This window comes from Lepeophtheirus salmonis, chromosome 7, assembly GCF_016086655.4.
Source record: "Lepeophtheirus salmonis chromosome 7, UVic_Lsal_1.4, whole genome shotgun sequence".
In the NCBI taxonomy this organism is placed as follows: domain Eukaryota; kingdom Metazoa; phylum Arthropoda; class Copepoda; order Siphonostomatoida; family Caligidae; genus Lepeophtheirus; species Lepeophtheirus salmonis.
In genome coordinates, this window is record NC_052137.2 from 29,042,925 (window position 1) to 29,115,013 (window position 72,089).

The 72,089-nt window shown below is 32.1% G+C and overlaps 3 protein-coding genes across 9 annotated transcripts; all 3 read right to left on the minus strand.

The window, feature by feature from the left end:
• Positions 1-23,962: 23,962 nt before the first annotated feature.
• Positions 23,963-28,645, minus strand: LOC121122182 (solute carrier family 35 member G1). The gene is made up of 5 exons (XM_040717188.2): positions 28,148-28,645; positions 27,618-28,088; positions 27,306-27,557; positions 25,661-25,935; positions 23,963-24,626 (listed from the first exon to the last, which is right to left on the minus strand). Exons 1-5 carry the CDS (start codon positions 28,460-28,462, stop codon positions 24,419-24,421), a joined length of 1,521 nt encoding a protein of 506 aa, XP_040573122.1. The 5' UTR covers positions 28,463-28,645; the 3' UTR covers positions 23,963-24,418.
• A 12,061-nt stretch (positions 28,646-40,706) lies between these two features.
• Positions 40,707-43,233, minus strand: LOC121121856 (uncharacterized). The gene is made up of 3 exons (XM_040716852.2): positions 42,688-43,233; positions 41,329-42,305; positions 40,707-41,269 (listed from the first exon to the last, which is right to left on the minus strand). Exons 1-2 carry the CDS (start codon positions 43,086-43,088, stop codon positions 41,372-41,374), a joined length of 1,335 nt encoding a protein of 444 aa, XP_040572786.1. The 5' UTR covers positions 43,089-43,233; the 3' UTR covers positions 40,707-41,269; positions 41,329-41,371.
• Positions 43,234-61,036: 17,803 nt separating this feature from the next.
• Positions 61,037-63,456, minus strand: LOC121121521 (beta-1,3-galactosyltransferase 5). Of its 7 annotated transcripts, XR_011781087.1 has the most exons (5): positions 63,322-63,429; positions 63,094-63,153; positions 62,382-62,846; positions 61,611-62,315; positions 61,037-61,301 (listed from the first exon to the last, which is right to left on the minus strand). XR_011781087.1 is itself a non-coding variant. In XM_071889941.1 (4 exons), exons 1-4 carry the CDS (start codon positions 63,345-63,347, stop codon positions 61,763-61,765), a joined length of 1,104 nt encoding a protein of 367 aa, XP_071746042.1. In that variant the 5' UTR covers positions 63,348-63,429; the 3' UTR covers positions 61,037-61,762. The 7 variants fall into 7 exon arrangements, 4 of the variants coding, with proteins under 4 accessions (XP_071746042.1, XP_071746043.1, XP_040572407.1 ...); XR_011781089.1 differs by lacking the exon at positions 63,094-63,153 and having other exon boundaries at positions 63,322-63,456; XR_011781088.1 differs by lacking the exon at positions 63,322-63,429 and having other exon boundaries at positions 63,094-63,300.
• Positions 63,457-72,089: the final 8,633 nt, after the last annotated feature.

Sequence of the window (72,089 nt, forward strand, 5' to 3'; positions counted from 1 at the left end):
ATAAATATTGTTTGCTTAGGTTCCCAAAATGGCTGACATCAACAATGCAGACGTCACATGAAAAAGCTCTATACAATGACAATGGATACAAAATATCAATAATGAGCAGCAGACAAATAACCTTAAATAAAGAAATAATAAGGTAATTGAGATCCTTAGAAAACAATATGAGCTCCATATTATGGGGATCATCACCATCTATTTGTCTGATTTGATTCAACCACTCATATTTTCTTTATTACTCTACAACAGTTGGGTTTGCTTAATTTCTTACCAGATTACATGAAATTTCTTTTATTTATTAATTGTCTTTAAAAACTAAGACTTTCTAATGCCATCCTTTATAATATATTATACAATATGTGGCGAAAGAGTAACTAACCCCCTATAGGGACTCACATGAAAAGACAAAAAAAATACACATCTTGAAGGATGTTGCTAGAATTTTTTTCTTTGTGGGTAGGTCAATTTTTTTCTTCTTTTAATTTTACAACCGACATTCCATTTTTTAACTCTAACTTTCTTTGTAATATTTATTATAGAAACAATACTAAAATCTACTTTTAAAATAAGGACCTTTTTAGAAATGACAAAACCTTTTTATGGGATTTACTAATGTTTTTTTGTGTCAATATTTCATATTAATACTTTTTATATAGATTTTTATAGTTAAAAACCATCCATCCATTATTTCAATACAAACATAAACTGTGTACAATTTTAGTTATCTTCATTAAATGACGTTTTTAAAAAGAATACTTTATTATCTTTAAAAAAATAAAGAACTTTTTAGAAAGTACCCGAAAAGAATTTGTAATTAATTTGTTTGTTTTAGTCACCATGAGTACGGTAAAAGCTACGGATCGATTTTGATCAAACTTCATACGAAGATCATTTATATATAAACCATTGTCAAGGCACTCCTTATGATTTTTTTTTTTTTTTTTTTTTTGGGGGAATGAATTTTTATTCAAATTATTTTCCCACTGACACAACATTTTTCAGGATCAATTTTCTTTGTAAAATTTTTAGCAATATTTATTGTGGAAATAGTACAAAAAATTATATGTTTTTAAATAATGACCTTCGTATGGCCTTTTTTAATGGATTTGTGTCCATTTTTCATATGATTAACTTTGTTTCAACTTTTATACTCAAAAACATTCATTTTTTTACATTTATATGAAATGAGGGAAAACAAAATTCGAGACGCCTTTCTTCATAAAATTTTTAATAGTATTTATTGAATGACTTTTTATATACATATATTGCCTAAAAAAAAGGATAATAATATCCTTTTTTTAAGAAAAAGCCAACCTTTTGTATAGCCTGTTTTAGTAAATTCGTATGAATATTTCATTCGGTGGTTTTGTATTAACTTTTATGCTTAAAAACATTTTTTCGATACCAATACAAAATGAGGGGGGGGGGGATCTAATTTAGAAGTAGCTTCTGTTGACAAAACTTCTAGTAATATTTATTGCTTATAGATATTTAAAAAGAACGCTTTATTATATTTTTAGAAAGACTCTTTTTTTAGAAAAAGCCCTAGGAAGAACTATTTAATCAATTAGTGTCCTTATGTCCTTCAAGGTCATTTTATGTATAAAAGTAAAAACCATCCTTTCTGTCTCCAAAAAAAAAATCCCCGTGCGACGGCCCTTACAATCATAAATAAATAAGACCACTTCTTTAATTTCCATTCTTGTAGATAAACGAAATCTTTGATAGCTATTTATAACTCTCATTTTGTCATGTATAGGATAATTTAAAAAAAAAAAAAGACAATGGGTGTGTGATAAGGATCAGACAAAGTGTTTAGCGGATCGGCTCAATTTATGAATCCCAGAGTAGGAGGATTTTAACAACCGCTATAAAGACTCACAGTTTTTAACCATATATACATATATATAGATGAATATAATATAAAAGGATAATCACTCTGAGAATATAACTCCAATCACCCATAAATCAATACATTGCTGTAAATCAGTTAAGTTAATAATAAAGACATAATTATTGTCAATGAAAAAATGGGGGGGAGGGGGATATACTCTATTTTATTTGTTCGTCAACAGACTGTAATGTGATATATGTACAAAAGATTCCCTATGAGGACTAAGTAAACAAAAAGTTCAACATATTCAACAAGTCGTTATTGTAACTTAAGCTTGATTGATGGTCAATTTGCTTTGACGCATATAGTAACCAAAGGAATATTCATAAGATATGCTAATCCCTCAGATCCTTACCTTTATTGGACTTTCCAACCTTTTCACATAAAATAAACAGAATTAATGGACCAAAATTAGTTTGTAGGAGTAGGCCAATAGGGTATGGACAAACTAAAAACAATATGAAAATGACAATCTGTTGTTTGGAGTATTACTTTTTAATTTATTTTCCTTGCGTCCCAAATACAATTTTGAATTTTCGAATCTTTTCCTCTACTAATAAAAGACTATTCTGTATTTATAATAAGAGTAACTCTTTATTCCTTCAATCTAAAAGGATGTCCTATTATGCAAATTAGGGAATTTCATTAAATGACTTAGAAATACAATTTGAGCATTCAGTGAGTTGATGCAATTTGATTGAATTAAGTGAAAAATCTGTTCTTTTGCATAAAAATTTTTTTGGTTGTTGTGAAAAAATATTTTATAAAGTAACATTGATTGAAGTGAAGAGCCACCTAGCGAGTAAAAAATAATTTATGAATGTATAAAATCTGTCACCGAGTGGACTGAATATAGTTATCCCTGATTCGTATACAAAAAAACAAAACACGGGTGTACTTTATACAGGGAGCATGGTATAAAATATTGCAGGCGTTTAGGTGAACTTATATTAAAAAAGAAAAAATAAAGGGGACAACTTTATACAATTCAAAAAAATGAATGTGACCATAGATGAAGTTTAGCAACAAGCTTATGAAAACATATATTTTTTTTATTTCTCAATCTGATAAAATTATTTTTTAATCATGAAAGGAGAATGTCTATGTATTTATTGAGTAGCTACGTGTGAATGTGTCCATGAAAAACGGAGTTTAACAATAAGGGTATGTACACAACTCCTAGTTCGTATCAAGCAAGGACATACGTAGGCAGAAATTTCTACAATGTCGATCTTCAATTATACTCCGAGTCCAAAAAGTAGCTTCACTTATAACTTAGTAAGAAATCCCCAGAGTTCATCTCCGTCATTCATGAGCAGATGCACACGACGTTACACTTTATACTTCGAAGTTCTCTCCTGAAGAAAGAAAAAATAATGTTAATTGCTTGGAAAATAACGATTTCCATTCGCACACTCCAAGCAGTTGAGCGTATCCAGGAGCAGCGTCTACGCCGCCAGCCAGTCCGAAACGTTGGAGAGGAAGAAGGGTTCTGTCAGAACCCAAAATGGACTCGTATGAGTTAAAGGGGTTGCCCAGGCCAAATCCCACCAAGTTTATGAGAGACCATGGAAGAGATCTTGGGATTTCACACCAGATTGTCCAGAGAGCTATCTAAAAAAGTAGGTGGAAAGACCACTTTTGACACCAGCAATGAAAAAAACTTATCCCCTCCTTTGCAAGACACATATGAAGGAGTTCTTTTGAGCTTTTTTAATGACACATTGTGCCCTCCTAGATCCATGATGCCAAGTCCCTCGACTAAACCTTTTGAGTGCATGTCGAGGAGAAAGCCTGGAGTGTCTGTCATACAAAGCCACTGTCACCGAGTACTGGGACACAATGATAGATGACTAAATCCACAGCTGGTACCAGGCCTTCCACCACCGCCTGGAAGGCATAACTGCCACTAAGGACGGCTACATTAATGATTAAGAGAGCTCAGACACACATCTATTTATGGTATAAATTTTGTTGAAGTTCTATTGTTAATTAATAGATCATAACATGTTGAAATTTAAAATTCAAAGTGTACAGTTTTTAATGGAATACACCAAAGTCAGGATTTACACCATTGGTGATTCTCAATTCTACTCTGAGTCCAACAGGAGCCTTACACTTGTACTTTACCAACAAATTCTAAGTGTTACACTCCGTCATTCATGAGGTACAAGCACTCGTGAATTTACTTTATACCGATATATATGCAGTGTTGTAAATAGTATGCATTTTTTAGTGTGCAGGCTTTGTTGCTGTTGTTGGTAAACTGAATATTTTCTAAAGTTGCTATCAATATTATTTCATTCTTCAATATATTTTATATAAGCGTCATTTCCTCGACTTAAACATAAGCTAGGAAGCTCAGATTTGTTTGGTTTTATAACTAATTCTTTATGCTTAAATATTTAGAAACATGAATTAATTTCAATCTCTCAACCTTCATTAATGTTTGAATTATTAAATATTTGGATTTCAATGGACCACTGGGTATGTCCTTTGTACGGAGTGGGACAAGTGTTTGTATCCTTCCTTCGTACAGCTAGTCATATAATATGACTAAAGGAAAGGGGTTAAAATCAATTATAATTTTAGCACAAAATTTTGAATGCAAGAGCATCTTCTAAAATAATTTTGAATTTGCTGCCAATCTATAAATTAATACTTACATGAAGGAACTTAATTTGATGACAATAAGTCTTAGAGATATCCTAAATATTTCTCAGGCATTGAGCCTTGCAATTAATTCTAAAAGAATTGTAAAAATAATTAATCTTCCCAATGTAACCGAAAGATTATATTGACAGAGGACATATATCTTTGAATGAATTGGGAGATTTTGATGTGATCAGAATATTTATTATAGATATAAGTAAAAAGAAGTTCAGAAATTTATAAACGCTTTCTTAGAGAAAATAATGGGAACATCATTAAATACACTTATAAAGGTTTTTGATGGTGATGCCTTACAAAGTTAAAACTATCTTGAAATGGCAACTTTTGTTTGATATCATATTTCTCCTAGACATTGAAAGTGCCCAAGTATTATATCACATGCAACTGTTCATATTGAGCATTTTATATCCAATTGATAAACGGGGTAGCAACCAATTTTAACTTTTTTTAATCTAATATAATATTAGCTTGAGTAATAGATATTTTGCGAGTGCCAGAATTTTTTCCCATAAACACTAAATGAAAAATTATGTCATTATCGTTTTTCTCACGCCCTGAATTGTAAGAAAGTATTGTTTGTTTCATTTGGATATTAAGTGTCAAGGTTCATGGGCGTCAAATGTCTAAGTTAAGTCATTTCACCGCTACACAATAGAAAATCTCTTTTTTGGCAGATATGTGAACCTTCAATTGAAAATCAGTTTGGAGATCTACACTGAACTCTCCAACATCTAGCCAGAATAATTAGACAGCAGACCTTGTTGCGTCTACATAAAAAAATAATAACGTTGATTGGATCTTAACAGACAATATAAGCTACAAATACCTCATAAGTATCTGGAAACCCTGATAAACCGTCGGAGAATAACAAAACAGAGTGTTAAAAAAATCGACCAACTGATCAAAACCTGAATGAACACTTCCTATTCAGGATGATCAAATATCTACTATTGAGAGGACAATTTTGACAGTGCTGAAGAGATATTGTCTTGAGTACAGCGGGCGATGAAGCAGGTGACAGTAGATGGGCTCTTGGAACAATTTAAAAAGTTACTACGATACCACTGGGCTCACCTAACACAAAACTGTAGATAAACATTTTTTAAAGTCTATGCTTAATCTTTATAAAAATGTATGCTTTTTTTGATACCATGTATTAATTGTGAGATATAGTTCACTAAAGACATCGTTCGAAAAACCCTCAGAACTTTAAAATTAACCTAATAATTGAATCTATTTAGGAAAGAAAGTCCCCTACCCAGGAATTAAATAATAATGACAACTGCCAAAGAAAAAAAAATCTCCAGATTACAAATTAATCTACAAAACAAACCAGCTAAAAAACACAAACAATTTACATTACTACCCTTATAACATCATGACAGGTCAGCTGCTCTTCTAGCAAATTTTCTTTAAATCGTCGAGATGACTACGTTCATTTTCGGATTTCCTTTTTTTTTGTTTACCTCTCCAAGTGCTGATGGATTTACAACTCAACCTATAATAAGAGATCCACTTGTGAACAAACTCTCAAGGCAAAATACTTGTGTTCCCTATCGAAAAATACTTAGATATGTACAATGTACATATATTTGTTTTATTCAACAAATGCACTTGACAGAAGGGTTTTGCCACCCAGAATGAATATATTGTACATGTATTTTAAGAAAAAAAAATATTTACTTAAAATCCCCCCATTATTCATAGTCATGAGTATGCGGTAGCAGCTTCCTTGGCTGTATTAATTTAGAATCCTCTATTATTATTATTTAATAAAAGAGTTTCCTGTCTTTTAAAAGTATGTATGTGATTTTTTTTTTTTTTTTTCAAATTGGTTTTGTTCTCCTTCTTTCCTCATGGAACATTTTCTTTTATTGTATTATTAGATAAGATTTTTTTTCCTTTTTAAAGAACCACCTGTGTATATATAACCGTACGCAGAGTGGAAATGATTCTTTGTCATGAGATCTGCTAGGGTGGGAAAAGGGAATTTAACCATCCAGGCCCAAAAACTAAAACACTATTCAAATCCTCTATTTTCGATATCCATTCAATTACGAGTCCATAGAAAGGTGTTGTGCCAAAAAAAGTGCAAAAGTTTTGATAGTGATGACAGTCAGCAGATATGCTGTCTATCAAATTTGCCAACATACATATACTTTTCTTCTTAATTTACAATCACCAGCATTTGTACAAATTTCACATCGTGTCTTAGTATCTTGGTTTAGCTGTGAACAGTTTCCAACAATGATAAAATAACAATTCCATATTTACGAAAAATTGCCTAAGTAACCACTGATTTTCCTTTCTGTTTTGACCTTTTTTTCTATTTCTTCTTGGATTAAAAGGTTGCGATATATAATAAAGGTACAGGCGTGTACTCAGACTGTTGACCAACTAAACTCTTATTAAAACTTGATCAGCTGTGAAGCTATTCCTACTATTAAATGAAGAATAGTCTAACAGTAAGGAACAATGACATTATTGACAAATTTTTGAATATAATACGGCGTTTTCTTGCACACAAAAGTATACTTTGTATTTTTATATGTATTTTTGTATCTGAACGTTGATTGGTTAAATTTACATCAGCCTTTTATAGCAATTAAAAATAATTATTAAATGATAGTTCCAAAATTAAAAGAAATTTTTTGGTTTTTTTTTAAATACCGGCGGAATATATTACTTGAATCTTTTACTATCGTATTTATACTCTAAAGAAAAATTAACAAAAAGATAAAACTATACTCTGCTTTAAAAATTAAAGCAAGCCCCTATCCCCATATTCTGCCCCTTAAACCCAAAAACTGTATCTCTCTTCCAAAACATTCATCAGATTGTCAGGATTACCATAATGATGTTCTGTCTCTTTTTTTAGCAGATCATATTATTGTCAACTATAGTCATTATAATAACATAAGGGATATAATTTGCCTTTTCTACCAAAAAAAAAAAAAAATCAATTTGAAAAAAGTTTTACAAATAAATAATTATGAATGTCATCCCAAGTTAATCAACCCACAAAGAAAAAATCCTAGTTTTGTGCTCTCTTTAGATATATTTTTTACAACCATACATATTGAACACCTCATAGGATCTTCTCTTCCTTTTTTAGACTCGTCACTACGAGTTTGAAAAAAGAAAATCTGTATTCCCCATCACTAAAGAAGGGATTTGTGTAAAGAAAAAACTAAGTAAAACGATAAGAAAAGGAAAAACGGTTGTTGCGTGTGCTCTTTCTTCTTTTTTTTTCATTATTTATTAGGTCGTGGGCGTGTTAACATCTCCCTCTAAAAGAAAAATTATTCCCTATCTTTGGTGTAAATTGATTTAAAAATGCATAATAGAATAAATATATATAAACTTAAACATAATTATAACATTCTTCCTCCACTAATGTTACTTTTAATGTTCAATATTATCTTCTGTATATGAGATAATTCATTTTCTCCTAACAAAAACATATAAAAAGCAGCTGATATTAACAAGGGTATTTATTCAGGAATGTCATATGTCCTACTCCCCCCTCTCCTCGTGTTCTTACACAAATCCCCTCTATACTCCTCACTAAAACTATATAGGAGATATTTGGAGCTTCGACGTAACTGGTAAGAGAATAGGGGTCATGTTCCTCTCAGATCTTATGTAAGCTGGACCTATACAATTGATGCTATTTCTGTCCAGTTCCTTTGGTCTGGTCTTAATTATGAAAACCAGTACATAAAAATAACTGTATTACAACTAATGTTTCTGAAACGTTAGTAATTTTAATACATAGCCACAATTTATCCAGGCTGTGAATAATGTTTTAAAAATTGGGTGGGGGCATTTAAGGCCGTACGAAAAATATTTATAGTTTTCTATGATACATTTTTATTTATGAAAACAGGTTGCAGTTTTTTTTTTTATTTTAAGCAATGATTTTTTTTCTTCATCCTTCAGCTCAATTATTTCCAACCGTCCCTCCGTAAATTTATCCGTCATTTTCTTGTTTTAAAGACACAATATTTAGGCAAAACTAGTTGCTAATTTTTTTTTTTTTTTTTGATATATCGGAGTTTTTATTCCTCCGTGAAAATACTGCATTTAATAATTTCTTAAAATAAGTATCATTTAATCATACTCAATCCACCAAGAATGAGCTTTTTCATCACTAATTAACAATTTATTTTTTTTTTTGGTGGAAAAAAGTCATTAAATAATGTTGTAAAAAATAATTTTTTATTCCCCCCCCCAAAAAAAAAAAAAAAAAAATATATATATACAGTTATGAAAAGGTTGAGAATAATATAGGTTTTTGAAAACTTTTGAGGGATGTTTACGCCCCTAACTGTTCCTATGGTACGTGTTTTGGGTGACTCTAGGGATAACATTTTCCAGGGATTTCTAAGGGTTTTTTTACACTAAAAAAATTCCACATTTAACTATTTTACAAAATAAGTTTAAGTAAATTATAATAAATCCACCAAAAAATTAGGTGGTTCATCAATTATTGTTTATAGATTTTATGTTGGGGATCTACAGTGATGCAAAGGTTAGGAATCCCTGCCTTGAACCTCTTGGGAGGATTAATTATGGTTTCAAAAAAACTTAATGGGATGTAATCACTACATACTGTGCCCATTCTAATAAATGACTGTTTTTCTTTCAGGATCCCGTTTTCCAGGCATCTCTCAGAGTTTGACGCATACAGAAAAATTCTGCATTTAATTACGTCATAATATATTTATTTATATATAATCAACTAAAAAATTAGCTTGTTGATCACTTCCTATTGATTTTTTTTTTTTTTTTTTTTTTTTTTGACGGGTCAGATTGGATTACAGAATTGAAATAACAGGATCTGCAGGCTTTAAAAAAACAAAAAATGTTATGAATATATGTTATCAAAAAATTACAGACTCAAATGCTTTGGAAATTTATTCTGCTGGTCATACAAAATACGCCTAGAGGTTCGTCACCAATGAGAAGGTTTATAATCACTTCCTCAAATGTTAAGCCCTTTGCATGAAAAAATGAGGTGGGAGTCCACGGTGCGCCTATGGTATTTATAAAGGAAATGGAATTTGCTATATCTTGATATATAGTTTTTTAACAGACAGAGTAATCAAAATTCCCTCCCATTTTGAAAAAAAAAAGTAGCGATAATTTCACTTATCTTTTTATGTATTTTTCACTTAAAATTTCTATTGTTTATTTAGCCATTAAAAGACATATAATAATAATAAATAGTTTGATATTTGTCCTACTGCAGAGTATGATAAAAGATAGTATCATTTATATATATATATATACATAAATAGGCAGACACCTATCTGACGTTAGGTACAAATACAAACGAAAAAAAATAAAACAACTATTTATTTTCCCACATAATTGGAAAATATAAAAATGAAAAGTTTCAACGATTTTATTTTAATATAAAATATAGGCTCATGATTAGCGTTTATCCTTTCCCGGGAAATTTTCTTTGTGTGTGGGTTTTTTTTTTAAATTTTAAAGATTAAATTTTGTTTACTCCGCCCAAGGATTTAAGTGTTTAACTTACTTGTGGCTTAAGATGCTTTTGTGGGTACCATTTCCTCCTTCATCAACTCTCTTATGGCCTTCTCTGGAACTTCCATCTCTTTTGAGACCATCCTGGTTGACTTTGAAGGTTTGATTCAATCAGAGCTAGTGACACCTAGATCTTATTGCTCTTGACCTACCTGATGTCTTTTTATCTCCAAAACTCGTGTTCCCCTTCCTCCATATGTCCTTTTAGCTTAGTACACTGTCTTATCGTTCACACTGAATCTCTCGGTAATGCCTTAGAGCTTATCAAATAACATTTTTTATTAGAAAATAAATCGTGTCAAAATAATTCATAATTACAATTTTGCTTCCAAATCAATAATTGGGGGGTGAGGGTACAGCCCTTCCATAACACGCTGCATTAGTAAATAATAAATACTTAGAAATATAAGTTGTTTTTTTTTTAGTTTGTTAAGAAATAATAAATTTTAAACTAGCTCTGCCCAAAGATATAAGCAAATGGTGATTTGAATATCACGTGATCAATATTTGTACAAAGTATTGATACATTTTTTACGCCTAGAAGCGTTGAATATTACTCCGTAACTAACTGCACAGCTTTCATGAATTCACCTTTCTTTACTGGATGTACAAGTCAAATTCTACAAGGGAAGAAATTCTTGCGTAAAGGAAAATGACAAATTATCTTCAGATGACGTCATCTGTACCTACCCATAATATAATATCAATTCTCATTTTCTTTATTTTTATCATTATCACTAATAGTTAATAGGTTTTTTTTTATTGGCCGTGAGTCCCCCTTTTTATAATTCCGTCTCCCGAACAGCAAAATAAAAATGATAGTAAGTATTTACATAAACAAGCTAATTTTTGGATAGTTCTAATAAGTATTGTTAAAATAATGAAATTAGATGGCTTTAGTAATGTGGATCTTGCGTTGTATAAGTGCAATCTGTTTACAATTTATAGTTTTGGAAAGATTATATTTCGTACTAAAATTTACTTATTCGACAGATTTGTGATTGTTGAACTCAGTATTATTTGAGCATGCGTCAAAGATAGACACAATCAAAGAGAAACTAAGCCATATTTTATAGTTTTTCTTCAATAGAGGTGAAAACACAAGCCAGGCAGCTGAAAATTTGTAGACTGTTTATGGTTCAGTTATTGTAAAAATTATTCACAAGCAATAATTGATTTCCTCCAATTATTTTTCAATAATTTTATTGTAAAGAATGCACCACACTCTGGAATTTCAATTGTTAAAAATGTGGATAGAATAATGGCTACTGTCTAGTCCGACAGCTCTGTAAGCACTTTTTTGATTGCGAGACAGATAATCATTTATTGAAATTTTCTGTTTACTTTTTCTCCTAAACTATAGCTGAGACGCAAGACTAAAGATAAATTGCAAACAGATAATATAAGAACATATACAAGAGGCAAATATGTTTTGCAGCATAATCTACAAGAGACCAGAAATGTGTGTACCAAAACCACTGTCGGCAGAATATCCTCACGGCGGAATTATCACTCACACGAAATTACAAAAGAAGAATAACTTTTTCCTTTGTTACAATATTTTAATCACAACAATTTGAAATATTAAATTCAACTTACGTGGATCGAATAGAATACATATAGAAATACCAGTATTCGAAACTAATTTATTTGTTTCACATCTCTACCCTGTGGCCAAGCTAAAGTAATCTGCGGAAAGACAACCACGAGATCAATTTTTGGGGTAAATTTGTGATATACAATAGTAGATACTATGATTTTAACCAATAGTATAAAAACATGAACAGGCGGTGAATGTATCATGTGGCAAAATCTTCAAGTGGGATGTATGCAGCAAGTTTACGAATATGCCAAAAATTGTTTGTGGTAAAATGACCGGTCACGGTAACTTATATAACAAAATAAGTAACTGCAGGATTCCTGGGAACTTCCCACAGATGTTAACCCAGAAAATTCCGGACAACCGGGATCCCGGGATACCGAAAGAGAATCTCTACAAATATTACTACTCTTAATTTTATTTATGTTTTAAAACATGAGTATGAGGTGAACTAATTCTGACAAGATTTTTTATTATTTTCAAAAGTATTATACATGCATCTATTTATTTAGTTGCAAGGGTTTCAAGGCCTCTATCACTTGGGTAAATCAAAGCAATGCCTTGATCGTGATAACAAGTTAAACAACTTATCAAAAGTCTTGAAGAGCCTTTTTGCAATAGATATAAAAATACATATATTTTATGTATACCCATAAGTAAGCGAGATCTCAAAACATAAAAAGTAATGCAGTTTGATATAATTAATATATATATATTGTAAAACAAGTTTTTGGCTTTATTTATTTTTTGATGAAGGAAGTTTTTGGTATTCGTTTTTTTTTAACGATAAAATACTTAGTTACATAAACAAAAAAAATCACATAAATAATTATAACTCATACTCAAAGTCATTTTATGATCATAAGTCGAAGGTGTGCGTCATACTTATATATATGTATATTGTATATATGACATGAGATTCGACCCCTGTTTCGCTGCCAAATTGGAAAATATTCAGTTTCGAATTCTTATAAGCAATACATGCTTTCTGAATCAAAAATTTTATGTAGAATTCAAATTTGAATTGAAAAATAAAAAATATACAATAGTTTTATATATATATATATACCCGTTTTCGTAAAGGTACGTCTGGTTCAAATGAAATAAAAATCTCATCAGTATTTCCCAGCTCTAAAAATGAATCAATTAGTCAAACATCTGTGATTTTGAGAACCTGTAGTTGTTTTGTGACAAATTGGACATTGATTTAGTCAATATCAAGTAGGTAGTGTCAATTTGAGTGGACAATATTACGAGTTCCGAAACACGGATATTTTGCTCAAAAATCGAGTTTTTGTTGCTTCGTAAAAGTAATCATCAAAAATATTAATTGGGTATCATTTTCATAAAGCAGTATATCCAGGGAATCATCAATTACATTTTTACGAATATTGCTCATTTTGTAATATTGTCGCGGCCTCTCGTACTGTCAAATTTTAAATGCATAATTTTTCTTTGTAGTTTGACAATGTTTGAGATGACATTTTTATTTTTCAAATGTAATTTGACTGTTTTTCAAAATATTATTGTTAAAATAACAATCCTCTTGAGGCACAGGTCTGGGAGGACATTTGAATATAAACTATTGTTAAGGACATGAATGTAATTATATACTTAAATATAAATATATTTAAGGAGCAGAGAAGGTCCCTTAGTATACCAAAGGCTCATGACCTCGGGGCATTGTATGAGTGGATTCTACAACTCCCTCCCCCCCCCCCTCCTCCCTTCTGACTATAATCTTGTCAAATTTTTCGAAAAGATAACGTTTTTTTGTCAAAAAATTAATGTTTGAAAATAACAATATTAATTGATCTCGAAGCTTCTTCGTTTTTTCTATATAAAAAAGATCATTTCAAAAATATCATGTATTTTTAAAAAAAAAAACCTTAAATTGACATAGTAACCCATAGTCAATTACAACAATGTTTGAGAAGAAAGTATCGTAGCTGTTAAATTAAATTAAATTAGCTATGAAATGAAGGAGATAAACACAAACCCCAAGGAATTACCCCGTTGTCGATCTTCCAATATACTCGTATTTCAACAGGGGCTTATAAATCCTCAGCAAACCCTCAGTGTTACTCTCTTTCTTTTATGAGCACGCAACCTCGCAGTTACACTTCATACTTGGATGTTCTCTTCTTATGACTAAAAGAATACTGATAGGAGCTTTACAACATAAAAATAAACATGCTTTAAGTTGCCAACAACATCAACACTTGCAAGCAAAAAAATGCTTAGGATTTTACAATTTTGTCTTGGATGGGTGCAAAAAAACCAAAAATACTGTAGTCCGGTCCTAATAAATTTGTCAGTCATGGGACCCGTCCTTATCAGTCTCTATGGTAACTACAACAGCCGAAATGACGTAGTTCAACATAAGCTTTTTCAAGAGAAAATATAGTTAAAGTTTAAGGTAGAAGCTGTTTGGCTAGAACTTATCATTATACCTTCTAGCTATCATTGATTATTTTCTTCGTTTTTCACCACGGCTTTACCTCGCTAACACAAATATATGAGAAGTAGCACTTAAAGATATAAATAGCAGTTGGTATGATTGACATTTTTGTCGAACTACCATTTGATTTTGAGTCTTTTTTCTGTTTCTCCTTGTAGGAGAGTTTATATGAGATACAATAAAGGTACCGCAGTGTTTTATTTTAATCAATCATAGCTATGATTTAATCTATGAATCATAGCTAGGACTGATAAATGGTAGAAAAGATCGTTCCAATAATGATCCAACACTTTTCGCTGGGCAGAAAGTTGTATCTGAATAGTCTTTTTTAACGGAATAATTCCAATATGAATAAGACATTATAATATAATTTTTTGACGAAACATGATTTGCTTTTGTGAAGGGGTTTTTCAACTTTTTTAGCCCCTGTTGACAGAATCTTGTTGTTTTTTCTTTGCAAAATTGTCCATCATCATATAGGTATCGTAGATTATAATTTATACAAATCTATGTATATCCCTACTCGGTGAACAATCATGAATGCCCCCATGCTAAAGAGCTACTACTCACGAGGAGCAGTCAGAGTATAACCAAAAATTAGCATTTAAATTACATTTTTATTATTGGTGCTCATACTCCCTTCTCTCTTGTAACAAACCCAAAAGGTCAAGTATTTTTGCTCTTTTAATTTATATTTAATTCTAATGTCTTTTACCCTCATCTTCATGAAGAAAATAAAGAAGAAAAAAGTATTTAAAATTCCTTTCAAAGAACTGGACTCGGCTGGATTGATTAGTCTTTTTTACTCCCTCTTTAAGGATTTTTTTCCAAACATTCTTGAGTCTTATCTAATGAAAAACAAAAGTGTATTTAGTTAGCAATAACATCTGCTACTATTAGAGGTCTAGGTGCCACGGCTGACGAGTGAGGACCACCACCCCTTGTCTTTTATGTCGTATCTATACATATGTATGAAGGAATTTAATCATTCAATAATGACATAAGGACTGTTTACACGTCGTTACCTCTATTGAATCACCCAACCTTTCCTCAGAAAAGAAACCGTCCTACCAACTGCCATTTATCTCATAAGTACTCCTAGACTATCACTGTCAAACTATGTCTCCATATACATATGGAGACATAATATTAAGTTAAGTAAAAAGTTCTGAGCGTTTTTTGTACAATGTATTTAGTGAGCTATATCACACGATTAATATATACATACACAAATTCCCTTCGTTAGCTAGACAATAAAAGACGTCAAATACGAAGGAGTTGGAATATAACTTTACTGTGTAGTTGACAGGTCCTGACCTCAGAGTTCACTAGACGAGGCTCTTGTTTCTCCCTCCCTCTCTATCTCATGAATGAAACAAGCATGGTCAAATAACAAAGCGTTGATCTGGGTCATTACAGGGATCATAAAGAAGGGTTTGAATTGGAGCCAAGAGGAATGTCTTTTTCTTATGGTCCTAAATTATGTGGATGAGTAGCAGTGTTTTAAAACAGATATTGAATGGATTTTTTTTTCTTTTTTTAAATAATAATAAAGAATAGGAAAGTGGGGTTCGTTAGGAAATGACTTTGATTTGAGTGAATGATATTGGAAAAATAGACGTCAAACCAATTTCATCCAATCCAATAGATAGATAATAATATAACACCGTAGGAAATCCATTTTATAAAAATAAAATTCAAGCATGATTTCCATGCATAAACCTTCTGTTGTTCTTTGAAAGTAGGAAAAGGAGAGAGTAGGGTGTCTAATGTGTAGTAAATAGGCTGGAATTTCGGTCTGAAGACTGGCTTGAGACCCTTAACATTTGTTAAGAAGTTTGGTTTCGACCAAAAACTATAAAAAAAAATGGGATAAACATATTTTGTAGAGCGTTTTCACGTGATGTCAGCATCATAGTTGATTTTGGTCATTTCGGAGCCTAAACAACCAAGTTTTAGAGCAATGAACAAAACCTTTTTTGTTAATATGTAGAAAAATACTATTGGATGTCAAAATGGGACTATCAAATAAAAAGACTTAAACCTTAACACTCTATCAAATATTTACCCTTATACATATTCCGTAGTTTTATTATACATAAATATCTAATCATTAAATGTGTTTAAAGTATGTTACTACACTGTTACAGAAGCTTATTTCCATATTGCATACAACAAATTAAGTATTACAATGGATTTTTTTTTCTAATTCTTCTACACACTTTTCTTATCCCTCATCGAGCAACAAATAACTAATTTTTTCAATCTAGCCATTGGTAAGGGATTTTTAGAACGTATTACTTTCCTTTAATTCCAGTGTTGATCATTAGCATCAAGTAATATTCAATGCAGGTGTAAAGCATTTTTTTATTCTTAAAGCTCTTCGATCAAGTTTCCTCAAGATTTATTGGAAGTTTCTCCACTTTATGTTCTAAAAATATCAAGTTTGAACCCTTAAGATGATGTATCCTTCTATCATCATGCAATTTATGACTTCAACCAAACTGTTCTTTTTATACATAGTTGATGACGTCAGTTGTGTTTCAAAATTGTGAACATGGGCAGAATAAGGGCATATAAAGTTAAAAAATCGATCTTGAAGGGAGTTCCAACACTGGTATCTACCTATGCTATATCGAAGACCTTGCACACGTCACATGTTCTAAACATAGGTATGGTTATTAGTGATATATCAAATATTGACATTGCATATAACTTCACTAAAAACTTGTGTCATATGTGCATCTTCTACAGGTATCTTTAGCATCGATGATCGAATGGGGATTAGAGTAAATACTATCATTATAATGGGCGTCGTTACCTCTGTTGTATCAGATAATATTTTCTCTGAAAAGGAGGGGAAAAAAGCTAAAATCAGTTAGTACTAAGCCAATTTTTGCAACTATGGAACTATTATCCAAATCCGACACAGAAGTCCAATAACTGTAGGGGATTGTTCATAATTTCACACAAGATTTCTACTTCAACTCATCAACCTTCAAAACACCGATTAGTAGAACCGAAGCAGACACATCGATGACAATTTTTGCGTTGAAGCAATTTAACACCTTGAATACTGATAAATAAATAAAAATTCTTGTAGAATATTCCTACATTTAGTAGTAATAATTATTCTTGATCATTGAAAAAGTTTTTTTGTTATTTTTATATTTTCTCAAGCTGTTAACCATTATTCTTCCATTCTGGGCAAGATTTGAATTGAAACGACGATTCTACCGGCTTATGAATGACAGTAAGTAACTCTGAGGAGTTATTAATGTAAGTCCTTGTTAGACTCGGAGTCTCATGGCACCTTGCATCTCATTTAATCAAAAGAGAGGACAGCTAACCTGATGCCCTCTCAAACATAAATCAAATTGTCATTTCTATTTATGACAATCCGGAAAATGCACAGATTGTGCACCCCTAAGGATAACAACTTTATAAAATAAAAACACTATTCAACTTATCAATAACAAATAAACTCGCACCCTAAAAAAATGCTTACGATTTACTACCCTATGTATAAATTATAAAAAAGATTTGCTCTATATTTGCATAAGTACTTTTATGGTCCTTCATGAATCCAATTGATTTTATTAGTTTTGAAATTTTACGACAATTATCTCTCTATTCAAATAGCCTCCACTCTGAATCTCATTATTATCCTTGTGGGTAGGAAAGAAGAATGGTCACAAAATGAGACATGAAAGAGGGAGCCGACAAGTGAGCAATTCATTCATCCCATTTGAATACTCTGTGCAAGGTATCTTCATTATTTTAATAAAAACAATAATAAAGATAGGATCCTTATCCATAAAAGGAAAATACTTTATTGGGAGGCAAGTACGAGTTAGCTTTTAAAATAGGTATGTATGCACGTTGGTCCTACATAATATTAATATATGCTTTTAAAAAGATGTAAAGGATTCATTTCGCCTACATGCCTAATAAAAATATAAAAACGTCGTAAAAAGAATTAGGTCATCCTCATCATCAGGTTTGATTGTATGCATAGCTATATTCTTCCAATGCAAAGACATCACCAAGCTTCCGTAAGTTCCAGTAGACTACCATGTATTGTAAGTTAGTGGATTACTTCCTAATGGGGCGTTGTTTACTTATTGGTATTAGTAGTTTTTTTATATATCTGAGAAGAGTGGCGCCACCTTGCGTTTATTATTGTTCATTAGTGGTTACAATACAGAGTGGGGAATTGAAATCCGGAAATTTTTAAGAATAGTGTATATTACAACATATTTCCTCCTTGGTGAAGTAAATTACTCAAAGCATCCACTCCCAGCTTCAATCTCCCTGAACCTGCACAGGTCTTGATGAGGATCTGCTTGTCTATGTTGGCCACTGCCTCAAGAATAGAAAGCTTACAAGGAGTCAACAGTGAAAGTACATGTTTATTGGACTTTCTCTCCAAGCCACTAAACAAATAGTTGTTCAATGGGCTCATGTCCGCGTAGCTATGAGGCCACATTTCCTTTGACCAATGTGTTTTTTTAGGAATATACCCGGTTTCAATTACCTGATTTGGACAAACAACACCAATATAAGATTATATAATAATACAATCTAATAAAAGTACCATCAGCCCAAATCTGTTAACATCAATCAAAGCTCTCAAGCATAATTATCCATGGAGTTACTTGATTCCTTGGGTGCGTAATATGTACGAAGCAACACAATAATGGTCAAACGGTGCCTGTATTTGGAGGATATCTCAAGGATTTTGTATTTTTTGTTATAGTGTTTAATGAGATTCCAGATTTAAAATCCCCACCCTGAACTTATTTGTGTATTACCACAGCTTGGTACATTAGTTCCATCTTAAGGATAGTGATATTTTTTTAATATATTTGTTTATGCTTAGTGTTAGATCGGTCCTAGGGCTGATTCCCTAATCAGTCTCCCCTTCCTCTTTTACCATTCAGCGGTTCTAAGAACCGAAGACTTGGTCCTTCTGTCATACTGTCATAGACATCTTCCTATTTTCTTCACAACTACCTAAGATGAATATATAAACCAAGATAATAATGAGTGATAGCTAGAACGTATAGTAATAGGCAGCCACACATCTCATACTTTGAACTTCAGGTATCTTGTCTCTAGAAAAAAGGTTATACTTAACAGCTGAAATGATATACAGGGAGCGGAGATCAAAGTGTCGCCTACTTTAAACCTTGATAACTTGAAGACGACATCATCAAATAAAAAACCGGTTACCAAATAGGAAAGCTATTCTCGTCAGCTGACAATACGTAGTTCAGTTAGCACCATGTCGTCATCATATGAGGAGATAAAGAACTATAAGTGGAACGAGGAGCTTTCGAGGTCCGCCGTAGTCATGGCATTGGCCAATAATGGAGGTGAAATCTCCAATTCAACGATTGCTTCAACCTTAGAAGTGAATTTACAGACTGTTCAGCGTATCTGTAAGAAGCTAGAGGACACCTGGGATGTTAATGTCACCATAAAGAGGGCGCCCAAGGAGGAGGGAGCCGACAGGAAGGTCAGGGACACCGACTTTGTCGACAAGGTGAAGAAGATGGTTGAGGATGACCCTACCAGGTCCATGATTCTGGTTCTGCCCTGGATCCAAGGGGTGGCCAGCAACAGGCCCTGGGTGTGGCAACAGGACTCAGCACCCTGCCATGTGTCCAAAATCTCCATGCAGTGGTTAACCGAGAACTCTCCCGACCTTAATCCTTTGGAGTCTATTTTGTCTGGGGCTATGTCGAGAGACATACCAACAGACATCCCCATAGCACCAAGGCCAGCCCGATGGACTCCATCAAGGAGCTATTCGGCCAATGAGATGGCCAGGAGAGCCTGCGGCCGGTTCAGAGGCCGTATTGATTCCGTTATTGATGCCAACAATAGTCCTTCTTTTCTTTCCTTTTTTAAACCGATTCAATACCACTCTACAACTATTGCTGCGAATTGAATAAAATATATTATTCTAATCTGAAAAAAATCAAGTACAGTGGGGGAATGACATGGAGCCACAGGGTTAATGGTCCTCCTGACAATTCTCATTATCTGATATAAACACTAATGAGTGAGTTTAGAACGATAATTATTTTCACCATATTCATCTCAGAAAAAAAAACAGACTCACACAACCATTTTGATCAAAAATGTCCTCAAACACGAAGCCCAATTATTTTAGAAGCTCAAATCTCGGGTGTATCTAAATGAGAATTTTTCAGTAGAAGATGATGCCTTCAATACGTTCTTCAATTCATCATTTGATTGGAGGTCAATCAACTCGATTTGCAGTCCGGCAACATTTGCACTTTTTACAAGTAGATCAGCCTGTCCATTCCATAGCTAATTGGGCAGGAATGAAAACGGCTACATTACCAAATAAAGCTCACCATCAGAATAATTATTGAGGTTTTGAAATCGTAGATAGGATTCTCTGATCCAGCATCTGATAAATTATTTTGTATTTTATTATTGTTTTTAAATCCTTTTTGTGGGCCAGACATGGTATGTTGAAAATCTGTTTTAACTCATTAAAACATGATTATTTTATGCATTTATAAAAAAGTAACATGGATGATCTGGTGAGGGTTTAAAAAAAAACAAAAACATTTCCAATCAAATAAGGACAATTGGTCACATCACAGCATTTTATTTAAAAAAAAAAATTACAATTAATATCGTCTCCACTGTTAAAAACAGTGCATTGAGCCAATGATGAGATATCTCCTTTGAAAAGAATTCCACTTCATTTAAGCAATTATATAGAACATAAAAAAATTCAATTTGATAAGTGATAAAACCTTGACTCGACAGAGTCATCCATCATATCATTTGACAACAAAATATGTACTTTATTCGTGGGCTACATGCATGGATAGAACCTGCCACTCAGTAACACATATTAAGTCTTAATGAACTTGAAATAAGAACTGATTTATTTATAAATATGTGGAGCACCATATATCATTTTCAAATGTACCATGTATCAGACCTCGTGTGGGTATTTTTGTTTCTCTTTCTCTCTCTTTGAGTGTCATTTGTGTACGTAATAATTAGTCTTGTTCCATCATATTTACACTCTATGTCGAATAAGTAGTCATAATTACAATAATCAGTTACTTGCGTGTGGCCAATCATCATCATCATGTGGAATAGGGGGCTTTTTTACCTCTTCTATTAACATCAGCTGAACAGATGTCATTCTTAAAAACAGAAAAAAAAATCCCCCCCCCTTACAAACCCAACTTACTCGTAGTATAAGCACTCAAAGTTTTAATACAGATGTTTTAAATCTGTTTCATATATATAATATGTCAGGGGGTCCGTAGGGGTGGGCTGGGGGCGGCTGTAGCCCCAAGGCCCCCAAATATATAAATTTCCAAAATATTTACTTCTCCAAAAAAAAGATAAAAAATCAAAGAATTTAATTTCCCAATTTTTGTATATAGCTACTATGTATTTTTGAATTTTTCTTCCAAAAAAATTATTATTTATAATTTAATTTTTCAATTATTTTCCAAAAAGTTTAATTTTTTTGAATAGTTGTAGATTTTGAATTTATTTTCCAAAAATTTTTATTTTTTGTGAATAGCAAAGGATTTTTGAAAAAAAAATTCCGAAAAAATAAGTTTTCAATTGTTTTTCCAAAAAATTAAAACCTCCGTCTCCCCCAACAACAAAAAAAAAAAAAAAAAGTATCCCTTTATGTGGACTATGAACACAAAAACAAGTTATAACGATTTTTTTCTCAAATTCAGTGTGGAATACATCATTATAGTAGATATTAGAACTAAAGCACTCTTATATGAAATAGGTGTCAAAAGTTGGATATTGTTTTGAAACCTCGCAAAAAAAATGTCTGTCCTAGGACCAGTCCTTATCAGTCCTTTATGCTACCTACGACAGCTGAAAAGTCGTAGGTATTAACTACATCATTGTAGTTGGGGAAATTTTATCACAACCTCTTTCCAAGAGACGAGATACCTGAAGTTTGAAGTAGAAGGTGTGGGGCTAGACTTATTATCATATGTTGTAGCTATCATTAATTATTTTCTTCTGCCCTAGCTAGGAGTGAAGAAAATAAAAAGTAAACTAGAACCTAGGTCTGAAAGACTCACTAATCGTTCCTTAGTTCCGTTGAAAGGTAAAAAGGATCGGACCGATAAAAAATAAGACTGATTAGTAAAATCAGTCCTAGGACTGATCCAACACTATTTCTACAAGATGAGTAAATTGCCAAAAGGGACATTTGTGTCGATTAGCCCCTCTCCTAGTTAAAACTATTAACAAAAATAGATGAACGAATTTTGATTTAAAAAATTAGATCTAAAGAAGATTTAAGATTTCTATATATTTTATACATATTTACTTACTACATAAATTCAATATATGCTGCTTTTAAGGGCTCAAATAGTATTATTTGTATAATAGCTGCCTCAAAAATGTCTATGAAATATTGGGCAGTATGTATAAAGGGGCTAACAGATCAATCCAAAGGTTTTTTTTTTCTTTTAAATTATCATTGAGGTTTTCATTTTACATTAGCAATAAATGAAGGAAGAAGGATCACGTAAAAAGATCACATAAATAAACATTTTAGCTTATAATTATCCTTCTAAATGAAAACAACCAAATCATTAGCAAAAATAACTAAATAAAATCTGTCAATATACAGAATTGAGAACAAAAACCAAAACTGGAGCAAATAAGAATAAAATATATGAACTAATCCACCATTAAAAGTACAAACAGTCTCCATAGTAAGACTATTTCTTTTTAAAAGACGTTGTAAGACCTTACAATCCACTTTAAAGAGCCTAAATATTTTGCAGAACATCGAGGGGTAATACCTAATAACATCAGCACCATATTATCATCCAGATCCAGAAGTGCCCGGAACCATCAAAGAGAAGGCTATAACAGCTCATATCTCTTCAGCAGCTAAGGGTTCATAATTTGTAATTTTGCTGGCAATAAGTACTTTGGAATTCAATCATTCCAACGCCTTTGTCTTTCCCGGGGATCCCTTTTGTGTTGAAACCCCAAACAAAACCAGTGCTTGTGTGAATTTTGATTTTTGGCCAACTAGTCCCATTAAAAGAATTCTGACTTTATCAGAATCAATAACGAGAGTAACATGGTGAAGGTCTACGCCCTTTATTTAACAATATAAGCATCATTCGATTCGGCAACAACGAGCTCGATTCTTTATCTAAAGCTGGCAATGACGTTTCGGACTTGAGCAAGATACAGTTTTGTTGTTTCAAACACAACTCTGACCTTCAATGTTTTCACAGTGTGATAGGACTTGCCACAGGTCTTGCTCTCTAACTCCTCTAGGTGTAGAAGTCTAAGGACTCCATGCCGGGGGAGATGAGGCCCTGGTTTCTACATACAAGTAAGCTAGGACATTGGATAATTTTAGTGCCGTGCATGCATAATGTAAAAAAAAAAAAAAAAAAGATTGTCTGTTTTTCTTAATTTATCTGCAACAACGTTTTTCCCTTCATTTGTTTGTTGGAAACCAGGATGATTAACGATCGATTTTAATCTAACTTGATAGGAAGATTGAATATGATCACAGTAATAGGTCATTCAATTTTGATAGGTGAAGGTCAATGTAGCAAAAAACGTATAAAATGAATATTGGAGCATACATTTAAAATAAATTGAGACACATAGCTCAATTTGATTTTAGGCGGAGGTTTTGCGCTCTACCGAGTGGCCATTCTAGTTCAATATTGTGTTTATGTTGATGCAGAACATATAATATATGTCTTTTGTTTTAAGATATATCTATATTTTTATTTGAAACGGTAGAGCTCAAAGAAACCCAAAGGCAAAATTAGTACATTTATAAATATTAAACATTCCAAGACGTCTTTTCTCTAAAAATAATTTATTGGAATTGATTTTTCTTCTTTTCCTACATATCTTTAAAAAAAAGAAAAGATTCAGATTTCCTCCCGTGTAAAACATGACGATTACAGGTGTCTTGGAATACACACACCTTACAAAAAATAATCAAGAAATATGTATGTACATAAATACATTTGTACACAGGTACAATAGCCTAATCCGTCATAAATTGCTTTTCAAGAAATGTAAAGTAATAATCCCTACTTCAAAAAAGAAAAGACATCATTTAACTTACTGATTATAATGGCTTGAGAGTCATTTTATATTATATATACATAAATAATAAATAGTTTTTTTTTTTTTTTTTCAATCACTAGCACCAGCCATAGGAACCAAATGTTGTTTCAAGAATATGTAGAAACGCAGTTTCCATGGCCATTGTAAAGACTGCTAAAATAACTACGAACGCACCCAGTATACTCGTCCAAAGTGGAATGTCTCCAAACCAAACTATTTGTATGACATATGCCACTGCTATATCCATACTCCGTGTAACGGATACAACTCCAGCCGTTTCATATCTTTAAAATATATAATATTACTTAGTATACATCAATAAATTTTGTTTTATATTGAGATGAATAAACGAAAATTGCCACAGCTATATATAAAAGAGTGTTCTGAAAACTTTCAAACATCAACATGTAGATGGCAGCACTCTGTAATAAAAGCTAGTTAGATATATCTAGCATCTGTTGCCAGTCACTTAGTAAATTTTCAGCCATTTGGAAGCCACAGTTGCTATATAAGTGTTGTTTGAGTGAGTTAATCTGAGTACTTTTGTGAAAATGAACATAATCGAGTATCGATCAGTTATTAGATATTTCTATTTGAAAGTGTAAGCTTTAAATAGAGTCAAACAATAGCAGATGTATAAAAACTTGTTTTTTTAATTTGACGTCTCCAACTCAATCCAACTCGGAGTAATTGAGCCACAAACAAAAAGTACTTCGTGAATAGTTATTTTGTATAGAAAAACGTCAAGTATCATTTGGACTGGTTACAGAGATGGGAGGATTGCTGGGAAACGTGCGTTGAGTCACAAGGAGACTATGTTGGAGAAAAAAAATCCTAAAATTTTTCACAAAAACACTCACATCAATTTACTCAAACGACTGTAACCTAACAACTGATCTTCCAAAATGGCTGAAACTTTGGGGAGTAACTGTCAATAGAAGCTAGATAAATGTAACTAGCTTTTATTTACGGGTGCTGCTATCTTCACGTTAAGGTCGGAAACTTTTCAAACCTCCTTCGTACGTATACAAACAATTGATTAATGAAAACTTTGCATATTTTAGTCTTCAAAACTCTCTATCAAAATCAAGAGGTTTTGTGATTAAAAATGTGTCGTATTTGTAGGAGTGAACATTTTGAAAGGACAAAAATTGCTAACATGGCATTTTTTAACCCCAAACAATAAACAATTTAAATCACAAAACCTCTTTATTCTCACCAAGGAGGGATTTGGAGGTTTGAAGATTTCTAATATGCAAAGTTCCTTGAAATGTGATGTACACGCATTATAAATGTGATAAACCGCCTTTAGGATTACTTAAGAGCTAAAGCAAGAAGTGATTGTCCAAGTAGGCCAAATACTCCTACAAGCACTGCATAAACCCATTCTTCAATCGTTTCTGGTAGAACAAAGGAACCAACCAAAGGGACGATGCAAGAGCTCATAACACAGGACATAACACTAAATGCAAATATCAAAACGGAGAAATGAACATCTCTCAGTTTTCTCATGCAAACAAAATTTGATGCCGTAAGGATAGTTCCTCCTAGAGCAGCTCCATATCCAACCATATCGTATTCATGCCCTTGATCCTGTACAAGAAAATATAAAGAATATTTCATTTTTGGGATGTGTTTCTTAGTGATCACTAGGGTTGTAAAAACCAAAGCTTTTTTAGCGGCCGAGTTTTTGTTGTTGGCTACATGATCAGTGTTTTTATTTTTATTTTCTAAAGCTATTATCATAATACTTTCATTCTTGAGGAAAGAACATCTAAGCATAAAGTGTAACCAAGAGTGAGTGTGCTCATGAATGAACCCTGAGGATTTGTTTGGGATAAGGTTAAGTCAGGGTTTGACTAACTACGTGGATCTTTTGGAAAGTCCGCGCAAAGTCCAAGAAATGGCTCTACTGGTGCCTTTCTAGGTTATCTTTAGTTAGTAGCATCTTTTGGAAGAACACACTGTAATTTACAGCCAGATCGGTATATTTCTTCCTCTTTGGCATTCGATAGAATTGAGGAAACAGCCGGAAAGATTATGGTAACTGTCTTTTGGATTCATAAAGAATAATCCACATTGAATATGTAGAAAAGGGTTAAATTATTACAGCTGCATATCATTCATTGTTATTGGACCGTTTGAAAACTGAGCTGCAAGATAAACGCTAACGATTGTCACACAAAAAATCATTTTCCATCAGTGCAATGCAGCAGCTCTCACCTCAGCAGTTGTGGTCACAAAATTAAGGGAAATAGAGTTCCAACTCGAGATACCCACAGCACAAGCAATCTCACGCACCTTCACTTTTCTGTCATGTATCCCCGTATCATTGATTTTATCAATGATTTCCGGAGTAAAAACCTATACCCGGCGTACATAACGTTCTGCGTCAATTGTGGCCATATGGCCAGAGGTGCATAGTCTCCATAATGTTTATCAAGCTTCTTTTTAGTCTCCTGAAGCTATTGCCTTTCAATAAATAATGTTTCATCAAGGCACGAAATACTTTTTCGTCCATTTTTGAAATCAATTCACGTACTCGATTCAAATGAATGCCAAACAGAATTAAGTTGACCAATGTGGCTAAAAGTTGGTGTATGGGCCTCCAAGAGATGTTAGTAGCTTAAAAAACCTCGATACGCACCAGTAGTGCCATCTCTCGGACTTTGCACGGACTTTTCAAACAACCCTCGTATGAGTAGAATTCAGGATCGATATAGAAGTAATTCCTGCCTATGTCCTTGCTAGATACGGAGTGGAACTTGTGTTTATTTCCCTCATCTCATAGGTGTTCTCATCTAATTTAATGAAATGTCATGACAGCTTAGATACTCTCCTATCAAATATTTTTTAAATTTTAGGTTTACCATGTTAGTTTTGGGTTGTTGTTTTGTTTTTTTACATACTGAAAATCCTTACAATTTACAGCCCTAGTGATCACCGTCCTTAACAATTCACACCTGTCCCATGGAATTGTCTTGATCTGAGAAGATAAGTTTATGGAGAAAGGGAGGCTTTGCAATGAGGACTACACCCATAAATAACATTGAAATTACGACCACACGAAATAAACCGCAATGCTCTCTTAATAGTATATGAGAAAATATCATTACGAAAATAGGTGAGCAAAATATAATGGTGGCTGCATCCCCAACAGGGAGTCGAGCAAATCCAATGAAGATACATGTGACAGTCAAACATCCGATCACACCCTGAAAAACATTAGCAATAAAGTAATAAATATTTTAATAAGATAGACGGAAATAACTCACTTGCAAATAAACTAATACCCTCACTCCTTTGGGACCCAAAATAGAATTCCCACTACAGAGTACAAGGGGAAGTGTTAGGACCAACTGTATAACAGCTCTAAAGACGAGCACCTCAGATGGATCTATTCTAGCCAGTAACTTGACAGTTACAGAGCAAAGTGTAAAAAATAAGCCACTAATTGCTGCTAAGAAAATCCCAATGAACTTTCCAGAAGGATCCTCTGAACTCTTCTTACTTTTCTTCTTTTTCTTCATGGGATCATTTTCATCATCCGGACTTGAGGGTCCGGATGAGGAAGAGGAAGAATTCAACTTTATTTCTTTTAATTTTGCTCCCTTAAAACTCTTTTCAAAAATTTCCTCATCTTCAGAGTCTCGCCCCAATGACTCAAGAGCATTATAGCGAGTTGGTTTTTGTACAAATTGCCTCTTAGTCATCCACTTGAGTGGTGCATTGGAATCCAAGACCACCTAATACAAGAGGATGAATAGTTATAAAATCTAAAGCCCTTATACAGCTTGTTGTCTACCTGACCACCACCATTAGATCCTTGGACGTCTTCCTCTGTTTCTAGCCGAGTATAACCGTCAGTTGAATTTCTACCCATATTAAGAAGATTTCCAATGTTTAATCCATTACTTTGTTGCTTCCCATTTATAGAGAGCTCGGACTCCTCGATGAAAAATCTCTGCATGAAATGGTACATAAGGTTTTTACGTATTTTATCCAACGAGGATTCATATACGGATTCTTCATCAGCAAACTTTTGTTTTTTGCTAAAGGAAGTCTCCTGATGACTCCTTGAACTTTCTTCTTCATGACGTTTCAAGCTCAATCGATCCATGAAGAAATAAGAGACAAAATAAAGTGACAGGTTGATTCGACTTTTGATGGCCTTTGGCTAAAACAAAGTAAATTATGAAAATTGGTATATCTAGGTTATCATTAAAAAGATTTCGAACTGAACTCTACAACGAATACAATGAAACTGCAAAGATCGCTTTCACATTAAGAGAAAAAACACATTATCCGGATTTATATCTAGTTTCATAGAGTCGTCTTAATGCAAGTATCAAATTTTAACGTATTTGTACTATTAAAGTTAAAACACGGGTTGTGTTGTATTTAGTTAATACTTTCAAATTGAAAATAAACATCTGTGATATTTCATTTCATAAAAGGAGTTAAAAAAGATTTCTCATTCCTCGAAATTTATGCCACATAGGGCTATAAATAACCTTGCATTCAGTGTGCAAATTCATAGAAAACACACGTTGACAATTTTCCCTTCAAACTTCACATCAAGAAATGCAGCAACAATTTCAATTATTTAAAATATTCATATTTCATTGAAAGTTGGCATTGATAATAATTCTATGAATATAAATATTAGTTTTGAGACTCGGTGCGGGGACGATATTTTTTTTTTCCAGTTCGGTCAGAAGTGTTGTTTTCCATACTGATTTGGGCTGATATTTTGGTTCAGACCGTAAACACAGACCGTTGAACGAAATTCAATAGTTTTTCAAACGTGGGTCGATAGTTTTGGGTCTCAATCTATGGACTCATTTTCTCCCTTATCCCGATGGTTGAATTGTAAAATTTGATTTATGTAAAAAATTTAAAGTCATATTTATTTATCTTTAAAAAAACCTGTCATTTTATTAATGATCTACAGGGTTATATATCGATTTTAACATCATAACAGTGTGTGCCTTTTAAGGAAACCCTGAGGAGAAAAATAAATGTTGGTGCTCATATAAATTTATAAAAATATTGGATAGCAATTATATTTAACTAAATTTGTTAATTTTACTTAACAGCTGTAATGTCCAGTATAAGGATGATATTACGGAAAGGAAAAAATCCTAATTGATTGTTTTACTTAGTATGCACCAACATTCATCTCAATATTCCGTCATAAACATAGAGATCTTAAAAATGTGTGTTTTTCCACAATAAATCGGGCTCCAATTACTCGATTTGGACAGCACCAAACTAGATCATTTAAGATTATAGTATGACACCGGATTTGTTAACATTAATTGAAGCTCTCCAGTGTCATTATCTATGGAGTTTTTTGCGCCCAAGGGCATTCACCTGGCACGGAGGTACACAATAATGACCGCACCGCGATTATACTCAGAAGACACATGAAAGAACTCATATATTTTTTTAAGTGAGTTTTGTTAGCTAAATCTGATGAGCATACTTTCAAAAGCATAGATCTCAGGGTGGCAAAGGTATTGAGGTCTAAGCTTTTTGATGGATTTAAAGTCCGCACCTTGTATGCAAGTACATACAGCACAAAATGTCATAAACATATTTGAGTCAATTATAGGCTCATTATTCAAATTTATGGCATAATTGAAGATACCCAAGAACTTTAGCTTTCATGAAGGTCCTTTATTTGATTTAAAAGACTTATATTGGCCCGGATGAGGCCCATTTCACTCCCAAATGATATATAAGAATAGTTTTTGATGGAAGTACAGGAATATTGGGTGGGTACCCCATATGTAATCCGTTCTCAATTTTGAGAAAAATCATTCTTCCTTACTTTTGAGTTAACGGGCCATGTCAGTATCTAAAAATAGAGAGGAATACTGGAGTACGCGTTTGTGAGTCCAGTTGCAAGACTTAAATAAATAAATATATAATTAAACTTACATTACTCACACGTGGTCTTCAGAACTCCTTTACAAACAAAAGTAAACAGATTGATTAACAATGGAGTAGCGTAGTAGTGGCGAGTAGGGGGAGACACGTCAAAATTCCAAAAATAATATTTTTAGGATTTATTTTTAGAACAAAAAGTCCAACATAATACTCTGATCTATTATTAAAGTAGCACAACATTCTCCAAATAGGTTTATAAACAGATCGAAAGTGAATTAATAACTTTAAATAATAATTAAGGGGTTGCAGGGCGTCCACTAAATTATATCCGTGGGGGGTGTTTTTTGAAAAAAAAAATCCATAATTATTCCCTACAAATAAATTTTTTTAGAAAAAAATAAGAAAAATTAAATTTTTTAAATAAAATTAAAAAAACCATAGCTATTCACATAAAATAAATTTTTTTAGACAAAAATTTCAAAACCAAAATTATAAATCTTAAACTATATCAAAAATAATTCCAAAAATGAAATTTTACATATGGAATTTTTTGGAAAAAAATTCAAAAATACATAGATATTCACAAAAAATCTTTATTTTTTGGAAAAATATATAAAAAATTAAAATATTTGCAAAAAAATTTCAAAATTTAAACTTTAAATATTAATTTTGTAGGTAAAAAAATCAAAAATCCATAGGTATTCAAAAAAAAATTAAATTTTGTGAAAGAATTTTCAAATATACCAAATACCAAAAAAAACTATTAAGAATCAACAATTTCTTAATTTTGGAAGGGGCTGCACCCCCATCCCCCCTCCTGCATACGCCCCTGAATTGATCCCTCATATTTAGTAGCTAATCGGGCATGAGCTTTGTTTCCTAATATTAGTTTATAATTAGTAATAGAACGATCAATCGGAATGGGGTTATTCTTCTGGAATCAACATTTGGAAAATATTGTTTAATTTCAGAGTCTTTTGTATTATTATTTATTATTTGTATCAGACTATTGATTACTTTTCTGAGTTATGGGTATTGGGATCAGAGTAATTCTTGCCAATGTCGTTATTTATTTCCTTCTCTCCCTTTTCTCTTGTCACAGCTGATTGTAGCTGATCTCCTCTAAAACATTTTTTCTAATTGTCAGGGTTACCATGTTGATTTTTGGTTTCTTTCTTTTTACATGCCCATTATACCCACGATTTTCATCAGTATGAACTATATATATCAAGCCTTCCCCCTTATGTAATAAAAATGCGTAGAGTTAACAGGTACATATATGTATAGAAACATAAACTGGGAACACAAATCTCGAGTTTCATAATCATAAACACCAATTCTGCCTTGTGAATGAATAGATTGCATTCGGTGTCAAGAATTTGTAGAATTCCTTCAAAATCTCACTCATTGTATGATCCTTGCTCTAGCCAGGGATGGTATGGAGTCTCTTTCATCAACTTTTAAAGACGTGTTATAATTGTTTTTGATTATCTCTAATACTGTTTTTCTCCATTCCATTTTTTTGTATCAATGTATCAAGCATGTAGACTATGAGCCAGAGAGAGTTTTTTTCCTCTCAGAATGATCTTGAGTATACTTTGCAGGTGTTCCCAACCCATCCGACTCCTTGAAAGCCTTAGCAACATTATAAACAGTTTATTTGGGCAGCTTCATAAACTAACAATATCCTTGGGCATGCGCCCAGCACGGAGGCACACAATAATGGCCAACTCAGCGTTGGTACTCTGATTACGCCTCAAGGATTTTTATTATAGAGTTTGCTCAACTAAATCTGATCAGAAGACCTTCATAAACATTGATTTCAGGCTTGCCTAGATATTGAGGTCTAGCTTGTTCCAGATTTAAAGTTCCCACCCTGTATGTAAATGTTACGTATATTTATAAGTCTGTTTTTGATGTTATCACACATGGAATCCAAAACAGTCAAACAGATCAGTCTGAAACTTTCTACATCCCCTTCTCTCAATCTCTTTTTTTTCTACCTTCATTCTTTGTTTCTATTCCTCTTCAATGCGGGCACCTTCTGCTAGTACTAAATATACGTATACCAATCTTTATTGATAAATTATCCACATTGTATAGAAATAGTCCAGATCCGTTCATACTTTTTCCATTCATCCCGTCATTTCTGAACAATATTTGTACAGGAGACGAATCCTTAATTTTTTAGGAAGATGTTGATTGAATTACTTTTCATTACTCCATCAGAATAAATCAGAGTCAACCAAATGTGACGTCTTGTTATACTCCTTCTGTCAGCTGATATATTTGCTCAATCAGCTCCCTATATTTCTTTCGAGGTATAACCGTATATTAGCAGCTCATTTCTTTCATAGAATCATACAAAATTACATCACGTTTATAGTATACATACAAATATGAATTATGACCCAAAACTATTTATTTCGAAACCTTAATGATATGCGAATATGTTCAAGTTGGGAGGAGTGCAATGGAATACATATTGATAAGTACCATGGTTAAACCCAAAACACTCCATATTTATGAGGTATTTATGATTCTCTATTACTATGGACAATAGCCAAGGATGATTTCCTGAAGAAAGAAAGAAAAAATGTTAAGAACTGAATATATACTACTTCTAGAACATTTTAAGAAACATATTCCTAAAAATTCCTTAAGAGTCATAAAATAATTATTATGAGTGATTTGTATGTAAATGATTTTTACTTTCAGAGTCTGTGATTGGCTATTTCGAATATAAAGGAGAATGAACAAACTTATGAGGATAATTAATTTTCATATCCAAAGTTACTGCTTATTAGGATTGTATCATAGAATTTCTCAAACTCGAATAAACTCGACAATTTCCTTAAAAATAATACAACTTGCCTGAGATATGACACTATGCATATAGATGCATAAAATATATCCTGCGGTATGTAAAATGAATAAACGGAAAATGAATGTGGTAATCTTGACAATTAAAAGAATGTTTCCAAAGAGAGCAGATTAGTTGTCATGACCTTTTATAAGATCAGCTGCAAAGCAGCCGTGAGTCGAAGGAAATAAACACAAATCTCACTCCGTATTTAGCAAGGACATTTTATGTGTTGGAATTACTCCGATGTCGATACTTAATTATTCACCGAGTCTAACATGGAATTACAAACTCTCTGACCAATCATCATTGTTACTCTCCATCTTTCATGAGAACATGCATTAGTAATTACTTTATACTTAGATGTTCTGTCTTCAACAATAAAAAGATAATTTTAACAGCTTTGGAAAGAAAAAACTAGAAAAAGCCGTTCCGGCGTTTTAGGGTATTCATTAATGTTGAAACTCGGTCCAGCTCCGATTTTTTTTTTTCGGTTCGGTCTTAAGTGATTTTTTCTAGACCGATTTTCGGTCCAGACCGCCGTTTCATACCGTGGAACGATTTTTTTCCGTCTAACTTTGTGGACCGATTTTTTTTCGATCTAACTTTATTGACCGATTTTTTTCAGTCTTACCCTATGGAACGATTTTTCTCATATATTGTAAGAGACTAATTTTCTTTTTCTAGATCAACCGTCATTGATTTTTCAAAAAAAATCTCAGAAGTAAAGGATATAGTCTAGAGCAAATACTGTACACATATTATTATATTTATTTATTCGTTCGATTATTCTAACAAATCAGTTTGAGTTATAAGTAATGAGAATCCGTTTCCTCGCGCATTAGTTATATTATTTATTTTATTATTAAGTGGACTAATATGTTAGAGAGAATCGAAGTAAGATACTTTTAACTTAATCATCCATCTCAAGAGATGCTCGTATTCAGAATTTCATATTCCACAAAAGACGGCGGGATTCAAATTCTTCCAAGCTATCTCTGTTTAAACATGGTCTGTGGTCATTGTATTTGAAAATGCATATGTTGTAAGCAATTTATCTATAAAATAGCTCTAGTTTTTTTGGGGGGGGAGGGGGGGGCGAAATATACCGAATTTTTGCTTTGGACCGACCTAGACCGAGTTTTTTTGTTGTGCCGAATTAGTTTGGTCCAACAAAAAATATAACGGTCTCAGATCAGTCTTAGATTTCCAGACCCAAACCAAAGGCTAGTATTTATACACCTCGACTATACAACAACATTTTCGACCGTTGGCTAAAAACCACATTTATTATTGTTATGTAAGCCATAGAACACGTAAATGACAATTAAAACCTTCAACCGCAATGTGTTTGTCCTTCGGACACTTTCTTGCATTACGTCTTAAATAAAAATAACAAGTGTGAGTTTGAGCTGTTGGGCGTTCCAAGTCTTGAAGTTTGTTGCATACATTCTGTAGTTCATATTTTTTTTAATTTTCTGGCTGACATTCCACTTTTTCATACTGATAAAATATGGGCCCTTTCTTCAAATGACGGGATTTCTTTAGTAAATATCAAACCTTTTTGATGTCTTCTTAATAAACTGTCAAAATATTTTATCTAAAGACGTTTTTTAGATGAAAAGAAAAAGTTTAATATATTTTTTTTAAACTTAAGCTTTTTATTCTACTCAAATATGAAACTTTTTTTTAAGGGGAACATTGATAGTGTTCGCCACAACTTTTATTCAATATGTGAGTCCTCAGCTCTAATAACTATATAAATTAGAGGATTAAACCCCTTTCAGACCTTGACAATATAGTCAGACTCGAGCTTGGTCCACTCCTTCTTGATGGAAGCCCCTAGAGACTGGAGGCTCCTTTGAGGATTGGCACATATCCTTCTCCTCCAGCCTTGCATATATTTAAAATACAAGGGGTTCGCCGTTTGGAGAGGAGTTTATTCATTGGAAACTACTCTACTCTTAACCATTATATCATCCCCCCCCCTTTGTGGCAACAGGCTCTGAACTTGATATTCAATTACTCAAACTCGAGAGTTACAACTCGAAGACAACACTAACACTACTTATTGAAGGAGGAGGAGAAAAAAAGAGGACTTGATCGATTATCCTTCAGGGTTTTATGAATAGTGGTCAATTTAATTTTACATTCATATAACCAGGTATGTTATATAGGGGACCCCTCTTCATTATTACATACTAACAATCATCCATTTCGAACCCACATAATATGTAATAAAGAATGAGCCCGAGAGGGAAGAAAATTAACATTAAATTACGATGTATCTTTAACATAAAATATATATATTTTTTTTTTGTTATTTTGTCATTTACTTTTTAGTCAATAATGATTAGGTATATAGGAAGAAGGAATTATATCCTCTCCTCTAATATGGTTGTAAATTCATAATATATAATAAATCCCTATATCACACAAAAAAAAAAAAAAATGTTTTCTTAAAACAACTTCTTAAACAGAGACATGTTAAAATACGTACATAATTCATATATATACATATGGTTGGTCATTAGGGTGGGACTAAAATCGGAATTAGGGAAATATCAGTGACAGGAAATTTGTGATGCCATGACATATTTTCAGTATTTTGGGGCAATCCATCATGTTTACTAATAAGTAATGGTTTTGAACTCGAGGAAAGTGGCGCCATCTTGCATTTATTATTTTTATTAGTAATTTGTATACTTATCACGGCGTTATCTCTCTAACACAAAAGCATATATTGTATTATATTGTCAGCTGTCCATGTTTCTTTTTCCTTTCTACTAATCAGTAGTGATGAAAATCTTGTATATTTTTTAGCCAGCCCGATTTTTTTAAATTGATAATATGAAGAATGAATTTTCTTTTCCTTGGTTTTCCTTAGTTAACTTCCTTTCCTACAACATTTAACTAAATTCAAAACCTAATAGAACATTCTTGTGTGCTCAAAAAGATGGAGAGTACCCGTGAAAATTTGTAGAACTTAGAGGAGAATTGAATATCGAAAGATTAGATAAATCATTCTTGCCACTCATTGTTTATATCCTTCTTCCCCTCCTCTCTCGTCCCAGCCAATTATGGCTGATCAAATGAAACACTATGACTGCGAAATTGCTTCCCTCAAAAAGAGTCTTCAAATTGTCAGGGTTATCATATTCAAATTCAGTTTCTGTCTTTTTACGCATGCCCAAAATACACACAATTTTCAGCACTACTAATCAGTATCCTGAACATTGATTGATTGAATTTGAATTCACTCATGTTAGGCTATTCCCCAAGAATTATTGAATAATAATTCCATAATTGAGAATGTTCGTTGTTTACTTATATTGTTTTGCAAACAAAGCGGCAGAGAGTGGCGCAGTCTTGCGGTCCAAAAATACAACTCCCTCAATGATAATATAATTCAATACAAAATGTAGGATGCTGTGAAAAATACATGTTACGTCCCCAAGCTATAGACCTGTTAGATAGTATATTTTTTTATTTTTGCTCATGGTCTATTCGATAATTACCAACTGATTTTATGCCTGTTTTCTGTTTCTTTTCGAAGGATAGGTTGCTTGACGTGATACAATACATACATGTTAAAGCTGAAATGATGGGTCCCAGAAATCAAATATTGTATTTTTCATTCGAGAAACAATAATACCATGATAATTATACTTAATTAATAATCACAAAGTACATTAATTACATGAAAAAATAAACATCTTAAAAGTATTTAGTATGTATTGCAGAACCTCCTAAAACCTTCCCCCCCTTGAGCATATACGCTTACACAAACTATTTAAATATCAAATCATGACTCCGTAATCAAAATTACAAAATTTGATTAATCCTCCTCAAAGAACGACCCACCCTAATTTACATTGTACAGCTACATAGAGATATAAATCAACTTTTGAAGACAATAATAAAATAAAATAGGGAATGTTTTTTTTTTTTGAAGGAACAGGTGTTTTTTCACTTTGTCAATTATAAGGAATAAAAATATGTACAACGTTCCAAGAATATCCATATATTATTTATGTATAGGGAATGTTTAATATCTAGCACATCTTGTTAGCTGATTCTAGGGGCTAGTATCGATATGGCTTGTTTTTTGGAATTTTTGCTTAGAAAATTCCAAAAATCTTATGAAAAAAATCCCAAAATTAAAATCTTTTTGAATAAAAATTTCAAAAATTAAATTTAAAATATTGAATTATTTGAAAAAATTAAATTTCAACAATCCATAGCTATTTACCAAAAATTAAATATTTTACAAAAAAAATTGAAAAATTATATTTTAATAAATAACTTAATGGGGGAAAATCATAAATCCAAAGCTACTACCAAAAAGTTAAATTTTTTTGAAAAAAAAAAAATCAAATGCTTAATTTTTTCCTCTGCTGCATAATTTGCTCATATGACGGAAAAAAATCAACTAAAAATACCTTAATTTGGGGAAAGGGGTTATATACTCTCCAGCCCAGCCTCTGCAGACGGCCCTGAATTATATACCGAGAAAACGATACAAATAGTGTTGTGTCAGTCCTCATTTATTGCGTTTAGTCCAGTCTAGTCTTAGGACAAGTTTTATCAGACTTTCGTACCGGTCCTTAAGACTGTTAAGATTGTCGATACTAGAACTGATTTAAAAAAAAAAAAAAAATTGATTGATGTGATCAAGCACCGAACTTTTAGGACTGACCCGAATGCAGTCTAGAGTCCTAAACAATGAACAACACACCACTAGATGGGACGGACTAATCTGATTTTTTCAACGTAAATTCTGACTTCCTCTCATTGTTAACAATTTCATATTTTGCGAGTTTTTAGTTGGATAGAGGGCGCCCTAGTGTTCCTATTCGTACATCAAACAGTGCCTATACCAAGTATATTTTGAAGACAAGAGCATACATGGGCCGGGGGTGCTGAATATACGTATATAATTAACAAGGGATAAATTATATATCCACTTATAAAAAAAATTATGTGTCACGAAGTTGGGATTCGTTGAATAGAGCTTTAATGATCAAGTCATTTTGGTAGATGGGTACATACGTTATTTTATAAGGTTTTTAATAGAAATGTTTTATGTTTCTCTCATTAAGGTCAGAAGGCTTTTTATGACTTGATAGTAAGAATGAGAGGTATAGAGTCGTCATTACATGATATTAAATGCCCTTGTCTGCAACTATTAGGCACTCAAGGGCCACACTGAAATAGCGCCGTTACTATGTGTTTAAACTAAGCCCTCCCCCCAAAAAAAAAAGAAGATGTTTATGCTCCCAGCTGAAAGATAAACATAAAGATTCCACGACACTTTGCCGAAAATCTTTTTGTCGAATGCTATTTTCCCAAACAGCCATTACAAACCTATGTAATTATCTACTAGCCTACTCCAATGGCAAGCACATCTTGACTTAATTATACAGTCAGACACGACCTTAAGATAGAGGAGTGTCAATCCGGATTTGATCAAATACATTTGAGCTCCAACAGATTTGATTTAAACGATTGATTCATTCGCATTTTGTGGATTGAATCTCAATCATTGATTTATTTAATGATTTCTTCTCTTCCTTAAACATATTTTCTCTTCCTAATTTATTTGTATAATTAATTATTGGACAGTTGTCATGATTTTTATTCTAATAGCAGTTTGAACCAACTATTGAATCATGCATTTACGAAGAACTATTAATTTATCAACACATAATCATTGTAATTTGTGCCTCATAGTTAAATATTTTATGTTTTAAATGCATTAATCATCATCAGATATATATGTTATTTTTTCCGGCATGTGATCATTCGGCAAAATGGCTGCGTACGAAACATAAAGGTCTATGTACAAAGTAAGTACGCAGGTAGGAGGGTTTTAGAAATTGCTAACATAAGCTTCAATAAAAACATGCAACGTAAATGTAAAAAGGGGGTCTGCATAGGGGTGGGGTTGAGTGGCACTGAAACCATTCATCCCCCCCCCCTTTTGAGGAATTTCTATAGTTAACACATGCAAAAAAAATAATCTTGTCTAAAAAGATTTAAATGTGATCATTTTGGAAAAGAAAACGTAAAATTATAAAAAAAAGTCCTTCGTTAAATTCGGCATTTATTTAAAAAAAATTCTGTGAAAATTGCCGAAAAAGCCCAACAGTCCCTTGCCAAAGAAAAATCCATAAGGATGGCCTTGATGACGTCACCATACTTTATTTGTCCTCCCCCAGGACAATATATTCAGGCACCGGAGGCTGAGATATTTTTAAAGATATCATTAATTATGTACATTTTTCGGTTTGTCCAAGAAATGGACAAACGTGTTATTCTATAAATGATATGCAATTTGTCTTATCATATAAAGAAAGGTTTTCTTTCAAATTTAGTCTCTAAAAAAAAATAAGTCAAGAGTTGATTACCAAATTGGCGTTACTCAAAAATTCGAAATATTGGTGTTATAACCTATATTTCATCGTAGAATTCTAATAATTAATGTTAATACTTCAAATAAAGCAATTCAGATTTTGAGTTAATTATTTTTTCTAGAAAAAAAAAAAATCCAAATCAATCATGACATTTCATGTTAGTCAACCCTAAAAAAATCCTTGACTTCCCTAGCCCTTCTTAAGATTAAGATCTAATCAGGGGAATGCATTAATACATCATAAAAGGCATATGGATCATGCCTTCCCTACAGAAACGGTATACACATAAGATATCATTTCAGACACAGGTCCATCGTCGTAAAAAAATAAAAAATAGATAGTAACGACAAGTTGAAAACTATTTATTCTAAAAATAAAAGACTAAAAAAAATGTGAATTTAAAAACAACACAACATTACATACTATTCCTTTTTATAAAGACTCAAAATATATTTGTAGGGCTACTGGGGTCATTATCTAAAAAGGCCGTAGCCTTTTCTTGCTCCTGCCTCAATATGGAATGGGATTTTCATACTTATTTGCGGGAGCTATATTCAAAATAGGGTTTTGTCAGTACTATTTTATTAGGCCTAGTCCCAGGGACGTCCACAGGGGTGGGCTGTAGCCCTCCTAATTATTATTTTTTTTTTTTTTCGCTTTTTACTTGAAAGTTCAATATTTGATATTTAATTTTCCAATTTTTTTCCCAAAAGATTTAATTTTCTGTGAACAGCAAAGGACTTCTGAAATTTCAAAAAAAATTTTTTTTTGGATTTTTTAAAAAATAAACAAAGCCCGTGAGTCCAGTGCATTATTAGGACCGTTCCTTAAAACTTTTATTCCTTCACCCTGTCAGAACTAGAACTGATTTAAAAAATAATGTTTATTGACGTAATCAAGGACCAAACTTTATAAGTTTTATAGCTGATATGCAGGACTGAACTGGACGGGAATGCCGCCTTCAGTACTAAACAATAAGGGATCATCACCAATTTTGGACTTCACTTAAGAAAAAAAACACCATTTATGAATTAGCATAGTTCCAAATTGTTTTAGGCGCATGCAGTCCCGAGGTTTGACATGTATGATTAAAAGGAAAATGCTTGGTAACCTATTTTCACAAAAACTTATACAAACTGTGTTATTATGAAATCCAAGTCAAAAAGAAGAATGGAAAATATACAAAGAAATCGTAAAAAAATAATTTATTATGAAATAATAATAATAATTGCTAATATCAAAAAATATTTTAACGCAATTATTCTTAACAAATTAGAAAACATGGAAAACGAGAAAGAATTAACAAGAAATACTAAATTAACAAAGAAAATATTTTTTTCGAAAAAATTGATTTCAAAAAGATGGGAATCGAAATTCCCTTAGACTCCTGTTTTTGTTTTTTTTTGTTTGTTTTTTTAATCATCTTTGAGAGGAATCCCTCCATAATGACCCGTAAAAAAAGTAATTAACAACATTTGAAAGCACTAAAATCAACAAAATGGATTGAAAATTTCATCCAAGATGACGATGATCCTCTATGGAAAAGACTATGTTGGAATCATGCCACCGTGAAAGGCCGTTCTCCTTCAAACACATAGGATGATATAGTTGCTTTGTTTTCCTGGATCCTTACAATAGTCATTGTCAGAGTATAAGAATATAAAAATGAGAATAAAATATTCCTAGGGTTCAGAAATGGGATGAATGCTCGAGATGGATGATGGTAGACTCAAAAAGTTTTGAATAAAAGAACCTGAAAGAAGGGATGAGGAGTGATTCAATAACTTTATGGAGTATATAATCTAATCCAACCTATTAAATGTGTATCTATGGAGAGGTAGAACAGAGCTCTCAACTAATAATTATGTCTCTGCTTTGTCGTATAGTAATTGTTGTCACTGAGTTGCGATGAGCTGTAGGAATTATTATTACCAAGACGGTTTTTGAAGATCTTGACAAAGTACTTGAGAGTCCCATCACTAAAGGCAATATTTTTTAGTTTATTCTCTTCGAATGTAAAGTATGAAGCAGACCCCGCTGGTCCTCTACTCTGATCATCTCGATGATTCATTGCAATAGGATTTGATTCAAAAGAAGTCACGGAACGTCTTTGCGCGTTTCTATGTTCCTTATCCTTGTACAGTGATATAACATAAGAGTATTTCTCAGCGGTTTTGACACCTGCCCCGACATAGAGCCAAAAAATATAACAATTCGTCATCCCCGTTCCCTCTACATCCAACTTTTTAATCCCTTTCTTCCTTGGAGATGGAATCCGATAAACAATTTCATAAAAAGGAACGCCATCAAATAAAAACTCCGTGGGTCCAAACCATAGAACCGAATCCGCTCGTACACGCATAGCCTCTCCAAGGGAGAACTCCAACTCAACGGACCCATAATTGCGACTAGAATAATTAAAATCTTTGACTTGCGCGCGAAATGGGTTATGAGCCTCAAAAATATGTCGGAATAAGCTTGGAAACTCTGTTGGAGTTGAGTGCCGAGGGCAGAAAAACAAGGGGCAGAATCCATAGATTCCAACTGGTATATGTGGACTTCCATAAGAAAATAGAGAGGAGGAGGAAGTGGATGTAGTTTCTTCATCTTCTTCATCCTTGGGTCGTGGTAGGGGTGGTGATGGAGTAGGAGTTGGAGTAGGCGGCAGAGGAGATTCTTTGATAGGGAGTGGAGGAGTGGGTTTGAGTTTAGTGTGCTTTCGAGGTTCATCCAAATGAAGATAGTCCATGAGGAACTTACGACGATTTGAGGCTTTCTTATTTTTCCGTCTATGAATACACATTTATAAGGCTAATTAAATCATAGAAGAGTACTAAAAAAACACACAATAGTTCTATAACAAACCAGAGCAATTTAAAATTAGAAAGAAAACATTTACCCATCTATCGTTAATTAAACGAAAAAAGACAAATATAATCTATAAATGTAACGTCAATTATAAAAACCCACGCATGGATCAAGATTTAAGAATGATTAATGGTCAAAATAATAAAATAGAGAAACATTTCTACAATGGGTTTGAGACCTACATACATAAAAATAAGTACTAATATTATCATATGAGACCCATTTTAATTAATCAAATCCCATCAGCTCTATGAGCCTCATCTGGTTGTTAAGTTACTACTTACGTCTATGTATTGTACATACCTAACTACCAAGTATTTCTTATATGAATATAATGGTTCTAAAGGAGCCTCATTCAACTTCTCAATCGAGCCTTTTAGTTTCTCAATCGTAGGAGGATCCAGTCGAAGAAGCCTTCCCAGAATTCTCAAATGTTTATCTGATATTAGGCTTAATAGAGTAAGAGACATGAATCCGTGCTGAATAAGAGACTCAGTGAGACTTGGAGGTATATTCAGCTTCAGCTCGGAGGATCTACGAAGATGAATGAGTCGATCTTGAATATTTGATTCAAGTGGAGGTGCGTAAGGTCTTGGATCCATTATACAAAATATAACGGCCTTTTGAGTAAGCGAATCCTGGGACGCTACCAAGATTGAATCTGAAAGATCCATACATTCCTTTAACGTTAGGTACAGTCGCATTTTTTCACAGGTCAGGGATGGATTTGATTTCCTTGGATTTCGATGAGGAACCAACGTGCATAAACAATAGATATTATGTTGATTTGAATGACGTCACGAACCCCTTTAAATGTACTCATTCATTAATCATTACTCGCAATCTCCCTTGGGTCGCAAGAATGTTCGAAAATTCAGCAGGCGCAAGGAGACCTTGTAATATAATTATTACAACTAATCTTACTAGGTGTTATTATAATTTTTATGAGGGAACATGTCATACAATTAATGAAGAATTGAGCTCAGTACCATTTAGTTGCAATAGCCGTTCAATCCATTAATAAAAAATAATTATTAATTAGTAAACATGCGTAATAATATACTATCTAAACTATAAGAGAAATATTATAAGATTTAATTATTCTAATATTCACTTAATTAATTCAGTAATTACATATGTTACGTTTAAATTTATTCCTTTATTTAATATACATTCTCATATTCATCTATGATAGTTAATAATTTTTAGTGTATCTAAAAAAACCTACTACCCACTGAGACATATATGCTAACTCCCTTTCAAATAGGCCAATTTTAGGAAATTATCTTAATAACGGAACTATTTTTTATTAAATTATATCACGCAACCTTTATTCAAATCTAGAGTACCTCATTATGAATTTCTAAGTAATTTCATAATTGATTATAAAAAGTTCAAAAAATAAGATAGCTTAATAAAACAATTACACTTCTACCCCAAAAAAAAACAAACGAATTAAATAAGTTTTTGCTTCTAAATCATTTTAATTGCTAAATCATATTTGTAGGATGTTAACGAAACACATATTTTGAATAAATATTAATTGATTTATATTTTATAAATATTATGTATCTTTTATTACTGATTAATTAATGAAATAGTAATTTTTTAAATTAATAATACGTTAATTTTCTTGTTAGTAAACAATAAGAAATAGTTTAAATAATTTTTTTTTGTTTTTTTACATTACATATTTGTCTATTCAATTTACCAAAATCAATTTTACTCACTCATTCCTTGATAATTATATGAAGATGGTTAATTAAAAAAAAAAGATTTTTTTTTTGAGTAATAACAATATATATAGACATTGGATTGAATGGTCATTAAGTATTATTTAAATAAAAGTTATGTTCAAGGATCGTTTTTGAATGTATTGACTTACATATTGTCAATGCATCATGTCTTCTTCTCATAATTAAGTATAACTTATCCTCTTTCTGCAAGTTACAGTTTTAAACTTTTTCATCATCAGAGAGACCATTTATTACCTTAATTACTTCTTCATTGATATTTATAATATTTTTATCAAGCTTTTTTTTTATCAAATGTCTAATTATAGAAAAATAATCTTTCCATGTCAAATCTTGAAAAAATAAAATAAAATGTCAATCGTTGGCTATAAAATTTGATGATTTTTGATAAGGAAGCTCGTGTTTATCACAAAAGATGTGTGCTATTGTTTAGTCAAGCCAGCCGTTTATTATATATGGACAGTTTATACTAAATATTTTTTACTGACAAGTGTTACTATAATTTTAAAACCATTGAAGATAAACTTTTATGATTGTGTACTCACAATTTAGAAAGCCATTAAATTTTGAAATAAATATTAAGGATAATATCATTGGCGACCGTCAACACATAAACAGGCTAGAATGATTTTTTCGAAATTGAATTTAGATTACATTTGCAATTATCGTCAATTTCTATATACAAATGATTATTATGAAAGTAGTCAAAATTGATCATCACAAATATAAGAACGAGAGACTGATAGATTATATTTAAAAGTCCATATCGGACCCAAAATAAGTCTCTTAAACCAAATAAAGGTTCTGAAGTATAGTTAAATTTTTTGGGTATATACAAGGGGTATTGCCAAACACAAATATTGTTTTTTGGAGCTCAAGGAGACTAGATAAAATGTTAAATTATAAATCAAAATGACTGGCGTCCCAAAAAACAACTATTCGAATAACTTCGTTTTTTCAGGTGTAAAATAATGATTTTTTTAATGAAATACTGGGTTCGTAAATAAAATAAATTTTTGAGAAATTGGTCTAGAAATTCGTTTGCATATAAATTTGACCGATAAATATTGATGTTGAGCTGAAATATCTCTCACTTTTTGAATAATTTTTCCATTTTGTTTCATTTTTTCTTCTTGTTTTTCATCAAACGTCAAATTTCAATTTTTAAAAAGGAATCCTACAAAACGACACATTTTGATCATAAAATTATAATCCTTAATAATGCACTACAGTATTTTTCAATTTTCGGAAAACTGTATTCAGCAATATTTGCAAAAGGAACCAGTTATCGAGAGCCATATTTCGATGACATTATTCTCCACAACTTTTTGTTTTTAGCAAGTACGAAGAAATTGTGGTAGGTTTGTGTTTCTCTTAACAATTTCAAATAAATGTTATTTTCTACTTTTTTTTACAAAATGAGTTAAAAAAAGTTTTTTAAAATTTTCTTCACGAATTTTGATTTAGCAATTTAAAAATAAAAAAATGATTTATCATCTAGACAAAATTTTTCGTGCATTTATGTTGGTATGTTATTTGAAGTTGTAACCATATTTTTTTTTCTTTTTTTTAATTCATAATAATACATATATATTTACGGGTCCGGAGGATTTGCCTTAACATTTTTGCCTTGAACGTGCCCGCCTTGTATGTATTCGCCTTATAACACTTTTGCCTGGTAACATTTTGCCTTGTACTCTTTAGCCATTAGACAATAAATAACAAATATGTCGTTTTAGAAGGATCCGCCCTGAACATTTTTGCCTTGAACTTGCCCGCCTTGTACGTATTCGCTTTGTAACGCTTTTGCCTTGTGGTGTTTTCGCCTTTCGACTTTTTTGCAATGGATAATAGTAAAGGGAACGCTTCTTGGTTATATAAGTCTGTTACTAGAATTTTTACCGATGTTTGACAAATTTTTATAACTAAGAAAAAGTAGCATTCCCTTTTTATATTATCCAGTACAAAAAAAGGCATACGGCGAAAACGTCGCAAGGCAAACACGTTACAAGGCGAATAGTGAATACCTACAAGGCAAAAATGTTCCAGGCGGATGTTCATAACTTGTGTTAGATTGATCAATAGGGGTTCGGGGAGTTAGTATCAAGTATTCGGTAGAGATAAAAACACACATGATTTTTGATGACACACTCTACTTGACCAATTAAAAAGGGCTCGGTGAATACTCATATGAAACTGATGGGGTTCAGTACTTCCACCAAGATTAAGAACCAGTGTCCTAGAACCATATATTTATTAAGACACCATATTATAATGCACGCCCACACCGACGATTTCCCGCTTCCTCCTTGGCCCGAGGAACACCGTGTAAACCTTTGCTGGTAAGCCTATAAATGACTTAAATATGTTCATAAAATATTGGACTGTACGTACGTATATCTATTTGAAATAAAAAAATACTGCGCAGTATGTTTTTTGATTTTAGTTCAAGATTATTTTTATATTGACACACTACATTGCCCCCCCCCATCCCCCATAAATAAATCAAATTAAAAGATAAACCAGGGAAAAAGTTAAAGCGGGAAATTTTGAACAAATGAGTTGAAGACAATAATCGAATTTATCTCTGAGTGGTGAATCCAAAACTAATTTCAGTTTTACTCTCAGTCATCTGGATTTTGAAATAACGGGGACGATAGTAATTTTGAACAATTATCCTTCGGAGTCATTTATTACCCTTAAAACAAAACCAAAAAGAAGTAATTAAACTTATGTAAAAGTGTTTTTATTGATTCTGTATCTTGTTTTGAACTGCAATTATTTCCATTTTTAGGCTGAGAAATGATGAAAAACACGACACTCTTCTTTAGACTTAAATAACTTATTCATAATACATAGTGTTGAAGAATATCATAGCTTATATTATAGAAAATATTCAATGTACAATTTAAAATAAAGTTCTATTTAAAATTTATACATTTCTGAATTTTTTCCGATTTCAATGCCAATTTCATGACGTCATGCTCTGTAAAAGGAAGATCGAGGCAATTGAAGGAAGTTACTCCTAATTTGATCATACATCTCAAGAAATGTTCGAATTCGTATTCCCAATTCCACGAGGGACGAGAGGAAGATAATTTTTCCGAGGAAAATAACTGAAAGATAAACTGAGATTAGTATGGGATTTTGCGCTCAAACATAAATTTCTTTTTTGACTTGAATTCATTTGTACAAAATGAGTCTTCCCAAGCAAAATTTTTGATTGTTGGATTTAGCATGTCCAACTTTGATCAGTTATAAGAAAGTGGTACACATTTTCAGGGGCGTCCATATGATTTTTTTTAAATTTTGTGTTGTGGGGTAGGTAATCTAATGAAACGTCAAGACAACTAAGATGCCATCCTTCAAAAGATTTTTTCAAATCGTCAGGATGACCACGAGGCACTTCAATCGGAGGGAAGAGAGTATGGCTAAGCGGATTCCCCAAAATAGCCAACCATTTTTCAATGAGAGGACATGACGTTTCTTTATTTATGAATCTTCTGTTACCTTGGAACAGTCACCTGTTCTTGTTGCTTGAATGGCAAGGCGAAAAGAAGAATCTTCTTTCACAGCTGTTAGAAGTACATTATCGCTTGAAATTGCAGAAGAAATGGCTAGGCACATTAACTCATAAGTAGGAGCAGGAGTTATAATTGGTTTAGGGTCGTCTAGACTACCCAGGGAAAGAGCGTCTGCTTGTAGTTTGTGCATCCCTTTGATGTGAATGATATTATAATCGAGCATAGCAAGGCAAAGGGCGTAACGGGAGAGAAGGGTCGTTACCACAGTATGAAGATCTTTCTGAGGGTTCAGAATAAACATGAAATGCATGTGGTCTGTTTTTATGGAGAAAGTTCGGACGAGGAGGTATCACACCTCGGCCCTCTAGGGCTAGTATGATTCCAGTAGCTTCTCTATCGATTTATGAGTAGTTGTTGCGCTACTCAGCTTGTGGGATCCATAGGGGTAAAAAGTTCCTCTCCATTCACCAGATGGGACAAGATGACTCCGAGCCCAATAGGTAATACGTCAGTTGGGAGGAACAAGGGCGAAGCGAGATCATAGTGGATAAGGATATGTGCATTAGTTAATATATTTTTATTTTACTAAATCACACCTTAGCTTAATCCCTCCATGTAAAGTCCACGCATTGCCTTGTAAGTTCATTTAGAGGAGCGGTGATCGATGAGATATCTTTAATGAAGTGGCCGTAGAACTGGATGATTCTGAGGAAGGATTTGACCTGGAAATAGGTCGTCAGATTTGGGAACTTGATGACGGGTCGTGCCAGCTCGGGTTCAATAGACACTTTTTATCCCAGCTAGGTGAAACCATCGCTTGCAAAGACACACTTATTTTTCTTGAGGCACGCTCCAGGTGCACTGATTAGTTTGTAAACCAAATGAAGAGTGGAGAGGTGATCAGGCATTGATTTTGAATATATTAGGAGGTCATCGATGTAAATTTTGTCATGGGGTATACCCTCAAATATTTTCTCCATTTCTGTTAAATTTCTAGCGGTTCAAGAACTGGAAACGCTTGAACGCTAGACCGTTAAGGGCACAACCTTGCTTATAAATTATGATATACATGGAGAGTGGACAATTTTCAGGAACATACAATATGAACAAACAATAAGTTGTATTTTTTCATTGGAAAATCATACGGATAGTTATTTAAAAATTTTAACATTTAAGTTATGAATGACACTCTCAATCTTAGGTTCAAACATGGTCCTATCCATTTCTAACCAAAATATTTGAAGACCTTTTGAAACCTTATCATCATTTATCTGATGCATTTCAACTTTCCAAATTATGAAATTGTATGCATAGTGTGCAAATAAAAAATAATGATGACATCATTTTAAAATAAATAATCACAATTCTAACTTAATCAAAAATATATAAGCTAACTCTATAAGTTGAAATAGATTTAAATATATCAGAAAATAAATTAAAAGGACCATTTGGATATCATCCTATCTGTTATGTATGAAATATTCACATCCTATAAAAAAAACAGTCAATTTGATACAAAGTATGTTTCAAGAATATCTAACTCAAAAATGCTTTGAAATTAACAATAAATTACTATGACACCAATAATTCCTTCTGTTACACAAGGTATCAAAGGACCCCAATCGACATATTATTTAGATTTTTATAAACTGTATGAATAGAAATTCTTGAAAAACTTCGTTTATAGTTGGTGCCCATATTTAGGAGTTAGAATGTAATCATTTCAAATAAAAATTATATTTTTATGAGAATATATGTTGGTCACTTTGCTGAAAAGCTCCTCAAAATTACTGCCATGGAAAGAAGTATATTTAAGATAATTATCCGATACTACATCTTATGTAGAAATTAATGAATAGACTATATTCAGTGCTATTCTCTTGAAAAATCCTGGTCCAAAAATATGTGAGGTCATCGTGAGTCAGTCCTTATTTACAAAAGAGACAGGTTCCAAGGACTACACTTCTTTGATATTATCAACTAAATGAGAATTAAAATTCATCTACATAGGAACTATTTCTGATGAAAAAACAGAAGACTTTAGCAAATAGACGATTGGCAAATGAACGTTTGAATAAAAAGTTTATGATGGAGAAGAGCTTTAGTTTTTTTATATATAATAATGTTCAAATACTAAAATATAATTGTATTATGTACCAAATTTCACATGGAACTTCAGTAGACTTTCTCAGAAACCTTATTCTCAAAATGGGACCAAAGCAAATGATTGAAATACGAAACATTTTAATATAAACCCCAGTGACAGCCTTTAAAAGAAACTATTTGTTTGATTTTGACATCCCTCACATACTAAATAACAAAAAATTGATTATATTACCTGACAAACTCCACTTCTATTTATGTATTTTGGAAAGGTAAACATATTAATGAAGGAGAAGCCTGGAGACTATTATTTGTAGCTTATCTGATTTGATAAAATTCCTACTTCACTACACATATGACAATACCATTATAAAAATATATTTCAAGTATTGGTTAATTATAACAAAGAATTAAATAAATCCCACAAAATAGTACATAAAACTCTTCCAAGATCTTTAAAATAGATATTATGGTAGCTGATAATTTTAATCCAATCAGGAGCGAGAAGGAAAAAGCATGCTCCTCTTCTGCTGAGTGTCTCCCTCTTTCCCTTGTGCCCTTTAATGTAGACCACCGAAGAACATTTGCATTTGTTTGTTAATTAAAAGTTGTTATAATAAAAATGAAGTAAAAAATTACTCAGAAAATTGAAAATACACAGATGGTCTGAACCTGCGAGTCCAGCCTAAGAGTAAATAGACTCTGAGGAAAGAGAAGACAAGGCGTTTGAAGTAATAATTAAACAAAAAAACATGGATCTAAATTATGTTCACTCATTTACACACCCTCGATCAAAAAAAGACCAGGGATGGACTTTTGTAGAGCGCAAGGATAATGAAACTGTAACATTTATGTACAAAAATTCTGTTCCAGGAATGGGTAACACGTATAGAAAAATAACCGTTTTGACATTATAAAAGGAATAACGGTTGGTTCATTAATAGATTGTCGTGGTGTTAACATCGGGCTCTCAATTCCCACTTACTTTTGTGATATATTTTTAGACAAATGCCCATATAAAATAACCACGTGAAATCAAATTGAATCTTGCTATAAAAGATGGAATGACATCAATTATTACCTATGGCCACAAATGAGTCGTTTGTACAGAAAAGCTACCTTTAAAACTTAAAAAATGAAAAATGATTGTTGTGTCCGCTCTTTTGTGTTTTTTGTTTAACATTTAATCGGGCATTGTGGTGTTAACTTCTCTCTCTCTCTGATGTATGTATTATTGCCTAACTTTGCTGTAAATGGTTTTAAAAATGCATAATCAAATAAACATATATAAATTTAAATATAGTTACAATATTTTGCCTGCACTAAAGCTATTTTAAATGTAAAAGGTTTTTTTTTTATAGCAGTAGCTTATTTTCTTCCTCCAAAATCATAAAACAAACAGTTGATATTAATAAGGGTCTTAATTCAGGTGTACCATATGTCTCACTCTCACCTTCTCCCTGGACTCATTTTTTCCTTACAAACTATTAAACTCTAACCAATGGTAGATATGCTTTTTTTATTTTTGTAGAGTACAAGCTAAAGGCAGTAGCGAGACCTATAGTATATCAGAATTAGGGCCTATGTTAATATTTTCTGCTTTTATATGCTATATGAGAAAATGAACTACTGTTAAAAAGAGGATAACTGTATTCAATTAAAATAGCATTAGTCAGGTCAGATGGAATAAATATTACTACAGATGAAGTAAAGGTAATACTTTCCTATACTTAATTAGTACAGGTCCATGTGACCAATTAAAGGGACAGTTATTTATATATTTAAATTCAAGTATATTTATTTTATGATGCATTAGTGAATCAATTTACACCAAAGATAAAGGAGAATTCTTCTTTTAAAGAGGGATATTAACTCACGCACGACTGATTAAATAATGAAAAAAAAAGAAGAAAGAGCACACGCTCTTTTTCCTTTCCTAATTACTAAACTTAGTTTTTTCTTTACACAGATCTCTGCTTGACCTATGAATAATGTCGTAACTATTTGTTTCTTCTTCAATTCAAATAAATATATATATATATATATACATAATTAATAACTTATTTTACAAAACTTGCTGAATTCTTATAGTATTTTAGTAATTCTGCCACATCTTAGATTCTTGCTGTTAATGATCGATATTTTCATAATTTTCCCCTTTCGCTACTAGAATTTTGCATGTTCATCTTTGGGTATAGGCCTGGTTACGGGACTGTCAAGGGGTAGAGGCGACAAAAGTATTTTGTTTGGATGTTCGGAATAGACAGCTTGCAGCAATGAACGTCTCTATGAGTGGCAAGGGATAGAAACAAAGATGAAGCAATAACATGTGGTACGTGTGCCACAACATACAAATGTGTATTAAGATACGAGCTGATTGAGAATTGGCGACTGAACGCGAGAGCTACTTCAAGTTTAATATTAATATTTTTTTTAGTTATTTCTTTTGGGATAAATTGTTTTTACGTACAAACTCCACTAGGCCGCCCCTCTCCAATCAAAATTTTTAAACACTATAGGGGCTGATTAAATATCAAACACGACTTGTTGGCAGTTGCCTGGCACTAGTATCGTAGTAAAGCTCAATAAGATTTTAAACGATTGTAATTATGAATGAAAACATTAGTAAATATGAAAAATAAAAGCTCAAAGCAAAGATTATATCGCAAGGAAATGAAGCAGCGGATTAATTTGAATTTTCTGACATAAATTCGACTTATTATTAGTGCTTAAAGTTTGAGATCCTGCGAGGTTTTTATTGCATAGATGGTTTACTCAATCCTTCACACATCTTGTAGATTTTATATATTTCTTTCTCTACGTCAAATTTGTGATAAATTGTGGTCGTTGCCTTTCCCTGAAAAACAAACTACAGAATCAAGATCAAAAATCTATCTTTTCTAAAAATAAAAGTAAAGATGAAAAAAACATGATCAAAAATAATTATAACCCATTGAAATAAATTTTGTTTTTATTTATAGTTATATCGTATTTTTGTTTTTACAATCTAAAAATAAAGTAAATGTTTTCATCCATTATAATATAAAATTGAATTTAGTATTGATTTGAAACTGTTAGTTACAGATGAATATAAAGAATTCCTTGAACTTTTTAAACAATAACGTGGTTTACAATTTATTTACAGTACAGGGTGGAATAGTATAACTTGATTGATTCAAGGAGCAATATAAGTTTTATAATTTGTATTGTTTAGTTTTTGTTTAATACAAATAGTACACATTAAATTTTTTGTTTTAGGCAGTTTTAAAAGTCATATAAGATAGCTGACGTCCCCATTGTCGACTAAACCGAACTATATTATTTTATTCATTTAAATACCTTTTCATTAAGAGATTTTAGAAGAAGAACTATTTTATATAAAAAGATACAAAATTTAATTGACAACATATCTTATTTTAAAATTGCGGATATTTAGTTGATTAGATTATTAGTTATTGGCGATTCTACAAAGATCTTTAAAATGTTGGTTTTTCAGGAATAAATCCGGTTTAAATTGCCCATTGGAATCAGTTGCAATAATTGATTATTTTTATGTGACAGAGGATCAGATGGTAGTAATTTAATCTCTCCAGAAGCATTATATGTGGAGTAATTATTCTTCAAAGAATTTGGTTAAAAAAAAAAAAAAAAAAAAAAAAAAATCTTTAATGTGAGCATCTTAGCTGCCATTACGTTTGTATTACGTTTGTTTAGAAAAGGTACATGCAGCTGTGACGAGGGGGGAGAGAGAAAGAAAAACAAAACAAGGAATAACTCTACTTTGAGTCCATCAAGTTACTGAGTTACAATTATAACTCCAAAACTCATCCTCATGGTTATTCTCTGTCTTTTGTAGGCACAGGCAAATTTTCAATCTGGTTTTATATATCTATGATAGCATCAGGACCCTATTTGAACATGATTTAAAATGAATAACAATGGTTAAAAACTTTTGAGTTTTGCCAAAATACATCTTTTGTTTATCAGTAATATCTTAGCAACTAAAGTGTTTTGTTTACATTCTGTCAAAAAGTACCGGAAATTATTAAACTAAATTGCCCAAGCTGAAGGGATTTAAAAACTTTTTTTTTTCTTGTTCGGCAGTACTGTCTTTCATTATGATGCCAAGTTTGAGCGTGATCTGTAGACTAGTTTGCTTGCAATAGCTGTATTAGTCAGTCTACTTCACTAGTGCTCCAGGATTTTTACAATGAACAGAATTATTAACAAAGAGTTTGCCTTATATTTTGTGTTGGGAAAGAAATTTCATGTGCTGACGAGTTGAAAATAATAGGAAAAGCTTTCGGTGAATCAGTTTTATCAAAAATACGTGCATATGAGTGGTACAAAGCGTGAGATTTCTGCTCAAAAGTCAAAGTGATGCTCATGGTTTCCTTTGATCTCTGCAGTCTGTCGGGTGCATCATTAATTCGTTCCAAAGGGGCAATGGTCAATAAGTAATTACTATATGGGCGTACTAATGCGTTTGCGTGTGAACAACTCGTGGATTTTACACAACGATAACACACCATTGCCACAGAACCATGATTGTGAGCGAATTTAAAGCCAAAGACGGAATAAAGACCATCGATCAACCACCATATTCAGCTGATTTAGCTCCGTGCGACTTTTGTTGTTCCGCAAGCTTAAATTGCCACTCTGTGGAACTCGTTTCGATTCTATTGAATCCGTAAAACAAAATTCGTGGAATGAGCTAAAGGCCATGCCAAAAAGTGCATATAAAAAATGTTTCGAGGACTGGAAAAAACGTTGGCATAAATGTATTGCATCCAATGGAGATTACTTTGAAGGCAAAATAATAAATTTGAGTGATTTAATTTGAAATTTGTGTTCAATATATGATAATATGTTCGTGTAATTTGTCGAAATTGGGTCCAATTAAGCATACAAAAATCAATCAGAATAAAGGAATACTATTAAATAAAGGCAAATAGTTTTCCAATTTTTTTTTACAAATGCTTTTTTATAAATGTTTATCTAATAGAAACCCTTCAGTATTACAAAATAAAAAGAATACGGCTACAAAATAAGCTAAATTTTAATAAGTAATGAGCAAATTAAAAAAAAATATATATCTCTGTAAGATAACGTAGACGTATCAAGTTGTCGTAAAAAAAAAAAAGTATACAAACTACTAATAAACAATCATAAACTGGTACCAGAAAGATTATTCTTAACTTTAACAGTAAAAATATTCGATCTATACTTGATTTTTTGCAATTTTTTGTAGTTGACTTGTAGAAAAATGTTGAAGACATTTTTATTAGAGTTAAAAAATGTTGGAAAAATTGAAGAGATATTAATTTTAGCATGTGATTTGACATAGATTCTCTGATTCCCATGAAATGAAAACGGAGTAATATTGTACCAATTCAATTAAGTTTTGCCATTTGATTTTTAACCATAAAAAATACACTTCTTCCGACTTTAATATGAGTAACTGAACCTTGTTCCACTCACAATATTAGTAGAACTATTGTTGAAAGTCCTAAGTACTACATAGCAGGCGAGGTTTGTTATTGTTGAACAGTGTTTTATTTTTATTTTCCAAAGCTGTTATCATTATTTTTGAGAAGGTAACATCTAAGTATAAATTGTAACCACGAGTGTGTATGCCCGTAATTTAAGGAGAGTAATGATGCAAATTTGTTGGTGAGTTATAAGTGTAAGTCCCTGTTGGACTCTAAGTAGAATTGAGCATCGAAAACGGAGTATTTCATGCCGATATCATTGCTAAGATACAGAGTAAGAGTTTGTTTTTATATTTTTTATCTCATAACTGCTCTCAATAAAACGTAATGATAACAAAATTGCTCTTCTATTTAAAATTCATCGAATTATTAGGATTACCATGTTTATTTTCAGTTTTTTTTTAAACCAAAAATGCTTACAATTTACAACCATTCCTATTAATATCTCAAATTACTTATAAAATGTAATTTTGCTGGATATTCATAAAATGAACTTAATTATATTTTTGGTAGATTGCATTATGATAGATAATATATTATGATATATTTAGATAATAAATGTTATGTCAATAAATTGGTTTTATTTATTCCAAGCATTGTTTATCTGTCAATATCATAAAGAGCCCTAATATTTAAAGGTAACTAAAAATGATGTGAGTCTTCCTGATTTTTGTAAGTCCGCACAATGTCTTCTATCTACGCATATAAAGTAGTCAATGATCCATATTAATTGAAGTTAATACAAAATATTTCGGAACATTATAATATATATTATTACGCAACCTGGATGTAACAAGGATGGCTTTGATTAACTATTGGGTGCTTGTTGAAGGTATTATTAACAACCACTTCAGTTTTCTATTAAAATATGCTATTTTTAGAGTTCACGAGGAAAATGTGTGGCAATGTGAATGTATAATTAATTAACCTGTGCAATTCCATAAAGATGAAAGAGTATAGTCAGTGATCACCTGGTTTTATTTTAACTAGTGGGGGAAAGAGAGCATATGTGAAAATATTTTGCATCAAATTTACACCCTAATTTCTGATTTGATTTTTTTTTTCCTTGGAAAAGTTATTATTCAATTTGCTAGTTCCTATAATATGCTGATTGTTGAAAATATTCATCGAAAGATGAGGTTCAGAGTCCCCTTTGTCATGCTACCTCTAAATCTAGCATAAATCTTCTGGTTGAAGGTAAGACTGTTTGTCCTATGTGAAGTTCAGAAATGATGTTGTTTTATGGATAGTATTGGATTGGTCTTATGACTGTGAATACAATCATTTTTTCTCCCTCCCCCCTCCCCTCCCTCACGTTTTCTAATCAGTTCAATCTTTTCCGCCTATTGAACAGTCTTGGGACCAAATAGTTGGTCTAAGGTGCCTCCTATTACAGAAGAAAAAAATAGTTAATGGTATCTTAACTATTTAATATTACAGTATTGTATGGCTAGATAGAAGCAAAAATAATTCAAGACCTCTATGAATCATTATTTATGATACTTCCATAAAACATGGTTGCCTTTAAGTCATTAACATTTCGTGTGTTTGGAGGGCCCATAGTCTTTAATTGATCGAACAACTTTGGTGCATAGGTCATTTATGGAGTGATCAATTAATAACATTTCTAATGGAACAGAGTGCTGAGTATTTAAAGGTCATTTGTGCGGGACTGTCACATTTTGAACAAATTATGTCAGTAATCTCTAAGAATATTTTTTTTTTTGTGAAGGCTCAAAAGGAGTTATTAAAATTTTTGGAAATATATTAGGGAGTGAGATGTAAGTAAATAATTTATTTACTCACTGGATGTGAAAACTAAAAGTTTAGACATTGTAGCTGATGCTGTAATGTATTCAACTCTTATTAACCAAATTTATCTTAGTCGGGAATGCTTTATTTTCCTTGGGGAGAATTGGACACAACCCCCAAATATTCCCTTAAGAATTATAATTTCAATGGCACCCATGTACTTATTCAGAAAACTCCAACTTTGGATCCTTTAAGGAGTATCTAAAACGACTGAGAAATAAAAAGTATATTTACAAAAAAATTAAATAAATGTTGTGAATATCTTCAGTGAAATGGTTTATATATAGAAAACTTACTGGAACACTTGAAGTGGACGACAAATTTTATATTTACAATTTTTAATATATTAAATGATGTATATATATGCCGAGGCACACTGTATAAAAAAATATTTTCGAAAGAAAATCGTTTTTTTTAATCTTTATTGTTAATGAATTTTTGTCAAAATTGTGTATGATCTTATCTGTATATATTTAATACAGTGTCTTTGTGTATTTTATGGAAGCCACACAGTTATGACAAAGAGGCTGACACTTTGCATAGGTGCCTCTTTTGGACTTGGTTAGGGTAAAACACAGGGGTGCGATTTTCAGGGGAAGGGGGTCATATATGGAGGCTTATTCTATACCAAAAACACAAAAAATGTTTTATGGAGTTGAAAGAGACTAGATAAAAGGTTGAGTTATAAATCAAAAAGTGACTGACATCTAAAAAAATAACTATACGAAAAAACATTGATTTAAATCCATTCAAAATCAAAAACGCTACAAGCAAAATTACACAAAAATTATTTGTGAAAATTACACAACTTTTTTTTAAAGTGCCAAAAAATGAATTCCCCATGGAATATTGGATTAAAGTTTGTAGATATTTTCCTGGAGATTTATTTGCTTATAAATTTAACAGATAAAAATTGATGTTAAATTGATATATATGTCATTTTCTGATTAATTCCTGATTAGATTCGATTAAATTCAATAAATAAGAATTATTTTGATAACCAATAAAGACAAAATATCCATCATGAAGGTATCTGAACTTACATCTGTATTCTTGAGGACCGTACAAAGTCTAAGACTATGCTTGGAGAGCACGAATTATTCTCGAAGATTGATCAATAAGATGCCTAAGGCATGGTTGGGAAATAGATATGACCGCCTAGTAGTCCAGATATGAAATTGAAAATTTAGCTTTGGATGTATACTCGATAACCTTTTTTAATGGTACGATCAATAAGAAAAATCAATGCAGTTTTAGTAAAAAAAAACACCATATATTCGATGAGAGTTTAAGGATAAATTGGCACTATTGTATTTGTAAATATCGCAAAAGATTATACTCCTGTTTTATTGAGTATGTGTGGTATTTTATTTGAGATTATTTTATGAACTATTTGTGTAACGAATTGTACTATACCGTAACTTTGGAGCTTTTGTTTTGTCCTTTTTATATATAGTTACTATTAGTTATGTTATGATTAAAGAAGGGATATGTGTAAAGAAAAAAACTAATTATAGCACTTTATATATAAAAAACCGGTTGTTGCGTGTGCTTTTTCTTCTTTTTTGTTTATTATTTAAAAGTCGTAGGATTGTTAACATCTCCTTCTAGAAGAAGAATTCTCCCCTATCTTTGGTGTAAATAGATTTTAAAATGTATAATAAAGTAAATATATATGTATTTACATATAATTATAATATTTCCCCGCACTAATTTTTATTTTAAATGTATAAGGTTATCCTCTTTATAGCAGTAATTCATTTTCTCTTAACAAAACCATATGAGAGGCAGCTGATATTAGCAGTAGTTTAATGTATCTAACTCCCGCCTTTTCTTCGCGCTCTTACACAAATCACATTCATATTATGTTGTATTTTAAGTTAAATGAATGTTACAAATAGAGGGGAAAAAGTATGATTTATGATTGCAGCTATTGATGATACTTTATCAGCTGAAATGACGTAGTACTAAACTACCGATAAAGACCCCACCTCTAGATCGGTGTGGGTAGGTTACTACGAATGTTGTGTTGGTACTTACTTAGGACTAAAAACAACAGTTCCGTTCAGTTCAGTATAGTCCTGCATATCAGTCCTAAAGCTGATAAAGTTTGGTCTTGATGACGTCACTCATCTATATTTATTCTCCTTTCAATCAGTTCTAGTACTGCCAGTCCAAAGGACCGGTCCCAAAGACTAATGAGACCGTCCTATGAATAGACTTGACTTACCCGAACAAAAAAAAAATTAAATCCAAAAAACCTCTTCATTTTGACAGGGAGAGTTGTTGAAGTCTTCGAGATTAAAATTGTAGATCTCGTATAAAAAAATGACTTACACACGTATGATAGATGTAATAAACCACATTTACATATTCTAGATCACTTTCGCTTTCAATTTATGCAGTTTTTTTAAACCTATAGTATTTTTTTTTGTATCAATTTTAAAGTAATACACTACAACAGTGTTTTTCATACTGTGTTGGGTGTACCACTGATGGTACATGAAATCAGTTCAGTGGTACGCGAAGCATTGGATAGAGAAATTTTTGTTTTTTACCCTAAAATGTAATATTTCAATTTTTTTCAAAAAATTTAATATTTAATTTAATTTTTCCATTTTTTTACAATGACATGGGTTATCACGGAAACCGAATTTGGTTCTTCTCGTACGAGAAGACATTTACAGTAGATCTCGTGTATAACCGGCAAAATAATTGGACCGTATATTTTGGAGAAGTAAACTAGAGCCTCTTTGAAGTGTCCGCCACCAAACATACGGCCTCATTACGGTTTCATCTGAAGGTCACAAAATGAAGCCAATTTGGCTTACCGTTGGATAGAGATTGACTAGCAAGGACCACATGATTATTTTGCATACAAAAGTTTTGTAGGTTCGCAAGTTCACAAAGCAATCAAAGAAAGCCGATTATTGCTTTCAACAGGACGGGACTCCTGTACATGCATCAAAATTTTGCAGGATTGGTTCACCAAAAAAATGAAGTTCTAGTCAAAGGACTTCTGGACATCGCGAAGCCTCGACCTGAATCCCCTTGATTACAACATCTGGTGGCAAATTGAAAGCAACGCCTGTAGACAACATCACAGCAGTACTGAGTACTTAAAGCAATTGGTTGAGAAGGAGTGGGGATCAATCTCAGAGCACTACGTTATCAACGTGTGCAAAACGATCTGGAGTAATTCATTGTTCAACGTTCTTAGGTTCAAAGACTTTATGATACCCTGGTAAAATTCAATAAAATGACACTTGAACTTAATCAAAAAAATTCCATTCACGCATTTCAATCATTTGGGCGTCTCCTGGACCACCATCTACACTGTCAGCAATTGCAAAACGTTGGATAGGAAGATGGGCTCTGTCAAAAAGGACATACTGGACACGGAGGATTGAATGAAAACAGCCCTGTCCAATCCCTTCAAGTTCATGAGGGCCCATACAAGAGATCAGGGTTTCAAACCAGAATGTCCAGACGGCTATCAAAAAAGTTGGTGGAAAGAGCTTTGTTAGGGTGGAGAGGCACTTTTGACACCAGCAATGAAAGTAACCCATCTCCTCCATCTTACAAACATCGAGACCCTCAAAGCCACTATCAGCCAGATCAGAGAATGCACCTACTCAATTAAAGATCCTAGTCCTCAAGTATTAATTGATATAAGTGTTTTTATGTCATCCAATAAGAGTCCTAGTCGATCCGTTTGATCTTAAACACCGTTTTGGGGAGTGATTCATCTTCTATTGTTGACTATAAGATATTTCGCTGAAGTAAACGACGCTGAAAAAAAAAGCTTGTCCAAATAAATATTGGATGAAATAAATGTTGCAAAGGTAGGTCACACTTGCTGAAATTAACGTTGCTCAAATGAACAGAATTTGATTTCATTAAATTTACTTTGATTATATTCAAAGATCACTGTATCATTGGCATGAAGTAGTATTCAATGCAGGTATTTAGTCATTTTTTATTCATAAAGACATTTCATGAAGTTTCAGCAAGATTTATTGGAAAGTTGTCCATTTTATTATTTTAAAATATGAAATATGATTTTTTTTAAATAGAGACTCCTTCAATTAGGATGCAATTTACGTTGTCAGTGAAAACACAATGCTTATTTGGAAAACATAGTTCCTTCTCGCCATCATGCAGATATTGATGTTGTAATAATCTGCTCATTTCCTATTGGCGGGCTTTGGTTACTTTTTTTCTTCCTCTTTCTGGAAGAAAGGTTGAGATATACAATACAGAATAAAGCTTTACACACATTGTAAGGCCTTCAAGTCCAAACCTCTACATTTCTTCAACACATACATATTTAATAACTTTATGAAATTGACTTATGCAGAAAATTATTAACAAGTTTCTCTTTTATAAGAAATAAATAGAAAAATTATATTTCTTGAAAAGTACACATTATCTTTAATATTTGTGCAGTGAGCGTATATATCTTTAAGCATATATGTACTTTCGTGCATGCATCACTTTCTACTAGTGATGAGAGGATGTCTAGAGAAAATTATGCTTACAAAACGTCAAGTTTTACATCATGGCTTCCACATCGGAATTCAAATTATGGAGTTGAATCTTCGATTACACTCATTTCCCAGGTACTTGCTTTTATTTTCATTTAATGAGAACATGGAATGACTTTGCATTTTGTATGGGTATTTGACTAGATTCATTGCACTTTTGGATCAACCCTCGTGATTGTCACTTTCTTTTGAGTCTTTTGACCACATTGAGGACGCTGGGCAACCTTTAAGTAGTCCATTTGCTCTTCTGGCTTCACCTTGTGAATAGTTATTGTTCTTAAAAGTGTGCAGCCAATGAACTTTGGAGGAATGGGTGTCCCATTATTACGGAATTCTTGAATATGTTTCCTCGTAACATTGGATTTCTCAGCTGTGACTCCTGTTATAAAAACATCCTCGAGATGAATGTAGGGTAATGCCATGACGTTACTCAGGAGTCTTTTTATAGCCTCTTGATTCATAAGATAACTTGGCCCAGTCACAAATCCTGGATAAGTGGAACCCGTGTATGCAGAAGGACGGATATAATACTTTGAATTTGGATTGTGAACTGGGGGCCATCCCTCAGCTAACTTTCCAAAGATAACCGGCTCTTTTGAACCTGAGCGTTGATAACCTCTAATAAAACCAATGAGCCTTGGAATTTGAAGGAACATGTCATCATCAATTTTAAGAAAAAAATCATTATTTGGACAGAATCTGAAATGATCATTGGAGAAAAATATATTAAGGAAGCTCCGGAATGGTTAAGTGAGAAAGTCTTACTTTTCAATCCATTTGAGACCATGAATTGTTTTCATACTCAAGTTTTCATATAGATCCTCCATACCATACATGATAATATCCTGAAACTCTGAGTCTTCACTCAATATTTCCTCATGAATGGACGGATCCAAAGAGGATCCAATAATGAATGCAAAAGTGATATCCTCTCGTGCGGAGCTAATACCTCCCCATGTTGATCGAATTGCTCTACGATGATCAAAATGATCAGGCGCAGAAATGACTAGAATGGTGAGCAATTTTTTATCACGACATGCTACATGACTTCCTTCCAGAATCCAATTTTCAACAAATAAATCCGACGTCAAGACTGTGCCATAATCGATACTCTGTAACTCAGAACTGATTTCACCTTGAGTATATGACACGAAGACTTCCCCAATGGATTTTCCGGATATGTAGACTGTGACAATGAGTACGAGGCATAGGAATACCCATAATGGAGACCTGGAAAATTTTTAAGCATATTCTAATTATTCTATGGGACTATATTTCAGTGGGAATTGAGCTAGTTCAACAAACTATGTACTGCCACGCACATAAAGGCAACATTTAAAAAAATGACTCAATTAAATATATATATAACTGCGTATTCACTTCCTCTTAGACAACAATGCAAAAGATGCTACTAAGAAAATATTGTATGTATATACAACTCATACGGATGTCATAAATTGAAAAAACTATGCCTTACTTGAGCGATTTGATTCCTGTTTTGACCATTCTCAGACTACTAAGTCTATCATGAACATATCTAATTATAATTAAAGTTAAATCATTATTAACCTTTTCTTCGTCATGGTTGATTCAAACACAGCGCAACACAAACGAGTCAAGAATGTCGATGTGAACTGAAGATACTTTTTCTTGGTAGTTGATTCATAAAAAGGTTTATTTTTAACGATATGTTTTATTTTTTTACCTGTTGAATCCAAGGACATTGAACATGATGATAATTCTATAGGGAAATGAGTGCGAGTGAGGTTTTGTGCATCAAGGTCAACCTTAACATTTTGCCATCTCAGTGGTAACTACTAGGGAATTTTAATTTCAAGACGAATAATTCCCAGAGTAATATACTATAAAAACATACAAAATACGACGGCGTGCGTTGAATAGTACACTGTGGAGCAATTATATATATATATATACTGATCAAGTATGCATCCCTATAGAGAAACGGGTCAATTATAATTATTAATGAAATAATATTCATATATTGGATATAACGATTTGTTAGTCAAATATACCAAAGCAACGTTCTTACCCCTTTCCTTAGTGACATATATTTTATGATAATAGGAATAATTGGCAAAGAAAAGTCACAAAGTAAAAAAAAGAAAAAATGGTACAACTCTTTTAAGCTAATCACATCGTTACTTTTATTGTATCACAAAACCTTTCATTTGAAAAGAGGCAGAAAAAAAGATCAAAACCCTTGATTGGTGGCCAATATGGAATGATCAAACATAAAAATATAATAGCCACAAAGCTACAGCCCAATTCGTTTTTTTTTTTTTTGACCGTATCAAGCCTTCAGGACGCGTCTTGAGGTCCTTGTAAATACCAGAAGAGTACCATCGAAGATTAAAGAAGACGAATTTTGTTTTCTAACCCCCATACCCCCCCAAGATTGTAGCTTGCTTAAAAAAATGGTGCATGTGAGAAATTTTTTGACAGATCCTTCTATTTGAATTATATACACCTATATCCTACATAGTATAAAAATAACTTATGCGTGTGTGTGATGTACGTCCCGCTTAGATAAACAATGATAAAAACGCAGTTATTTCAAAAACAGAGGCAGATACAGACTTTAGATATACAACAAAAGTTGTTCAGAATTCTGAGCCACGCATGTAGAGCTATGTTTCATTATTTAATACGAATTAAAAGAGGGAATTAGTTAAATGAAGGAAGAAGAGGATTGGCGAGTTAATCTTAAGGTTAATCGAAATACAAGGTTATACCATAACGCGTGTAGGACTGAGGTTTGACTTCCACCACGCTTTTAATATTGACGTCATAGTAGATGAGTGGTAACGAGTTTTGTTAAAGTCGGGGTTTCCTGCCTAACCGTTGGTACGATACATTAGATTGGAAATTCTAGACATAGTGACGTCATAGACTATGAGTGGTTGTGTATTTCGTCAAAATCTGCCTGTCTTGTCCAGCAGTCGGTACAATACATCAGATTGAAAATTCTAGCAAGTCCCATTACATGATGATCTAACCTTGTATTTCAATTAACCTTGGTTAATCATAGTATATATCTTCAACCTTCATTATGAACGGTTGAAGAAGGATCATGAAAAGCTAGCAATGGCAATGACAATAAATAAATTGTAAAATCAAAGATTAGAAAAATTGCTTTATATTTACCAAAATCAGTATTTTCAGATTGTCAATTATTTGTTGTATTTTCAAGAGTGTCAAAATGGAGTGTAGGTTTGATTATATAGAAATTTACCTATTCTATGATTATAGTTGATAATAGATCGTTTAATAGTTTAGAATTTTAACAATTAAGATAGGGTTGTACTAGTTTTATATTAAATAATATTATCATTCAGGGAGTTCTATTATTTCGCCGCGAAAAAGAGGCCCTCCCTATGGCTTTATTTAGAAAACAATATAAGTAAACAAATCTAATTCCAAGTGATGCCAAATATATGTTCCACCGGTATATAAAACTAAAAGTAACAGAAAATTAACGTGGCCATCTTCACAATTTGAAGAATGTTTTGGAGGAGAGCAGCTTAGCTGTCATAAAGTTCCATTAAATAAACTGCAAGCAGCTGTGAGAGGAAGGAAAGAAACACAAATCCCACTCTATATATAGTAAGGATATATAAGCTAGAGCTACTCCAATGCCGATCCTTTATTCTACTCCGAGTCCAAACAGCTTATACTTAGAACTCCCGAGAAGCATACCCTTATTGTTATTCTTCGTCTTCCTTGAGGACACGCACCAGTGATTACTTTATACTTAGATGTTCTGTCTCCAACAATTAAATAATAATGACAACAGCTATAGAAAGAAAAAATCATATTTGGATTACAAACTAAAAAAAGCCTCTCCCACGTAATTTATCAGGGCTGTTACACAATGATGTGAATCTGGTGTGTTTTTTAGCTAAAGTGTCTACTCATAAAATACAGAGCGTAACCCTGAGAATTTGTTGTTATAATTGTAAGTCCTTGTTGGACTCAGAGTAGAATTGGAGATCGGAGTAATTCTTGGCAATGTCCATGTTTATATCCTTCCTCTTTTGTCACAACTGATTCTAGCTGTCTAATGAAACGTCATGAGCATTATTCTTTCTCTCCTCCAAAACATCCATCAAATTGTTAGGGTTAACATGTTGATTTTTCGTTTCTTTTTTTTAACATGCCCATTCCACACTGGATTGTCACTTTTTTTTATACACCCATTCTCCCTAAGTATGTTACTATTCTTCAATAATTGTAGGAAATTGTTTGCAGCTTAAAAATAGCTAATTTCAATTCAACCAATCAATGTTCAGAACACATATTAAGGGGGGGGGGGAGCTGTTACATCAAGAGCTAACAACAAAATACATTGTATATTTTTGTTTTAGTGAGGTAACGTTGTGATATAATAAGTAGGTTATAAGGAAGGACTCTTTATCGACATCTGTATAAAACTTTTATCTTCATCAGTTATCCTGAAATACGGGTAGCTTGTCGTCAATACATCAGGTATAGTATTATTCAATAAGGCCCACATGATAGTTTCATAGGGAATTCAATATTTTAAATTGCTGGATTATCTGAAGGTGTTGATAAAATATAGCGTTTTTTATTACTTTCGTCAGTGCCATTTTCTTCATTTTGTCCCTTTTCCCATTTTTCATCAGCATCCTATAATATAATGTATGCCCCTAAACAAAGAAGGTTGTGCTTTGGTATATTGCATCAACAAATGGTTACGTCTCTTTTTTTATTTGCCATTTAATCCTGCCACCATATTTTATAGTATCATTACCAACACCGCTGCTACAAGGGGAAAGTGAGAGGTGACACCCATCAGAGATGATTAGAGTAGGGAAAAATAGGATACTAGTAGGAAAAGATTGAAAAACTTTGAATAATTTGCAGCTAAAAATTGGGATTTTTATGCATTTGTATAAATGATACTTTCTAACTCAAAAAATATTAAAACTATACATTTTTTTTTTCTTTAAAGAAGTATTCTAGGTAATAATATTAGATTATTGAACTTCAAACAGCTGACTAAAATTTACACCAGGAAGGGGGTAAAACTACATTCCCTTCTAATCATTGCACGTGCATCTCACACCCAAACCATTTAACCCATAAAAATTGACAGTAAATTTAATCTGGGTAGTTTTTAAACACATTGAGTATCTGTTCAGGGGGGTCCGCAGGGGGTAGCTGGAGGGCCTGTAGTCCTTCCCCAAAATTTAGGAATTTTTGCTTTTTAATACAAAATTAAATATTTGAATTTTTTTCCAAAAAAATAAAATAAAATTTTGTCAAATTTTTTTATCATAAAATTTAATTTTCTTTAAATATATATGAATTTTTACAAATTTCTCAAATTAAAATTTAATTTTCTTGAAATTACTATCATTTTTTATAAAATTTCTATGAATTTTTATATCATAAAATTTAATTTCTTATTTTTTTTTCTAAAAATTTAATTTTCTTTTATTTTTTTACAAATTTCTCCAGAAAATTTAATTTTCTTTAAATATATATGAATTTTTACAAATTTCTCCAGAAAATTTAATTTTCTTGAAATTACTATCATTTTTTATAAAATTTCTATGAATTTTCAAATTTTTCTCCGAAAAATTAAAATTTTATAAAACACTGTGAATTTCTGAAATTTTTTTTCAGGAAAAAAATTGTAAACAGCTGTGAATTTTTGTTAAAAAAATAATTTTTTGAGAATAGCCATGGATATTTAAAATTTTAAAACCAAAATTTTTTTATGAAATTATAATTGTAAGTCCTTGTTGACATCGGAGTAATTTTTGCCAATGTCCTTGCTTATTTCCTTCTCCACTTCTTGGTTGTATTTCATTCCACTTCATCACAGCTGCTCGTATTTGATCTAATAAATCGTCGTGATAGCTAAGCTGCTATCCTCTGAAACAGATTAAAATTTTCTGAGTTACCATGTTGATTTTCGCTTTTTTTTTAAATGCACAAATTGCAACCGATGAATATCACTGCTGTAAGTACCGGTTTTATTACAAATTTAGTGCAGTACCAGTTTAAATAAATGGCATTATTCTGGTATTACCCGGGCTTTACAAAAAGAAAACATTGGTTCAATGAACGGAACGGAATTTTTTTTGGAACTATGAATGCTGAACTCTAAAAATTAAATTCAGGTACTTAATAAGCAAAATTTAAAAAAATAAAGACGCACACAACATTTTTGTATGGATTTAAAGTACTTCACATTGAGTGGATATTTGAGTTATATATTATGCTAAATATTACTGGATGCAATCATGGTTAATAGTATTCCTATTACTCTAGGGTAAAACGTATTTTTTCAATGTCGCCTACATGTCAGAGTTTAGTTTAAAATGAAATATTTATTATTTCAAAAATACACGAATCATAACTACAAAGGTTCAATCATTTATATTTATAAAATGACAGGCAATATTTCAAAGAGATATTACGGTCAATGATAGGCATTGAATTCAATTTTCTGAGATAAATTCAAATACCCCAGATTGTTAACTTTAGTTTTCTCTACCTGACTTAATTTGGCCCAATATAGTCGTAGAAATATAGTTTATTAATTTCCCCATTCTATGAATATGGCGGTGAATTTTGGCTACTTGAAGTACAATTAGCGGTGCCTTAACAGAATCAGAATCATATTTACGTTGAAATGAACTTTAATTTGTTGGAAAATTATTTCATATTCAATTTTGAGAAAAATTATTTTAACTTCCTTTTGGGTTGACGTGCTACAAATATGCAATTTTATTCCAATGATTCAGTATTATTAAAAGTTGGTCATAAGTTATATATAATAGATATTAATACTTAATTATGACTTTATTCATCTATATTTATATATGGGATTTAGAGGAGATCGATATGAATCACAACGGACATAACTATTCTACTTCTGCGAATTTAAAATATTGTTATTTTTAGTCGGCTATTAGTGTTTTGAACTTTAGTTGCATTAATTTTTTTATGATTCCCATAGACATTTCAGACAAAAAAAAGCTTTAGTGCCCTACACATACATGAAAACATTATAATTTTTTAGTGTGATAATTTAAACTGTTAAGCTTCATTTAACGAGCGTGCTAGTGTATGTTTGTTATTACTAGGGTTGTGGGAATCGTGTTTTGCGTAAGCGCGCCCGCAAATACAACTTCAATTATCTGGTTCCTCTGTTTTCTATCAGACATATACAAACTTATATTCATAAATCATACTTGATGGCCGATGGGTAATTTCGAACATACTTATATATCTCAATTATGATTTTTTAACATTACAATCTATCTGAAAATTTACTACATTTAGAAGCTATCCTTCACCAAAATATAGCTTTACTTTGTAATATTTAATAAAATAATATTATCTAGAAAATGTCTAATGTTAGATATAATTTATTGTATGATGCAAATAGTATTAAATATTAATTGTCATAATATAAAACTTTGGTATGCAATTATAGAGAAGCACAATTAAGTTTATTTGATTATGCAAATAAAATATATGAAGTATATATTAATGGAAAATAGTAGAAATGGCAAAGAATAATCAAAATGGTCTAAATGATTTAGTATCAAAGGGTTTTAATGTCAGTGGGCTTGGGGCCCAGATAATTTTTTTTGTTTCCTTCATAAAAATTTGATTTAAGAAAATATATATTTTCAGTATTTTAGAAACTAAGTTACGGACCCCTTTCCTCTTTGACAAAACTTTTTATTAATTTAAAAAAATATATATTTATTTAATGACGTTCCTTTAACAGAAAATAATGTTTTATTTTACTCAAGTTTTGAACAATTCTCATAAATTTTAAACTAAAAAAAAGAGCAAGAATGTGTGGAATGGTATATGAGAGAGTTTGCAAGACATTAATTCTGACTGCTTTTTTAGCACAACTCAAATTGATTGCTTTTAATTAGAAAATGACAATGTACAATTAATTGTTCAAATAAATTAAACGAGTAATTAATGCTGGCAACACATTCATACGCGTTTATGTTCAGCACATATGTGGTACGTCAATATAAAAACAGTGTTGAACAAAAATCAAGAAAAGGATAAAATTGCTTTCTTAAAACATATACATATGACACATCGTTCAATAAGTCTCAAGGCAATCTAAGTAAATCTCAATATTTTTGCAAAATTAAACTTTATAATTAAAAAAAAAAAAATTTTTTTAATTTCATTTAATGAACTCCAGTTTATCGCGGCGAAACAGCTCCCAACAACGTTCCGAGTCCTCGACAAAATGCAGTTTTAGTCGACTGGGAGCAAGCACGTCATCTATTTTGAGAATACCTTTTTCATACACAATTTTCCATGCAAAATGTAACCACACTGCCATTTGATACTTTTAGGATGTCAGCTACCTAGTGCACCTTCATTTTACAATGGGACAAAACCATTATGCGTACTTTTTGTATGTTTTCGGGAACAACTGCAGAATTTGGACGACCAGAGCGTTCCGCATCATCGGTATCTTTACAGTCACAAATAAACTCAGAAAACCAACGTTCCACAGTCACTTTCGATGCAATAAAGTTCGGATAACACTTATCAAGGTAAACATTTGCCTTTACAGTATTTTTTCCCATCAAGAAGCAGTGATATATCGACACACGAAATTGGTTTTGAATCCATTATTTACAAACACCAGAAGTAGAGTCACTTCAAGCACTGTAACCTGTAAACAAATAGTCCGATTGTCATCAAAACTTTATGTTTTGCTTGATAGCTGGTACTACGTAAAAAAAAATAGATTTGGTAATAGTGGCGCCATCTGTGAGAAAGCATTGGGACGATGTAATACATATATGAAATCTATATATTATGATCAAATTGCACTATGTGTTTATTTTTATTTTTTTTGTGTTAAATTATGCATATAAACATGTGACTTAGTGGTCAAAACAGAGGCCATAGAGTCATCAAGAGAAGATTTCAGGGCTATAACATTGTCAGAAACAGATCGTAGGTACGCTGCTGTGATGATTTTTGTGAACAACAACATCGATATTATAAATACTAAGGTCTCAAATATGATAGGGATCCATATGAGTAGAGAGCAAAGGCCACTTGATTGTTTTTAACCCTGGCCTGGGACAATATAAAGGGAGACTTACATCTTAATTTCATACTATACCTTAGTAGATTAGAAGATCCACCCAAAGGACCATGAATGAAATGTCTTTCCAAATCCACACTTCTCTGACCTTCCTCCTTCTTCTGACTGATGTCTAATGGAATTCAAAGTCGTGCCTACTAGGTTTTGTGAGTCAAAAAGAAGTTGAAAGCCCCATATACAATATATTATATAGTCCCAACCATAGGGATATAAAGTACAGTCCTTACTCATAAGAATGACGAGGATAATTTATTGAAGCGTTCAGCTGATGAACAATTAAGAAACATCAGGATCAACTCATTTGTTATCATGTCAACATTAGCCTTTCAGTTATTAATAATATTTTTTTAAATCTAAATAAATTAATAATTAGTGATAAAATAACCTTCTAATTTTAACGAAAGGAGTTTTTTATTAGGTAAGTTTATCGTAGTGGATATAATTGGAACTTGATGGATTCTTATTTTTTTATTCCTTGAGTTCAATGTCTGCTTGCATTACATTCAATTGTTCTTCAAGAACACCGGATTTTTCTAGATCCCTAGAACACGATCTTGCGATTAAATTGTGAAAGAAATGTGAACTTAACCACAATTATGTGAAAATAGGTTTTTTTTCTATAAGTATTTCCATAACTTTATGTAACAATCATATGGTTTGGCATCCTTGTTAGTTGGTACTTAATTTAATATTCCATATATATTATAACCATCTATTTTCAGATGTCCTAAAAATCCAAGATTGGAAACACACCAACTCGTCAAGGATATGTTTTAAGCACTTCAAGGACTCTGGCATCATTAAGCACAAAGTTAAATGCACTCTTATTAGTTGTTGATGGAGCAAATCAAGATAGCAGTTATATTTGATAGTTGCCATATCTTATACAGTTTAAGAATCAATAATTTGAAAAATATCAATAGTTGTTTGAAAGACTTAATTTTATTATTATTTAATATTTTGTAGAATAAATGATACTTGATTGATTACATGTTTATTTGTCTTAGATATTCTAGAACATTTATTATTAAAATAAGTGTTTACGAGAACAAACGAGAATATTAGGAATTTATAAGAAAAAATGAATTATGAATATGTTCTTCATAATGTTCTTATAGGCTTCATGCGATTCCAGGGGAATTTAAACACCCATCGTGGAGGTTTCTTTAAGAAATATTACTCCTTCCTAAGAGTGAAAATTGAGATTGATGAATTATTATAACAATGAACTATTTCTCATTTTCCAAATTTCATATTTATACTTACCATTTTGATAAGAGAAAAGAGGAAAATTTGAACCCTGTTGAGTACCATCA

What these genes read in the sequence shown, in the direction of transcription:
- LOC121122182 (XM_040717188.2), bottom strand. Translation starts at nt 28,462, where the DNA reads ATGGATCGATTGAGCTTGAAACGTCATGAAGAAGAAAGTTCAAGGAGT. An exon ending in GATCTAATGGTGGTGGTCAG is followed by an intron (nt 28,089 to 28,147) that starts GTAGACAACAAG and finishes CTCTTGTATTAG; the next exon opens with GTGGTCTTGGATTCCAATGC. An exon ending in CTTCTTGCTTTAGCTCTTAA is followed by an intron (nt 24,627 to 25,660) that starts GTAATCCTAAAG and finishes TATATTTTAAAG; the next exon opens with ATATGAAACGGCTGGAGTTG.
- LOC121121856 (XM_040716852.2), bottom strand. Translation starts at nt 43,088, where the DNA reads ATGCGACTGTACCTAACGTTAAAGGAATGTATGGATCTTTCAGATTCA. An exon ending in AAGAAATACTTGGTAGTTAG is followed by an intron (nt 42,306 to 42,687) that starts GTATGTACAATA and finishes GTGTATTCATAG; the next exon opens with ACGGAAAAATAAGAAAGCCT.
- LOC121121521 (XM_071889941.1), bottom strand. Translation starts at nt 63,347, where the DNA reads ATGTTCAATGTCCTTGGATTCAACAG. An exon ending in AATGTCCTTGGATTCAACAG is followed by an intron (nt 63,154 to 63,321) that starts GTAAAAAAATAA and finishes AATTATAATTAG; the next exon opens with ATATGTTCATGATAGACTTA. An exon ending in GGTCTCAAATGGATTGAAAA is followed by an intron (nt 62,316 to 62,381) that starts GTAAGACTTTCT and finishes TGATCATTTCAG; the next exon opens with ATTCTGTCCAAATAATGATT.